The sequence below is a fragment of the Nicotiana sylvestris genome, chromosome 12 (assembly GCF_000393655.2).
Source record: "Nicotiana sylvestris chromosome 12, ASM39365v2, whole genome shotgun sequence".
NCBI lineage: Eukaryota > Viridiplantae > Streptophyta > Magnoliopsida > Solanales > Solanaceae > Nicotiana > Nicotiana sylvestris.
The window spans coordinates 158,955,370-159,027,458 of record NC_091068.1 but is presented as its reverse complement, the minus strand read 5'-3'; the positions used below and the strand labels follow the sequence as shown (position 1 = coordinate 159,027,458).

Sequence of the window (72,089 nt, the reverse complement as noted above, 5' to 3'; positions counted from 1 at the left end):
TGGTCGTTTAGGTCTTTCACTTAAAGACTCGTATCAGTTTTATACGGATAAATGCTTTTAAAACATTAAACATTATCTGATTCAATTACCGTATTAACATGAATTTCAGGATTATCAAATTTATGAACCAAAAACCAACATGCTTTAGTGTTTGTTACCATATCCAATGAAAACACAATTCACTATTTTTGGTCTGATTTTTATCCTTTTGGGTAAAAGTACTTGTACCTTTGATAAACGCCCCCACACTTTAAAATATTTTAAGTTGGGTTTTCTTCCTTTCCATTTTTTATATGAAATAGATTGAGTTTTGTTATGGGGTACTCTGTTGAGTATTCGGTTAGCTGTAAGGATAGCTCCCCCCCAAACAAACTTTACGGTAATATGGAACTTATTAATAAAGAATTCATCATTTCCTTTAATATCTGATTTGTCCTTTCCGCAATTCCATTGGATTAAGGTGTGTAGGGGTAGTAGTTTGATGGATAATTTCTTATTCCAAACATAATTCTAAAAACGAAGATTCATATTCTCCACCCCTATTATTTCTAATTATTTTGATCTTTTTATTCAATTGATTCTCCACTTCATTCTTGTATTGCTTAAATGTTTCAATTGCTTCATCCTTACTATTAAATAAATAAACATAACAATATCGAGTGCAATCGTCAATAAAAGTAATAAAATACTTTTTCCCACCTCGGGATGGTGTCGACTTCATATAAAAAATGCAGTATGAATTAAGTCTAAAGGATTTGAATTCCTTTCAACAGACTTATAATGATGTTTTACAAACTCAGATTCAACACATATTTGACATTTTGATTTATTACACTTGAATTTAGGCAATACTTCTAAATTAATTAACTTCCGTAAGATTTTGTATTTGATATGTCCTAAACGAATATGCCATAAATCATTTGACTCCAATAAATAAGAAAAAACTGAAATTTTATTCATACTGTCAACAACCATTACATTTAGTTTGAAAGGGCCCTCTGTGAGGTAGACCTTTCCAACATACATTTCATTCTTGCTTACAAAAACTTTGTGAAAAATAAATACACATTTGAATCCATTCTTAATAAGTAAAGAAGTAGAAACTAAATTCTTCCTCATAGTAGGAACATGAAGAACGTTGTTGAGCGTTAACACTTTGCCGGAAGTCATCTTCCGGAATATCTTCCCATAACCTTCAATCTTGGTTATTGCAGTATTTCCCATGGAAAGCTCTTATTCGGGACCAGCAGTAGAGTAAGTCTCAAATGCTTCTTTGACAGCACAAACATGTCGAGTGGCTCCAGTGTCAATCCCCCACTCCTTCGGATTTCCAACTAGGTTACATTCTGAAAGCATTGTACATAGATCATCAATGTCATCATTCTTCTCCACTATGTTGGCATGTCCCTTCTTCTTATCCTTTTTGGGAGACGACAATTAAGGGCTTTGTGACCAGCTTTTCCACAATTGTAGCAGTTGCCCTTGAATTTCTTTTTGTTCTACTCCTTAGTCTGTCCAGAAGACCTCTTCCTCTTCTTACTTGTTCGAGCAGTCTCCTCAACGATTAGCTCCCATGATCATTGAATTTCCATGAAACTTCTTCTCGACTGTTTTGTTGTCTTTCTTAATCTTAAGACGAATCAAAAAATTTCCAACTTTATTTCTTTGCGCTTGTGCCTAAGATAGTTTTTGAAATCTCTCCACGAAGGAGGCAATTTTTCAATCATTGCAGCCACTTGAAATGCTTCATTCACGGACATACCTTAAACAATAAGGTCATGAAAAATAAATTGAAATTCTTGAACTTGGGTTGCAACAGTTTTGTTGTCTATCATTTTATAGTCTAGAAACTTGGCAACCACAAACTTTTTCAAGCATGCATCTTCAGTCTTGTACTTCTTCTCAAGTGCGTCCCATAATTCTTTTGAAGTATTCATAGCATTGTAGACATTGTATAAGTCATCCTCCAAAGCACGTAGGATATAGCCTTTGCAAAGAAAATATGCATGTTTTCACGCCTTAAAAATCATAAATTTCTCATTGTCCGACATGTCCGCGGCAGGCACTAGAGGTTCTTCACTGGTGAATTTCTGCATACCAAGTATGGTAAGCCAAAAGAACACCTTTGCTGCCATCCTTTGAAGTTGGCTCTATAAAATTTCCCCGATTTCTCGGCCGGTGGAACAGTAGTTCAGCTTGACGAAGATATTGTCGTTGTCGCAACAGTCGCAGAAGGATTTCCATTATTAATTTCCATTTCTTATTGTCAACAACAGAAGAGTTCAATTAATGGCCAAAAACATAACAGTAAATAGTACAACAACAACAACAACAACAACGACGACCCAGTATAATCCCACAAGTGGGGTCTGGGGAGGGTAATATGTACGCAGACCTTACCCCTACCCCGAAGGGTAGAGAGGCTGTTTCCAGAGACCCTCGGCTCAAAAAAGTAATAGGAGATGATATATTAGTACCATAAAAATGCGTAATAAAAATAACAACAATATATAAGAGATATGAAATATGAAATACAGGATACGAAATACGAAATACGAAATAGATGGCTGGTATAGTACAACTAGAAGGTAAAGCCCTGCATCAATAGACGACCAATGACATTCCTAGTCTAACTCCTAACTAGATAGTCTCCCTCTATTGTGCTGTAGAAATATTCACACTCTCCCCTAACCTACAACCTTAATGCTCGACCTCCATAATTCCCTATCAAGGGCCATGTCCTCAGTAATCCTAAGTCGCGCCATGTCCTGTCTGATCACCTCTCCCCAATACTTCTTAGGTCTCCCTCTACCTCTCCGCGTGCCCACTACAGCCAGTCGCTCACACCTCCTCACCGGTGCATCAGTGCTCCTCCTCTGAATGTGCCCGAACCATCTGAGTCTTACTTCCCGCATCTTGTCCTCCATGGGGGCCACACCCACCTTCTCTCGAATATCTTCATTCCTAATCTTATCCATCCTTGTATGCCCGCACATCCACCTCAACATCCTCATCTCTGCTACTTTCATCTTCTGGGTGTGTGAGTTCTTTACCGGCCAACATTCAGTTCCATACAACATGGCAGGCCTAACCACTGCTCTATAAAACTTACCTTTTAGTAACGGTGGCACTTTCTTGTCACACAAGACTCCCGACGCTAACCTCCACTTCATCCACCCCACCCCTATACGGTGTGTGACATCCTCGTCAATCTCCCCGATCCCCTGAATAACCGATCCAAGGTACTTGAAACTACCTTTCTTGGGAATGACTTGAGAGTCAAGCCTCACTTCAACTCCCGCTTCCGTCGGCTCAACTCCAAATTTGCACTCGAGGTATTCCGTCTTCGTCCTACTCAACTTGAAACCTTTAGACTCAAGAGCATGTCTCCAAATCTCTAGCCTCTCGTTGACGCCGCCTCTTGTCTCGTCAATTAGAATAATGTCATCAGCAAATAGCATGCACCATGGAACCTCCCCTTGAATATGATGAGTCAGTGCATCCATCACCAGGGCAAATAGGAATGGGCTGAGCGCAGACCCTTGGTGCAACCCCGTAATAACAGTAAATAGTACGTTTAGTAATAAAAATTGAAGTTTTTATATAATGTTTCACAGAAAATGGTGAGGTTTTTATGTTCTTCAAATCGTTTCTAAATTTTAATACTCCGATGAAGTTTTTATATCTTCAAATAAGAATAGAAAAAATTCAGAAGGAGTAGAAAACCACAAAGGTTTTAATCTCCAAAAAAGAATACAGATTACAATAAAATAATTTCCTTAAGATTGTTATATAATTTGTATTACTTGTAATAAATAAAAAAACTGTAAACTTTCGGAAATAGAAATAGAAACATAAAGTTAGTAGCAACAGAATGTCGAAATAATATCTGAAAATAATTTTGGAATAAATTGAGCCCATTGAATGCATAGTGTGTCCTTAAGAAAATTATTTCCCTCAAGTACCCGAGGTGCTGGAATATTATCCTCCCAGAATAGAACGATTTTAACTCACGAGTGTATTGATACCAAAAATTCTGATGAACTGCGAACCACTTAATGGCTGTAAATCACACTGGAATAGATTTGTGCAGAAGAAGAAGAAATCTTAAAGTTTAGAAAATTTGTAAGGAAAAATCTAAGGAATCAAATGAATTTATAGCCTATGGAAATACTATTTCTGAAAATTCACAACTCTTCTAAACAATCACTTTAAAATGGGAGGAAAATTTAAATAAAATTCAGGGAAGAAAGTGAATCGGGTCACGCATGGATCCGGTTTGGGTTGGATATTTGGCTAAATTAATTAATATTTTATTAAATAATTAAAGAAATTTTGTCCAAAACGATTAATCAATCGATCGATATTTGATCAAATCCAAACCGAATCTGAAGCCAAAGCCAAAGCTGAGCCGGTCGAGCGAGCGAGCGAGCGACGACGCGAGACTTGCCTTCTTCTTAACTCTTTAAGAGCTAGAAGAAGAGTAATTGTATATATACCCATCAAAAGTCATTTCTTCCTCTAATATGGGACAATGTCCCTTTGCCAAGGAGGGAAATTCAATTATTTCATTTTCCCTCCATTTCCCATTCACCCTTTATTTTAAGCTACCCAACCTTAAACCCAACAATATCCTATTTGTATGGTCAAAATCTGCCCTTAGAATATTTAAGACAAGATAATACTAAGAGAAGAGTTCTCAAGTCGTCGTTGGTCGAAATGGCTCAAGAAGCAGCAAAATCCATGGTCGAAGAGTCGACGAGAGCCGTAGTCGAGATGTCAACAAAGGTCGAGGTCGAGTATCGTTGATAGAACTGTAACGGCTAGTTTTCGAGATAGGATGTTAAAAGAGGAATATTCTATTGGATATTCTCTGTACTTGTACTATTAGGGTTTCTTAGGAACATGTCCTAGAAAAGGAGAAAAAAGAGACAATAATAAGGGCATGTGATATTTATTTGTAAAGAAGACATTTTGACTAAAAGATTCGTCTCCTCTCTCTCTTTCTCTCTTGCTAAGACACAAACACCACCTTTTCACTAATATTCTTGTTCATACTTTTTCCATCAGATCCAAGAATAACTGAAAACATTCAAGGATTTGTCTGTCATTCATCATCGTGAGGAGGTACATCCACATATTCCATCCTTTATTAGGTGAATCATTCCTCCTATTTACTTAAATTTAATTTATTGTTATTGAATGCTACACTATTGTTCTTGCTTTCTAGAATAGCTATTACCTCTTGTTGCTATTGTCTGACTGGGCCCATCTAACATTTATTACATCTTTGAAACTTCATCTAGGGATATTATTGCTAGCTAAGATTAACTCTTAATTACGTAAATTTAATTATTTGAACCAAAATTCATATTATTTGGTCAAACAATTTGGCGTCGTCTGTGGGGATTTCTTAGCTAAACTTTTAGTTTTCTTTATATCTATAATAGCACAGGTCACTAACGTAAAAAAAACAAGACCTCCTTCCTTTGTGTACAAAAAATCCAACATGGCAGGTAACCAAGAAGAAAGGATGAGAATAACAAGTGACCTCCCAACTAACCTCTCATCAACGAAAGTTGTGAAATGGAAGATAAGGGCATGATGCCCAGTGCATCCCCTAGACGAGAAGGTCACCGCCCCCACACTATAGCATAATAAAATCCCATGTTAAAGGAGCCTTCACATTTGCGGAGGAAGGGACGCCCTAGCTGTGAAAAAACTTCTCGAAGCGTGGCTAACTGACATGCTAACAAGCAACCTCAACAAAGCCCGCTCAGGGCATGACTGCAAAAAAACACAATGACTTGTACGATACAACAAACAGATGAGCAATGCAACCAACTCTTTCCTCCAATGACGAGTATTATTCACAATGTCATTAATAGTGCATATGACAATGCCTCGCAGCCATTCTAAAAAGGATGGAAGAACTGGAGAATGAAAACAAGGCGCTCCGATATCAAATGAAAGAACACCAAGAAAGGGGTCGATAAAATACCGGGCGCTCCTAAGCTATTGCCAAAGAGGGATGCCGACTTGTTCGTCGAGCAGCCGTACAATGATGAATAAGCCCACATGACATACCAAAGACATTAAAAATGCCTCCCTTCCTAAGGATATATGATGGCACGACCGACCCTGAAGATCACGTAACTCATTACGCCACCGCCGTAAAAGGCAATGATCTCGTCAAAGAACAAGTATCTTCCATTTTGCTGAAGACGTTTGGCAAAACCCTCACAGGAGGAGCATTAACATGGTATTTGCAGCTACCAGCACACGCGATAGAAACTTTCGAGGAAATGGATGATAAGTTTGTAATGGACTATGCCGGAGCCAAGAAGGCCAATGTAAGAGTGAACGACATATTTCTATTAAGCAGTCCCTAGGAGAGGGACAAAGGGACTTCTTTGCCCAGTTCAACCGAGTTAGAATGACTATGCCAAATGTATCGGAAATGATGGCGGTCGCAACTTTTCAGAACGGGCTGAGTAGAGATAGTTCGAGAGCAACTAGAAAACTATTGAGTCGGTTGATGAAGTACCCCCCAACCACTTGTGACAAAATCCACAATGCTTATTCTGCCAAGGTCCATGCAGATGAGGATAACCTCAATGGACCAACTCACTGACTAACCTCGGTACAAGCCGAATCAAGAAAAGATCGAAGAGACAGCGCCAGAAGAGATCATCCAATTTTATGACCTAACAGGGAACGACAGAGGTATGCCTCCCTTGTTATCTACTCACAGTTTCTGTGTGTCACCTACAGAGATTGTCAACGCTCTGGAGAAGCTCGGACTGAAAGTGAAGTGGCCGCCGAAGATGAGATCGGACCTGAACACCAAAAATTCTGACGCCCTCTGTAAGTTCCACCAACAATAGGGACAAAAAACTGAAGATTGCATTGCCCTGAGGCAATAAGTCATAAACATGTTGCGCCAATGGCATCTCAAAGAGTTACTAAGAGACATGGGAAGAACCAACTTCGCTAGAGGATGCGAACACCAAGGGCCGCCAAAACCACCCTCACTCGTACCATTAGTATGATCATCGACGGCAGCGATCACGCCTCTATCAACAACATGAAGTTCACCACTACCCACAAGCTCAAGCTATCTATCACCTGTGAACGGTACGACGAACTCGAAGAAAGTATCATCTTCGACAAGTCAGATGCCGACAATTTAAACTTTCTTCACTTCATATGTATTTTAGATACCTATGTTAAACGCATTATGATAGATGACGGGAGCAGCGCATGCATTATCCATCCCCAAGTGCTTACCCAAATGAGACTCGAAGATAAGATAGTATCGTGTTGCATAACGCTAACTGGTTTTAACAATGCAGTTGAACAAACATCCAGGGAAATTACACTCCCCGTTCTGGCCGACGCTGTAAATCTAGAGACAACGTTCCATATTATGGACCAGGCCACCACGTACAACGCCATAGTGGGACGACCATGGATACATCCCATGAAAGTTGTCCCCTCCAGATTATACCAAGTAATTAAATTCCCAACCCCATGGGGGATTTTTAGCATACATGGAGAACATCGGACATCAATGGAATGCTACCACATTACCTTAGATAGAACGACCACCAAACAGAGAAAAAACAAAGAAAAAGAGGCATAGTAATCAACAGGGTCGAGGTTGGAGCAGGATGAGATAGAGGACGTCATCAAGGACTCTAACATGGTCGAAGCCGCTGGGTTGACCATAGAAGACCTCAACCCCATTCAGTTGGATCTCAATGACCACAACAAGAAGGCCTATATCGGCTGCAAGCTTTGGGAACCAGGTAAATTCAGTCAATTCTTAATAACTAACATAGATTTTTTTGCTTCCAACCATGTAGCTATGCCGGTCATCCCAAAAGAAATCACTACGCACAAATTAAACGTCGATCCACTCCCCCCCCCCGTGAGACAGGTCAGACGTAAATTCAACTCAACAATTAATAATGCAGTGTGCGAGAAGGTGGAAAACCTACTAGAAAATGGTTCCATCAGGTAATCGAAGTACCCCAAGTGGATCACTAACGTAGTGATGGTCAAAAAGAAGAATGGAAAATGGCGGATGTGCATGGATTTCACAGATTTGAACAAAGCATGCATGAAGGACTCGTTCCCGTTGCCACATATCAATCAACTCATCAATGCAACGGCCGAGCACGAGCTACTAAGCTTCTTGGACGCTTATAGTCTATAATCAGATACTTATGGAAGAAGAAGATCAGGAAAAAACTACGTTCATCACCAACTAAGGAACGTATTGCTACAGGGTCATGCCTTTTGGACTAAAAAAAAACGCATGAGCTACTTATCAAAGGTTGGTAACAAAAATGATCAAAGGCCAATTCGGCAAAATAATAGAGGTATATATAGACGACATGCTGGTCAAATCCAAAAGGGGAGAAGATCATATCGATCATTTGAAATAAACCTTTGACATAATTAGACGGTACAGGATGAAGATGAACCGGAGAAATATGCATTCGGTGTAGCCTCAAGAAAGTTCTTGGGTTTTCTGGTATCACAACGAGGAATTGAGATCAATCCCTACCAAATCAAAGCCATTGAGGGGATACCAGAACTCTTGACCACCAAGAAACAAGTCCAAAGGTTGACCAGTCGCATCGCCGCCCTATCAAGGTTCATCTCGCGATCGTCGGATAGGTGTCATACATTCTTTGGAGCACTCAAGAAAGATAACAGCCTCGTATGGACCTCCAAATGCGTCTAGGCCATGCAAGAACTTAAGACATACCTATCATCTCTGCCCTTGCTTTCAAAACCCGATCCTGGGGAATGTCCTCTCGTTTGTCTGGCCGTATCTGAGGCAAGTGTAAGCACAGTCTTAATTCGAGAAAACAAAGGTACATAATCTACCATCTATTACATTAGAAAAACACTCGTTGACGCCAAGACGAGGTACCCATACTTCGAAAAATTAGCTTTGGCCTTAGTCGTAGCTTTACGAAAGCTTAGACCATATTTCCAATGTCAACCCATCTCGATCGCCATGACCTTCCCCCTAAGAAGCATTTTTTATAAACCCGAACAATTGGGGAGGCTGGCCAAATGGCCCATCGAGCTGAGTGAGCACGATATCACGTATCAGTCGCGAAAAGCGATAAAGTCACAAGTGTTTGCCAACTTTGTAAACGACATCATCGCAAAGATAATGCCTGAAGTCGAAAGGAAAGCTGTCCAAACATCCCTCCAAACACAAGACCTCTGGGTCCTAACACCGATGGCACATCCAACGCATCAGTGTCTGGACTGGGACTCGTACTCGAAGTCCCTATAGGAGAAGTGATTCGTTAGTCCATAAGGTACCTGGATATGACTAACAATGAGGCCGAGTAAGTGGCCATAATTGTAGGTCTAAGACTAGCACTCAAATATGGAGCAAAACGGTTGAAACTGTGTTGTGATTCACAGCTCGTAGTCAATCAAGTCACGGGGACTTTCTAAATCAAGGAACAAAGGTGCAAAAATAACAGACCAAAATCTGCAAGCTACTGCCTGAGTTCGACGAATGTCAGCTCGACCAAATCCCACGAGCAAATGTCCAGGCAAATAGCCTCGCCAAACTAGTCGCAGCCACCAAAAGCATCATAAGTGGAGATAAAAATGTGGTCCACCTCCTCAACTCATCACTAGAAAAAATTGAGGTAAGAACCATAAACTTAACTTGGGACTGGCGTAATCGTATTGTCGCATACCTACAAGATGGCATACTCCCTACGACAAAAGAAGGCCAAGAAACTAATAATGCAAGCGGTGTCCTCCGCATCGATCTGTACAAGGGCACCTACGGAGGCCCTCTGGCGAAGTGCTTAGGCCCGAACCAAACTCACCGCATCCTTGAAGAAGTTCATGAAGGCCATTGCGGAGCTCACTCCGGGCAATCGTGCAGTGGTCAAATGCCTCATACGTGCAGGATATTAATGGCCTACCATGAAAAAGGATATCGCGGACTTCGTAAATAGATGTGAGCAGTTCCAAAAGTACGCTCCAATGATTCACCTCAGTCACATCCCCTTGGTCATTCATCAAATGGGGAATGGACATCGTGGGCCCCCTACCAGCAGGGCGAGGTAATGTACTATTCCTTTTGGTTTTAATTGACTATTTTTCTAAATGGGTGGAAGCAGGAGCAGTCGCCCAAATATGGGAACAGGAAGTAATCACCTTTATATGGAGAAACATCATCTGTCGATTCGACCTTCCTAAAGAAATCAGTCGTGACAACGGACCCCAGTTCACAAGAAAGAAAATCATCGAATTCTTCAAGAAATGGCATATCAAGATGATGCTCTCGACCCCGTATCACCCCGCTAGTAACAGACAAGAATAATCATCCAACAAGTCAATACTAAACATCATGAAGAAGAAGCTCAAAGAAGCCAAAGGACTGTGGCCGGAAATACTACCAGAAGTATTGTGGGCCTACCGAAAAACTCGGAAAACAAGCACAGGAAAGACGCCCTACTCTTTGTTAACGGGACCGAGGCAGTAATACCAGTCGAAGGCGGAGAACCCAGCCTAAGGTACTCCCATGAGAGCGACATGCGTAACGAGAGTAGAAGGAGGGAACTCGACGAAGTCGACGAACAAAGAGATATGTCCTACATAAGAATGGTCGCCCAAAAGCAACAAACAGAATGCTATTACAACAAAAAAAACAAAGGTTAGGCCGCTCAAAGTTGGGGACTATGTACTGAAAGATAAAACTCAAGCGAGCAAAGATCCCACGGAAGGCAAGCTGGGAACAAATTGGGATGGTCCATATAAAATCACAGCCAAAGAAAACAAGGGTTCGTTCTAATTAGAGACAATGGAAGGAAACCTACTACTAAACAATTGGAATTTCAGCTACCTCAAAATTCTTCAACTTTTGAGAGAAAAAGCGTCTCCCAAGTCGTATTCTTTTTTCCCTCACTTTAATTTTGTCCCATTTGGGTTTTCTAAAAGAAGTTTTTAATGAGGTGGCGAAGGGAACGTTTTGAGTCGAAGTACGTGAAGGTAGGGTCGTGGTCACTTTTGTATTACTCGACCTCTCACTATTCTCTAGATCGACCAATGAAGGGACTAGATAGGACCGGGATTGGGATTGGAACGTCAGCCAACACCCAAATATCTGTAAATTTCTCCAAGTATGTAATAAAAACAATAATGTCGAGGCAATAATCTTTACGCTTATTAGCACATCTTTCTTGCATTTAGGTTATGTTCGACCTTGCTCGAACGAACAACTACCGGCCCTCGACCGCAACTTTATAAAAGGTTTTGTTTGACCTCGCTCGAACAAACACCTACTGGCCCTCATCGGCAACTTTATGAAAGGTTTTGTTTGATCTTGCTCGAATTAACACCTACTGGCCCTTGACCGCAACTTAATGAAAGGTTATGTTCGACCTTGCTTGGACTAACACCTACCGACCCTCGGCCGCAACATAATGAAAGGTTATGGTCGACCTTGCTCGAATTAACACCTACCGGCCCTCGACAGTAACTTAATGAAAGGTTATGTTCGACCTTGCTCGAACTAACACCTACCGGCCCTCGGGCACAACTTAATGAAAGGTTATGTTCTTCCTCGCTCGAAAAAACATCTACTGGACATCGGCCGCAACATAACTAAAAGGTTGCGTTCGACCTCGATCGAACAAATACCTAACGATCCTCGGCTGCAATATAACAAAAGATTACGTTTGACCTCGCCCGAACAAACACTTATCAGTCCTCGGTTGCAGTATAACTAAAATGTTGCGTTCGACCTTGCTCGAAAAAACAGCCACCGGCCCTTGGTTGCAATTTAATGAAAGGCCATGGCCAGCAAAAAGACAATACCAATGAAGAAAAGAGCAAAGACAGGCTATCAATAGAAGCAAAAAAACATACAAATACAGAAAATAAACCACAGGAAGGGAAAAAGATGCAAAAAACAGCTTTGGCATTTCATACTTACACTTTTTTACAAAGGCTCGTGAAGACGCCAACAAAAATACACAAAAATTTACAAAAAAATAAAGAATAAAAACTACTAACCGCCACCATCATGATATTCTGCGCCCTCACCGCCTTGGCCACCGATGCCCTCGCCATCTTGATCCCTCTGACCACCACCGCCTTTGCCATCCGAATAAGAGGTATCATACCAGGTGTCCTCCTCAAGCTGATCTACACCATTATCGTCACTTTCGCCGGCCTTAGGCATAGCTGGATCATACCCACAAGCAACTCGAGCTTCACGAGCCTTCACACGAACACCTTCTAGGGCAACATCAGAGACGGACCCTGCCGCATGCAAATCTCGAAAGATATCTAACTGGGCCTCGACATGAATCCACTCCGCATATAAATCCCAACGAACGTTGGGAAAATCTGAAGCACGGGAAGAGGACGGTTGTGCCAGTAATTGGGCCTTCTCAGCCTCCAAAGCAAACACTCGATCATGGAGAACATAGGTCTCTCTTTCTAACTCCTCGATCCTTTCATCAAATTGTTCTTCCTTGAGCCTGGCCATTGTTAAATCATTCTCCAACTCAGATCGTAGAGTTAGAATCACCACCTCAAGGTACTCCTCCTTATTCAAATCCTCTGACCGTGCCGACTTCGCCTTTTCCTACTCTTCCAACTTTTCGGCGACCTCACCACTAAAGATTTCCACCCTGAATTGGCATTTTTCAAGCTGGTCGCCCAACGCGACTACCTGAGCTTGGAGGTTGTTGCACTGAACCTCGACCCCCTTGCTAAGCTCGAGTTCTTTTTCTATGTTCTTCAGCGTCCCCTACAGGACACTATACTTCCCCACTATCTGCACCATCTCCTCATCCCTGGCCTTCAAATCTTTCCTCAATTGGCGCACATCGCCGCCTTTACAAAGCTGACACCGTAGCTCCCAATACTTCTCATGGACCCTGAAGTACTTGTCCTTCAACTTCACATATATATATTTACGCCACTGCTCCCTACGAGCACTCTCAATCTCCAGGGCAACCGTTTACAAAACCAACAACGAAAATTAAAAGATTGTAAAAGAGCAGAACCAAGGAAAAACAACCAACAACAAAGATGCTTACCCAAGGGCGAGGCTGGCAATATTGTTCGATAAGTCACGGTCATTTATATTCTTGAGGGTCGTTCCCTCAATCTCAGAACTAAGAGGGACAAGGGAGGGGATAACCCTCTCAGTATCCACTAGAAGATTACGGTCCATCAAGATCTTAATAATCATCGAACTCCCATCCAGCCTCACTTTGAGCTGAATAAGCCCCTCGTCAATCATCCTTAGCTCTTTTGCATCGATGTCAGAATCGGATCCGACATACTCCTCGGCAACGACCTCGCCTTTGTCATCCGCCAAAGGAGGCGCGTCTGTCGCAACACCAGAAGATGAGGCCTCATCTCATCGTGGAAAAGCAGGGCCATGACAGCCTGTCACGTCTTTGACTGCATCTCCAGTAGGTCGCACACCCATATCCTCCGAGCCAACGACCTCAGGATTAGCCTCCGAGCTCTCCTCAATGATCACTATGGCCGTCTCCCGAAGGTCAAAGTCGCAATCTCCTACATCAGCGGTCGTCAACCCCTCTCCCACGACACCAACAACCCTTCTCTTACGAGGCATCAAGTCCCTATCGCCAGGCAATGGCTCGTCCTTTTCATCTATGAGACAATACAAGGGAGAAACCAAAGGTTTTGTGGCCTAAGTCTCCACGACTAATAAAGGAATAGATACTGGTGCAACAACAAGAGGGGTTGAGACACAACAAGATCAACCGCAGTCATAGAAGGGGCGGTAGCCGAGGATTCAGTAGCCTTTCTCTTACGAAATGAAAGTGGGGGAGCTCTACACCTCCTTAATGATTCTGTGGCCGAAGCTGAGAAAAACACAAGGAGAAAGGAAATTCAGCAAAGGTGAACAAAAGAAAAAGATACACGAGATGTCAATAATAAGAGAAACGTACCAATTGAAATGGGACCCGATCCAAACTTCTTTAAGAAGCCTAACCACTCACGAATCCCTATAATATAAGGAAGAAGTCGACCAACACAATCAGAAATGTTGGCGACCGAATGAGGAGGAAAAATCTTGGCTACACGAGTAAGGGACGAGAAGTCAAAACCCACGACTGGGCATAGGGAAAAAATCAAATATCTACATGGAGATTGAATACTTAGGAGTATAATTCAAAGCCTCTGGGAAACCATCGACATTGGCCACCACGTCTTCGGTTTTGATGAAGAAGAAGTTAACTAGAATTGGCAATTGGCCTTGTCATCTATCTTCACCACCAAGCACTTGCCTCCTCGGTGGCAAAGATTTACAATCATCCCCCTATAAAAGCTAGGGGCGAAGAGATGTATCGAATGTCGAAGTGTCAGATCGAATCCGGCTAGTTCGGCAAATTTGGTGAGCATCCGTATAAGTTTGTAAACGTACGGCGCGAGCTGAGCCAGGAAAATGCCGTAATAATGGCAAAATTCTTCCGCTAATGCGCTATTAGAAGAAGAAGGGGAGTATAGCCGACTTGGAAGGGGTAGGCGTAGAAGGCACAGTACCGAAGACGGGGGATCTGCACAATATCCCACCATACGAGAATCAACTCGACATGGTTGGTAATAGTAAATATAGCCCTAAGCTATTCCAATTCCTTCATCGTCATCACTGACCAAAAGGGCCCATGTTCGGCATCAGGTGACTTGGTGAAATCAGACCCGAAATTAGGGTTACGTGAAATTATATCTTCCACCAACGGGAAGGCTTAGTCATCAGTGGTGGCAGGAACACCCTTCTCATGAGGAGGATACACCATTACCCGGGGGCATATAACTCCCCTCACCGAATTCAGAAGGCATGTTAGACATCGCATTCGATAAGAGAGAAGGGTTTCGAAAGAAGAAGAAGAATAAAGAACGGTATGAGTCTCAAAAATAAAGAAAAAGGAATGCCCTCCAAAAGAAATAAGATAAGCTGGTGCTAGAGGAGAAGAAGGAGTTTGAAAAGTTCAGAATCGGAAAATCTTCCCATATTTATAAGTTTAGGAGGCACCAGAATCGAAACTATGTGGGACATAATTAGCACGAAAATCAAGCCGACAGAGCCAATCAAAAGTTCTGCCTGAATTGATGCAATGCATCAGGAAATGGTGTTACTATGACGCACGATGCCATGACGCCGCCACTTTTCTTGGCCCAGGTAACTCCAACTAGCTTCCCAGGCAATTTGATAAATTCAAAATATGCGGACCCCAAAAGCCACATAGCCCCGTCTCCACGACCACGACCCCTGCCAACTATGAACGACATTGTCCGCTCACCGATCTCGTACGTAAGCACAACCTCAATAAGCGGAGGGACTAACTGTATGGGGTCAAAATCTGCCCTTAGAATATTAATACAAGATAATACTAAGGGAAGAGTTATCAAGTCGTCGTTGGTCGAGATGGCTCAAGAAGCAGTAAAATCCATGGTCGAAGAGTCGACGAGAGTCGTAGTCGAGATGTCAACAAGGGTCGAGGTCGAGGTCAAAGTCGAGGTTGAGTATCGTTGATAGAGCTGTAATGGCTAGTTTTCAACATATGATGTTAAAAGAGAATATTCTATTGAATATTCTATTGAATATTCTCTTGAATATTCTCTGCACTTGTACTATTAGGGTTTCTTAGGAACATGTCTTAAAAAAGAGAAAAGAGAGACAATAATAAGGGCATGTGATATATCATTTGTAAAGAAGACACTTTGACTAAAAGATTCGTCTCTCTTTCTCTTGCTAATATACAAACACCACCTTTTCACTAAGATTCTTGTCCATACTTTTCCATCAGATCCAAGAATAACTGAAAACATTCAAGGATTTGTCTGTCATTCATCATTGCCAGGAGGAACATCCACATATTCCATCCTTTATTGGGTGAATCATTCCTCATATTTACTTAAATGTCATTTATTGTTGTTTATTGTTATTGAATACTACATTATTGTTCTTGCTTTCTAGAACAGTTATGTCGACATTGTCTGACCGGACCCATCTAACATTTATTACATCCTTAAAAACTTTATCTAGGAATATTATTGCTTGCTAAAATTGACTCTTAATTACATAAATTTAATTATTTGAACCAACATCTATATTTTTTGGTCAAACAATATCATATCATTTGTTGCACAAATGTAAATTTGACTATTCATTAATAAGAAGAGAAATTGTTGTTAGAAAGATTCAAGATTTGCAACTTAGGTAAAGTCCAAATGCTAGGAGGAATAGCCCCAGACAAATTATTTGAGGACAAATCAAGCAAAATAAGGTTCCCAAGAGACCCAATTGATGCAGGAATCGACCCAAAAAGCGAATTCTGTGAAAGATCAAGAACTGCAAGACTCGACAACCGACCCAAACTCAATGGCACTGTCCCAGTAAGACCATTATTGGACAAGTATAACATAGTTAAATTCCTCAAATTGCCAAAACTTAATGGAATAAGACCAGTAATTGAACAGAACCTGAGATCAAGAATTTGTAGAGAAGATGAAACTCTATAACCAAACCATTCTGGAATAGAACCCGGTAGTGCAAAATTTGATGCATTAAATGACTCCAAAAGTGTCAAATTTTGAAGGGAGTCAATCAAAAATTGAGGATTTTGTTCTCCAATTCTAGTACGTTTAAAACCAGAGATGTTGATTTCAGTGACATGGCCATTTTTGCAAATAATACCTCTCCAGTTTGTACATGGATTAGCCTTTATTGGCCATTCTTTGGCTCTTAATCCTAAAGAAGATCTCAATTGAATTAAAGCCAATCTCTCTTCTCTCCAACTTAATAGTTGCTCATATGTGGAGTCAAAGAGCAAGAAAATGATGAAATAAAGAAAAAATACTTTGACCAATTGGTGCCTCATTTGAACTTTGAAAAGTCTTATTTTTCTCTGTACTATATAAGTGTCACTAGTGGACGCAATTTAGGCATAAAATCCATTGCTTTTACTACATGCATGCAAATTTAGGTAAACTATTACTTAAGAAACTAATTTAATATATTACAATATATTATTTGGATTTAGCTATAACAACTTGTCTATAATTGCAATAACTAAGATCCTTAAGATCATAATAAAGATACTCTTAGACTCGTATTAATAATGAATATGACAACCGTTGGTTCAATCACATCATTCTTACATTCCCATCTCTTGCTTCCTTTTCGCTTATTTTCCGGAAATCTAAAGTTGTCATCCATTTCATATCGTCTTCCTCGGAAAGTAGTTCTTTGGTATGTGCTTTCACACACAAGTGTTTACTCAAAATAAAGAAATTTAACGAAAAATATTCTCTTTGGTAAGTACTTTCCCACACAAGTGTTTACTCAAAATAAAGAAATTTAACGAAAAATATTCTCTTTGGTAAGTACTTTCCCACACAAGTGTTTACTCAAAATAAAGAAATTTAACGAAAAATATTCTCTTTGGTAAGTACTTTCCCACACAAGTGTTTACTCAAAATAAAGAAATTTAACGAAAAATATTCTCTTTGGTAAGTACTTTCCCACACAAGTGTTTACTCAAAATAAAGAAATTTAAGGAAAAATATTCTCTTTTGCATTCAATAATTAGGTGTCGATGGAAACTTAGGGTCCACCAAACTGTACTCTATCAGTTCCCACAGAAAACACACAATAAGAGACAAGTAAATAACACAACAGAGTTTTACGTGGAAAACTCCCAATTCACGGGATTAAAAACCACGGCCTACACTCGTAGGATTTCAACTTTACTACTGAGCAAACTTTAGATTACAAACTATTGTAACCAAGGAATTAAACTCTTAATCCCTTACTCACTTGTAATAACTCTATTATAAGCCATTTCGTAATAACTCTATTACAAATTAAAGCTCACAATTTGACTAACTCTAACCAAGACACAAACACAAGGTTTATGGTTTTACAAATGGTTTCCTACACAATGTTTCTAGCTAAGCTAATTAGGATTACAAGTAGATCGCTCAAACAAAGTTACAACACAACTAAGGACATGTGATAACACGCTACAGGAAACCGGTCCTTTGTTCTGCTATTCTTTGTTCTTGAAGCCTTGAATATCACTTGCAAGATGGCAGCACACTTGAGAGAGAACTTGATTAATTTCAGGATATGCAAGTACGTATTTTTCCTTTGCTTCATGTTGATAATATACAAGTGATGTCACTTGGATGATGCAAGTAATTATCTGGTACAAGGCTGAAGGCACTCCCCATAAAGTGATTGTTGTACTGTTTGCACTATTGCGTATGTACAGAGGAACAATTGCAGCAACTTTACAGTTGTGGGGAGTTGACTGGTATAGTAAGCAAGGGAACTGATGTCCATTTGTTTCCTCAATCGTTTCTTTGACTCTAGTTGTTGGAACTTGTGCTCGACTTGAGATTTGTTGTTCTTGAGCACTTTGAAAATGTGTAACAGATTTCCGATCTGGTTCTTATCATAAAGTTTGTTAGATCATCAAAATATGAAAACACATAACTTATTAGTGTAAATATTGAATGCATGTAAGTTTTACTATGTTCTTATAACTTTGGGGCGTTCGTTTCCTATGTTAACCTTAACTTTGTCAATGTAAAATTATTTTAGTCTAGTACAATAAATGTTGTATTTAACCATGATGCCAATAAACTTTTTATTTTTTTTAGGTAAAATGGCTTTCGGGCCATTTAAACTTGTACCCGTTTGTTAATCCGGTAAATGAACTACAAGTTTTTCATTTAAACACTTGTACTTGATGGAATGAGTACCAATAAATACCTCTGACTATTGACCAAGTATATGTGGCAACAATATGTGTGACGTGGCAATAGTACGTGCATATCAAGCAAATCATACGCGTGAAAGCAATTTGTTTGAGTAATTAAAAATGAAAAGAAAAGATAAAAAGTAAAAAAGAATAAAAAATTCACAAATACCCACCTGCCGCCCCATCTTCCCATCCCCTTTCCCTTTCCCTTTCTTTTCTTTTCTTTCCCTTGAAATCACAAGTCTTTTCTTTTTTCCATCTCTGTTAGAGGCTTTGAAGCTCTTCACTGTGCAATAATGGTGGATCTATGCTTCATAAAAATACCTCAAATAAATTAATGGTCTGGCTTCCAGATTTTTGAAGTGTCAGCTCGGCAGAATCATGACTTAAATGGGTTTGATCTTGAAATGGAGAGAGATGAGAGAGAACACAAAAAACTTGAGGTCCTGAACAAGATAATAAAAGATACGAAGTCCGTCAGGATCTTTACTGGTCTGCACATCCATAGTGAACCAATCTTAGATGTAGTGAATGATATGTGGTCATTCCCCATCACTATCTCAAGCTCCTCCCTCCCAACTCTATCGGGTTCAGGCCAGTTATTATGATTTAAGAGGTCTTTTGAGAGGAAGATTTTTAAGATGAAGAGAATGGAAAAAAAAAATTAATGATGGTCGAGTATTGAATATGGTGGAATGGTGGTGGATCCGCAGGAGCTTTGACTATGAAGAAGAAGACAAAAATTAATTTTTTAAAGAGGAGGAGAATAAAAATCTAGTAAAATGATTTTTCTTTTAAAGTAGGACCCACAGATTACACTTGTCAAAGAATAAAAGGTTTAGTATATGACGTGTCAGTCATGTCACAGCGAGTGAAGAACACATTCAGTCGGATGTGTTTATTAGTATTCAGTTCATCAAGTAGAGGTGTTCAAATGAAAAAAATAAAATTTTTATTTTACCGACTTGACAAATGAGTACAAGTTTAAGTGGCCGGAGGCCATTTTGCCTATTTTTTAACATTGAGATGTTCAAAACTATTAAGCTTTCTCAAGTTTGGGACCAATATAATGCTTGACAAATACGCTAGGAAACCCTTTCGGAACTTCTCCTTTTTAATAGAGAAAAAAATCAAGAAACTATTTTTCAATGCAGGACATGGGTTAATAAAAATTTTAGGCGGGCATATAGTGTCCTTTTTCTCTTTTAATAGCGTCCATAATAAGTCAATCATGGGCCGTAAAATACCAATCCACAGCCCAACAAAGCGCTTCGAGTGGGCTTATCCAAATCCACGTGGTGCCATTGAAAATGGACTGAATACGATGTATGATATGTGAGCTATTTTCCTAAAGAATTAACCTAAATAATCGTTTACCCAATCACTTAAATTAAATATAACTGGTGGATATATAATATTTATATATTTATATATAATTATGTATAATTAGTATATAATTTATGTATGCCAGTTAAAAAAAGTAAATAGTGAATTCGACCGGCTATTGGCATAAAACTCCCATTTTTCATAAGGGATTTTTACATTCATATGCCATATAGTAAACTATATTACCTTAAATGTTCATGTTTAGTAAATTACCTTACCTACATAAGTTTGTTTTACAAAATATATAAATTCCACCTTAAAAGGCTCTCAATCCATTATTCGTGCCTTCAATTAAGGGATTTAGTTACACCATTTTCCTTTTTTTTCCTCTCTCCCCTTTCTTTCCAGATCTTCCCTTATCTTTTTTATACAAAATTACTCGGAGGTTTTTCTCACCTTGGCTTTGTTCGTTCTTTTTTTTCTTTCTGAATTTTGAGAACATTCTTTTCCTTTTTCACACAGGAATTTCTGAAGCTGCTAAAAATTAAAAAAAAAAAAAACTCTTCTTTACTGACACTAGTTTTTGTTAACAAAAACTATGGTTACTTATGTGTAATGTTAGTGTAGTTTTGAGTTAGGTATACGTCTCCATAAGTTCGCGAGGACAAATTGAGTGGATTTGAGTTTTCATCAATGAATAATGGTCCCTCTCTTGGTTCATATTGTATCATATCGTCTACTACTATTTACTTAGCAAATACGAATATAATAGCTAATTTCACTTTCAAAGTTCCAACAGCTACTACGACGTGTTTATTTTTATACATTATTTCTACACAATTAAATACAACTACAATATCATACAACTTAAATACAATTTTTATATAAAATTTATACAATATATCTTTTGTATATTTTGTATCTGATTTATACATAATAAAAATAAATTTCATACAACTAATTATATATTATACAATTTATCTACAACTTTCACACTTTATTTCTACCTAGTTAAATGCAACTGCAATTACATACAACTTAAGTACAAATTTTATACAAAAATTTATACAATATGTCTTTTGTATATTTTGAATTTTTTTATACATAGTAAAAATAAATTTCACACAACTAATTATATATTATATAACTTATCTACAATTTTCATACATTATTTCTACTCAATTATATACAACTACAATATTATACAACTTAAATATAATTTTTAAACAATATTGTTCAACTTTCATACAATAGTTAAATAATATATATATATATATATATATATATATATATAACAGAAATTCAGCCAAAACCAAGTCTAATCTTCACCTAAACCCCTCAAAATTGAGATATAAACTCCAAACCATATTCCCAATTATTTGCAACAACACACAATCCAAACAAATAATGATTTTTGAAAATCCAAATTCGAATTTAAAGCTTCAAAGCTTTTTAATTGTTGTCAATGGTGGAATTGTTGCTCTCTTTTCCTTTGTTTTATATTACTGTAATTTGGGATTGAGAGATAGAGAGAGACGTAGAGAAAATTCTCAATTATTTGCAACAACATCCAATCCAAACAAACAATGTCTTTTGAAAACCCAAATTCGAATTCAAAGCTTTTTATTGATTGTCAATGGTGGAGGGGTTACAGATTTTTGCTGGTTTTAAAAGACGAAATAGTGGGCGATTGAAGAGGAAATCGTGGGGTGTGGTTTGATACGTGGGTGAGGGGGTGAGATTTGGAGAGAGAAACTTTGGAGGGAGTGGAAATATGCGGTAGAGTTAAATTAGAAGACTAATTAATTAATACCATTAAAATCCCTAAAATGTACATAAATAATAATTAGGTATATAAACGATAATTATATTAAAAATTAAGCATAAATAATAATACAATTTACTATATGACATAAGAACGTAACAATCCCTTTTCATAATACAATTGAGCCCATAAAAAGCAGCGGCATCATCACATAAAATCATGGTCCACTGCAAGAAATATTCCAATTTTTCTAAAATAGTATAATGCAAACTTGATAATTGCTCAATGTTGCTGATATTTCAAGCAAAGTCAGTTTTGTTGGATTTGTTGCACAATCTGCTTTTTATTTGTTTACTTGGTAATAACCCTATTGCTTTTCTTTTTCTTCTTCTTTTCTTTGTTTATTGGTTAAGGAAAGCCTAAAATATTACAAAAAGGTTCATTCTATGCTTCTTCTTTTTTTGGGTTTTCCACGTGGTGTTTGGTATCCACATTAGAACCCGACTATATCCGATTTCGTGTCGGTAGGACCCCATTTGGAGGTAGCGTTCTCTACCAAAGATTTTTTCATACCCAAAACTCGAACTCGAGACCTCTGTTAAGGGAAGAACAATCTCATCTGCTGCACCACATCTTTTGGTGGTCATTCTATGCTTCTGCCTTGTGAGCTTTCTTCGTTTAATTACTCAATTTAAATATTTTTTTCTATGTAAAACACGTTAATTTCTGTCTTCAGTTAGTAACTATTTTGTAACCCAAAAACATATTACATTTTCATTAATACTATCCTATTTTTATATTTATAAACGTAATTATGAATTTTGTAGCAGAGGTAGCACTTGTTTTAATGGTAAGATATCTGCATTTCATTAATATTCTTACCTTGCTTAGAATATACTATTTCCAAACCCGTACTCTGATTCACCATTAATAACGAAAATCTCACACACTTGCCACTAATTTAAGTTTCAAAAATGAAAAATTATTATTGAGACATTATTTTTTGTCCAAATAAGTGATGGGCAGGATAGTAATTTGAATAGTCAACACTTGCATCTTTGGCTAGATGCATCTAAAACGAATCATAACTAAAGTCACGCCAGGAAACCGAAAGCGCCGAAACTGATGTTGTAGATATTTATCTGCAGATCCGCGCTACGTGTCCTCGTAATTGAAAATATCTCACAAGCTTTTCAGATATTTTAACAATCCTAATAGCTACCTGAACGGCTTGTTTGGATGATTTTTACGTATTGTATTGTATTATATTGTTACTAAAAATAATATTTGTTTTAATTATTTATTTAAAATTAATTATATCGTATTGTTAAATTTATTATTTCGAAATAATTAAAAGCCCTATTTTTTTAAATAACAATTTGGTATGGTGAGATTGTTTTCGTATTTTTTTTCCAATTATACCCTTATTTATTACTCCATAATTCTATTTTATTCTTTATTTATTTTTTATTTTAACTCCAAATCTCCAACTTATTGACCTACTTTATCCACGTCCATCTTTTATAGACTTGGTTCATATTGTTCTTTTCATCCAAATCTCTGTTCGTTTCTTTATCTCTTTCCATCGTATTAGTTTTTTTTTTTTTTGTTGCTAATGATAGTAAACTTTTTTCTTCAAGTTTTTGCTCTTGTTTCCAAGCTACATAATTGATGATAAATTAGTAGAAAGACGTTTCTTGAATTATTTTTATACGTAATTCTTGATAAATTTTATTTAAAATAATTAATGATATTTTAGTAAACTTATCAGTTACAGTATAGTACGATACAGTCAAACCAAACAATAAAAATATTATTTAACAACAGCAAATGATGCAATATGTATTATAAAACGATGGATAACAACGATCCAAACATAGTGTATGTTTCTAAAATCAGCTTATCTTACAAAATGTATTTTTCAAAAGTGCTTGTTACAAAAGCATTGTGATGAGAAATAATTTGTATTTTGCTATTTAATTTGAAAAGTATTTTTAAGCAACAATTACTAAAAATTATTTTTAAGTGTATTTTTCTAGAAAATACTTTACAAAAAAATATTTTTGAAAAAAATTACTACTTTTTTTCTACTTCTCAAAAATATTTTTTAATTCTAAAAGTTTGGTCAAACACCTTAAACTCCGAAAAAAATACTTTTAGTCGATAACAATATCTCAAACCTAACCAAAAATCTCCTCTTTACCCAAACCAAACGGCCTTTAATGTACCATAATTTCTATTGATCCTTAAAAGTTACTCCCTCCAATCTAAAATAAGTGATTTTTTGGTTTTTTTTGTGGTCCAAAATAAGTAATTTTTTCAGATTTCAAGAATGAATTAATTATTTTTTTCCTATATTGTTCTTAAAGTAAATAATGTTGGAATATGTGTTAGAAGTATTTACCTGAGATAGTAAAAGTTAATATGATCAATTTTATTGCTAATTAATGTTAAAAGGTGAATTTTTTAATCTGCGTGAAAACATTCAAAAAATCACTTATTTTGGACCGGAGTGGGGAAACATTATCTCAAGCATTAATCACCACATCGTAACCATTGTTAGCTACCGCCTACCAGTGGTTATCCATTACCGTCGCAATCGGTAACGACCCCCTTCCCGGTTAAAATTAACCGCCATAGCATAAACTTTCGCCTATAAAAGCCAGCATTTGCTACCCATAAAATTCACATCAGCTCTTCTCTTCTATTAATTGTTTACATTCATATTCTCTCTTAAGAAAAACAATGGCAGCTGAGGTTGAGTACAGGTGCTTTGTAGGTGGGCTGGCATGGGCTACCACCGATAGAACTTTAGGAGATGCTTTTGCTCACTACGGCGAAGTTGTCGACTCGAAGGTCCGTTTGTTGCACTGCAGAGCTGAGATCGGATCCGAGCCGATCTGATCATTGATCTCTCTGTTACTGTTACTGTTACTTTCACTCTCTGGTTTACTTGATTCACTCTGTTACTATGTTACTATTTGTTACTGTTACGTTATTCCGTTCCCTTATACGGTACGTTCCGATCTTCCATAGATTTGAACATTGATCGCTTTTATATATATATGGAAAATTCGTATTTTAATTCACGAAAATTAGATGAATTGTTCACTTGTTTCCTATTTTCAGTGACATAATTTATTCTTGTAACGGATGGAGTATTATTTCTATATACCATGCATGTTTAAATCTGTTTGTTTTTTTGTTGTAATTCATGTAGATCTGTTTAGATCTGATCTTTTACGGATTTTGATTTCAGATCATTAACGATCGTGAAACTGGAAGATCAAGGGGATTTGGCTTTGTTACCTTCAATGATGAGAAAGCTATGAGGGACGCAATTGAAGGAATGAACGGCCAGAACCTTGACGGTCGTAACATCACCGTTAATGAAGCTCAATCACGCGGAAGCGGCGGCGGTGGCGGTGGTTTTGGAGGTGGCAGACGCCGTGAGGGTGGATACAGTGGTGGTGGCGGATACGGTGGCGGCGGCGGCTATGGAGGTGGCAGACGTGAGGGTGGCTACAGCGGTGGTGGCTACGGTGGTAGTTATGGAGGTGGCCGTGACCGTGGATATGGTGGAGGTTATGGCGGTGGTGATGGTGGGTCCCGCTACTCAAGAGGTGGTGGTGCGTCCGAGGGAAGCTGGAGGAATTAATAAGATTCTGAAACTGGGTTTGATTGTGTCAAATATATGTCCTCCTTTAGATAGTTTTTTTTTTAAAAAATAAAAATAAAAATTTGGTGATTATGTTTCTGGGTTGGGTAAGAGTCTATTTTTGATACTGTATTTCGTGTTACTGTTCTGGTTTCTCGCTATCGGTTCTCGTTATGTTACTGTGTGGATCTGTACTTACAAGGTTAAATGAAAGTTACCAATGATCACTCATTTGTAAGTGCCTAAGTATTTAAATGCTTTTTTAATTACTCGATGATTTTTTATGTAATTCCTTCAACCGAAGAGTTTTATGTACTTCCTACTTGAATCAAAGACTAGTCACTCGGTTGTTATTAGCTTATAATGATCATTTCCACCTCCAGGAGGGATTTGGACAATGTTGGAAGAACAATTGAAATTTTATTATAAATAGACTTTTATTTAAAGTTTTTTTTATAAATAAAGGTATTCTATTCATCATAATTCTATCTCAAATCGATAGAATTCGCTCTTCCTTTTTTTTTTTTTGCAATATTTTTTTATTATTTTATTTCATGTTATTAGCACGAGACTCTACCGTATCAAGAATTTCTTGAGAGATTAAGCAAAATATGGATATCTCATAGAGCAAATTTGGATCGAAGTTCAATTGTAAAAATATTTGTTTAATTGATTCATGTACGATACATACAATATTCAAAGAGAATATTTTTTTCTTATTAAGTATGTGTAAAGCAGATGTTACTATAATTTCTGATAGTAGTAATCTGATTGACGGTTCTGGAAGAATTACTATAACTCTGCCTAGGGGAATAATAGTTATCATAGATAATACTTCTTTTCCAAAGATCAAGAGAACTTTGTTGAGTTTTAAAGATATTCGCCGAAATGAATATCTTGAGAAGTTCACATCTTTATTTTGTGGTTTGTATTGGACAATAATTAGTGCAATTAAGGCACGTTCTATCGTAAACCAATTACTGACTTCAATACTTTTGTACTTTGGCATGATCGATTGTGACATCCTGAAGTCAATTATGATGAAACTAATTATAGAAAACTCAAATGGCCATCCATTAAAAAATTTAAAGATTTTTTTAATTAATGAATTTTCTTGCACTTCTTGTTATCAAGGCAAGTTAGTTATTAGACTATCACCAACAAAGGTTGGGGTTAAGTCCTCTCCGTTTTTGGAACGTATATAAAGGAATATTTGTGGACCTATTTGTTTGACCAAAAAGTGTTAAGCCTTTTTGTTAAACTAATTAAATAAGATGGTAACAGGTAAATCCTAGTTAAACATAATAAATCCTAGATCTGAAATCTGTTGATATGAACAACGTATAATTGCACTTAAACCAATTTAGTACAAAGGGATGTTTAATGATATTGTTATGAACGCGTGGGGGAGTAATGACAAGCAATAAATATATTAAATAACAATAAATGTAAACAAAGAGAATGATTCACCCAAATATTCAATGAGGTGGATGATTCTCCCTCTAACAATGATTTAAGACAAACAAACGTTGGAATATAGAAAATTTTCTCGGATCTGATGCGAGAAAGTGTAAGATCAACAACAAACTGAATCTTTTTGTAAAGACAATGTTTGTAATCTTCTTCCGAGTCAACTTTTCATGAGAGAACTTATCATATAGAATATTACATGCCCTTTCTTCTCTCTCTATTCCCACTTATATGGGACATATCTCTTACCTAACTGAAAGTATAAGTGCAGAGAATATTATATAGAATATTTCTCTAAAATATCTTATTATTAAACTAGATGTTTGGGCTAATCTCAGTACTCGACCTCGACCCTAGCTACTCAGCTCGCCAATAGGTTCCTTCTTAAACACGACCTCGGCCTAATCGGTTCTTAGTTATCCTCTCTTAGTCAAGATTCTCTTGGTTAGATTTCGACCCATACAGTTAGTCCCTCCGCCCGTCGGGGTTATTTTTAGACAAGCTCGATGGACGGACTTCGCCAGTTGCAATTTGAGAAATCTGAGCATGTTGGCCAAGGAGTAACCTTTTTATGGCGAGATGACGACGTGACGCTTTAAGAGCCACATCTGACCGTTACGTCAGTTTGAAATGACATCACTACATCATGTGTCATTATGGCGTATGTTCTCAGTACGTTACGTCGTTTCCCACGCCTCTTCCGTTTTGAAATCAATGTGGCAGCGTTTGACTTTCTCGATTAGGGTGCCAGTATTCTTATAAATAGGGATGAGAATTCCTCATTTGAGCTGCTCCATTTCTTAAGCATTCGAAACTCCAAGCTTCCCCTTCTTCTTCTTATTCAGAATTCTTGCATCTTTATCTCTCCCTTCTCTTAGCATTTTCTGCCATTGTTACCCCTTTTATATTTGCACTTTCTTCTTATATACGTGATAGAAAATGGCTAGTGCATCTTCTAACCCTGAGGGAGATTTTAATCTTGTCGCGTCGACTGTGGACATACCTTCTCATGAAGAAGGAGTGGCCATTGTAGAAGATGAGAGTTTCCCCACTATGGATGAGATAGTTCCATGTTCGGGGAGGGTCAGGTCGGATTTCAAGAACCGACCTGAAGATGATCCTGAACTCGTCGTTTCTGAGATGGATACAGTGGCGCTCGTTGCATTTAGGGCTAAATGGCTAATTCCAAACCACGTTGAACTTATCCCTGCCGGTAACGACGTGGAGCAGATACATCGCCCAGGGTACTGCGCGTTCTACATGTATCTGTTTGTCGTCGGCTATATGCTTCCTCTTCCTTCCTTGGCGGAGGACTTCTACCGCTATTATGGTGTATGCCCGGCTCAGCTCTCCCCGTACATCTATAAGCTTTTCCTTATGCTTATCAAGTACGTGGAGCTCGCCAACCGTGGGATTTCTCTCCGTCATCTGCTGCACGTTTTCGCCCCAAGTGTTTACAAGGGTACGATGATACACCTTCTCTATCGTGGGACAAAGGGACTGGTGGTGAAGATATATGATAAAACAAATCGCCGTTTTGGGTCAATTTCTTCTACGTGAGGATGGAGCACGTGGCGTCGAGCCCTAATGGGTTTTTCGAGGAATGAAACTTTGCTCGTAAGTGTTTCTCCCAAATAGCTGTTTGTTGTTTCTTTTTGGCGATCTGATCGTTCTCACTCCTCTTCTTTTTTATGTTGCCGAGAAGGATCCTCCTTTGCTGGTCACCGACCTTTGTTACTGGGTGAGCCAAATTTTACCTCATACGATGGGGATCCATGAGTGGTCGCAGTTCAATGAGAGGTTTGGGCGCAAACCTTCAGCCGGTGAGTCATTTCACTTCGATCTTAGTAGTTTTGACCTTCGTACCGTCTTTTCTCTCCTTTCATTTTTTACTTAAGTCATTCTCTTTTGGTAGGTCATAGGGCCTCGAGGAGCGCGAGCACTCCTACTCCCACTTTTCGCTAGTCAAGTACTTCGACTGGGCCTTTACTCGTTGCGGCTGCAAGCGACCCCATTCAGACTGTTGTTCCTTCTCGGACCTCAGCCTCGCGTAGGCCTAGACTCTAGGCTGCTGCCCCACTAATGGAGATTCCGGCTTCTTCAGTGTTTTATTTGGTGGATGAGTCATCGCAGGCCGATGAGGAAGAGGCTATGCTGAAAAGACAAAGGATAGAGGTTGACGACGGAGTAATCGAGGAGGAGGAGCCCGCGGGGGGTAATCCCGAGTTTACCACGACTGAACCGGGGGGCGATATGGCTTTGGACATAGAGATCGTGCCCCCGTCAAATGTGGAGATTGCTTCCGTGGAAGGAGGGGAGCAACCAGAGGCTACTGTGGTCATTCCGAGGATTGATCTGTCAACATCAGAGCGGGTCGATGTTTCCTCCTCGGCCGAAGAGAGGGTGAAAGGAGTGGTCGTAGACGATTATGAATCCGACTCCGATATCGACCCTAAGGAAGAGAGGGTATTAGACAAAGAGTTTACTCGGGTTGAGGTGAGAACGGATGGATCATCTCGTTCGATTGTCATATATTTGGACTGTGACTTACTAGCTGATACTGTGAGCGTGGTCCCTTCTTTGGCCCCTCTTTGTTCTGCCGCCGAGAACAGGACTCTTCAAGCTCTTAAGGATGCCGACTTGTCACTAGGCATATCTGGGATGGCTCTGAGGGTGAGTTTCTTTCCTCGTTACTTTTGCACTTTGCGCCCTTCTCCTCTTTTTATCTTTACAAACTCTTTTCGGCTCTTCTCTTTTTTTTTCCTCTTTTTTAAGACATCCATTCTGGAGATCAAGAGTGCCCGTCTGGAGGAGAAATAGAAGGTTGTTTTTACAGAAAATGGTTTCGAAGTATCTCCAGTATTGTGACAAAGTACAGTGAGATGCGTGCACGGTTCATAGTAGGCGGTAACCTCTAGTCCCTTAGAGATGAGTTGGACCAGAAGGATGAGGAGCTCGTGCGGACCATCGGCAGATGTAGTGAGCTCGAGGGGGCTCATAGGGCCAAGGAAGACGAACTTGAGGTGAGCAAGGGGTCGTGGCCGAGTGTGTCAACCTTAAAGTGCAAGTGGCGACCCATGCGAGCCGAGCTTGAGCAAAGCTTGATCAGAGTTGCCGGTCTGAGTGGTGAGTTGATCGAGAAAGTGATAGAGTTGGAGAGGGCCGAGGAGGCCCGGGTAGCGACTTTGGCAAAGGTGGCGGCATTGGAGGACTCCATCTGCGTCCTTAGGTTTGAACGTGCAACTGATGCGGAAACGGCTGTGCTAAGAGAGGCAAGGCTTGACGAGCGAATTGGTGGGCTCGGGAGAGATGTCTTGAGCTCAAGTGATCAAATTGCCGCTCTTGAGGCCGAGAAGGCACAGTTGTTGGCTCGACCGTCCTCCTCTTATACTTCTGCTTTCCCCAACATTCCTTGGCATTTGTATGAGATGTGGATCCACGTTGAGGCTCAGCTAGACATATATAGGAATTTGATGATGGCGGGGAAGGTTCCTGAGGCCGATTTTGAAGATGCCCATTTTAAGGCACATGACGCTAGGATTGCCTGTAGTTATGACCCCACTACGCCGGGGACCGGTGATGGTGAAAAGGACTTGGACGGGCTTGCATATGATGCTTGGTATTATGATGACTATCCCGATGGCGGGGGTGATGATGGAAACGGCACTGCTGGTCTGGGCGGTGAAGGTGGCAAAGGCGAAGGCGGAGATGATGTAGCGTGATGCTTTTGTACTTAGTTTTTGTTCTTCTTCTCTTTTTTTGTGGGGGAGTCTTTCTGGCCCTTTGTAAGATATTTTATTTTTTTGGAATGGAATGATCATGACTTTTCGTTGTATGTTCTTGGCCCTTTTACTTTTCTTCGAATATTTTTCTTCGGAAGAGTTGTGTTGGTACCTGCTATTTCGAACATGGTCGAGTGTATCTTTGGTTGAATTGGGTGAAGTCCCATGTCGTGCTTAATTCGAACGAAGTTGTAAATCAAACTTAATTCAGGTTGAGCATGAGTTAAATTCGAGTGTGATCGAATATGAATTTGAATGATGTCGAATGTTTAATTAACTCGAGCAAGGTTGAACGTGAGTTAATTCGAATGAGGTCGAATGTTAGTTAATTCAAACGATGTCGAATGAGAGTTAATTCGAACGAGGTCGAACGTGAGTCGATTCGAGCGAGGTCGAATGTTGGATCTTAGTTGATTCGAACGAGGTCGAATGCAAGTTAATTCGAATGAGGTCGAATGGGAGTCAATTCGAGCGAGGTTGAATGCGAGTCAATTCGAGTAAAAACTTGATTCGAACATGTGTTTGTATGCTTTGATTTCATATATATATATATATAAGTTTACATGCTTTTCGGGCTGGTATTCTAGTCCCAGTTTATCTAGTCCCTTTATTGTTCGACCCAGAGAAGTATTTGATGGGTCAGACAATGAACTTGTTAACTTGCAATCTATCCTGCTCGAGCCTTAAACTATGAGATGTCTCCCTTGTCGCCTCATCAAAAACCTCCTTAAGAAAACCTAGTTGGGACAAAATTCAGGTGAGGGAAAAAAGAGTAAGGCCCGGATAACATCTTTTCTTATAAGTTAAAGTACTTGAGGTGGGTGTCAGTCCAATTGTTCGGCAATAATTTCCCCTCCATTGTTTCTAGTTGGAATGACCCTTTGCTTGCTCATGTCGTAATCTTATATGGGCCGTCCCAATTAGTCCCTAGTTTTCCTTCTCGTGGGTCCTTGCTCGCCTGTATTTTGGCTTTGAGTACGTAGTCTCCTACTTTGAGTGGTCTGACATTAGCTTTTTTGTTGTAATATTGCTCCGCTTGTTGTTTTTGAGCGACCATCCTTGTGTAAGCCATATCTCTTCGCTCTCTGACCTCATCGAGGTTTTGCCTCCTGTTTTCGTCGTTAACCGGTCCGCTCTCGTGCGAATATCTCTGGCTTGGTTCTCTAACCTCGACCGGTATTACTACATCGGTCCCATAGACTAGTGAATGTGGTGTTTCTCCTGTGCTTGTTTTCGGCATTGTGCGGTATGCCCATAGCACTTCCAGCAGCAATTTCGACCACAGTCCCTTGGCGTTCTCGAGCTTTTTTTTCATGATGTTCATTATTGATTTGTTGGAGGACTTCGCCTGACTATTGCCCGCGGGGTAATATAGCATGGAGAGTATTCTTTTAATGTGCCATTTTTCAAAGAAATCGACGATCTTTTTCTAGTGAACTGGGGCCTATTGTCACAACTGATTTCTTTGGGGATGCCGAAGCGACATATGATATTTCTATATATGAATGTAATCACTTGCTCGCATATTTAGGCGAATGCACCTGCTTCTATCCACTTAGAAAAATAGTCAGTTAAAACTAAATGAAATCGTACATTACCTCGTCCCGCTGGGAGGGGTCCAACGATGTCTATTCCATATTTGATGAAAGGAAAGGCGAGGTGACTGAGTGGAGGTGCTCGCCCGTTTGGTGAATCATGGGGGCATATTTTTGGCATTTCTCGCATTTTCTTACGAAGTCGGCGGCCTCCTTTTTCCTCGTGGGCCAATAGTAGTCCACTCGTATGAGGCATCTGATGAGAGCTCGATTGCCGGTATGAGCTCCGCACGCACTTTGCTAGCCGCCAAATGTTCTTTTCTACAAGTCTTTATTGATGACGTTGTACCTGGATGCCTGCATTCGAAGCTTCTTGGCTTCTTTTTTATCGGGTGGGAGCTCCCCGTCGTGAAAATATGAGATAATACGATTGCGCCAGTCTCGAGTCAAGTTTATAGTTCGTACCTCGATTTGATCAAATCGATAAATGGAGGAGGGTGATCACGTTCCCTTCTCCGGTTATGCTTTTGGTGGCCGCTGCCAGTTTGGCGAGGCAGTCTTTAAGCACGTAATTTTTGACTTGTACATTAGAATTATCTTTAATAGTCTTAGTATATTTATTTAAATTATTTCTATAGGATTTCACTTTATTATTAATTTTAATTCTAGTCTTAAAGCACAAAAATTTAAAAAATACAAAAATAGTTTCATATAGTTTGCCTTAATTAATTGGAATTGATTTTATATTTAATAGTATATATTAAAATTATTGTGTTTCTTAATTTGTGGACTTTAAGAGTTGAAATTCCCAATTTTTGAGCACAAATTGGGCCACCAAAGGCCCAAATCGAGACCAACTCGCTCAAGCTCATACACACTCCCCATTTGACCTAACCTAATTCCTACTCCCTAAAAAGACATCAGCTATCTCTCTTGAACGGGACTGGAGAACGGGCGACCGTTCCTTTAGAGAAAAAGGATCTGATCTTTCTCTTGCCTTCATTGCTGGAAAACCAACACTGGTAATGCCTCTTACCTCTACCATCTCTCACCCATCGCCCTCACTTGGAAGAAACATCACTCAAACACACACAAAGACACAACGAGACAACCTTTCATCTCCAGTTATCATGGCTGTTGCCGATGGAGGTGATGACCGGCGACGGCTATAGCTCATGTCGCTGCGATGCCACTGCTGCTCCCTCATCTCCGCCTCTGTCGTCTCCCGCCAGCCGACTAACTCCTCCATTCTAGAACAAAACAGCCGCCCACCACCTAAAAGGAATTCGCACACACACATATACAGAGATACACGCTCACGCAAAGGGCAACTGAGTGAGAGGGGGCAGCGACGATCTTCAGTCCAAAAAAACGAGAGAAATAGGGTCCTAAAAAAGCAGAACCATAAAACCCCATAAAAATCAGTTCCAAAACCCCTATGATTTTGCATCTTTAATGCTAAAAACCAGCCAGAGTTTAGTTTTTGTCTTTTTAGTTTAGTTTGATATTTTCGGCAAGCTTCGAGGTCGTCGGTGGTTGTTGTTCAGGGGATCCATTTCAGTCGTGCGTCAGGGTACTGTCTGTTGGTTTTCGGTTCGAGTTTCGTCCGGGGTTCTATCGTTTTGAGGTCATTTTCTTCCTTCCTTCTGTTATTTTTTGCTTAATATTATGCTTTTATTGTTTTATTAGTTTGTTGTTGCTGTGTTTTACTGAATGTTAACGTTTCATTACTCTATTTCGATGACTTCTTACTATTTATTTGCTCCATTTGTTCTTGTTAATTGGTTAGCCCCTATTCGGATGAAACTAATGGTCAGATGAGTTAAATTGCCTATTTTAATTATTCATTAAGAGATAGATGTTTAAGGCATTTTGATTAACATTTTGGTGACTCCAGAGTTAAATTAATTTATTAATTGAATTGGATGATGATTTAGATACTAAAACAAGTATTTGGCCGTGGGATTGGATTGAAAGTTAAAAGTTAATTGAAATATTTCTATTACTCTTTTAATTAATTGAACCGCTAGGAGCATGTTTAGGCCAATGACTCGGGTAGGCAATCTTTAAGATTTTCGACGTTCGCATGATATAATTACGGGTTTCAAATTAAGACCAAAGTATCCGTTCGCGCAACATTGGGTGACTTAATAATAATAAAATGTTATTAATTGTGTATACGTTCGCGTGACACGAGTACGATTTAAAAATGAATATTCGTAGAAAATGCTTTAGGCGCGACTTAATCTATCATCGTGATTGTGTACACGTTCGCGTGACATAATTATGATTTTCAAAATAAATCAAGGTACACGTTCGCATGACTTTGGCCAAACAATCGTAATAATAATAAAGTGTTATTAGTTGTGTACACGTACGTGTGACATGACTTCGACACGCCAAACAAACGAGTACACATACGCGTGACTCGTTTCAAAATAATTTCATAATTACGAATAATCAAGCAATCTAAAAGCAGTAAAAGGTAAAATGCACATAGGATCTAAAATACGTAATTAAAATAATTTAATTAAGCCAGGTATGATTAAAGCGACCATGCTACACTTTCTCCCGGATTAACAAAATTCCTTACCCGGTCTTTTGGTTTTCTCAAATCATAAATAGAATCAATTTCCTCGATTTGGGGTTTAAAATAAACCGGTGACTTGGGACACCATAAAATTATCCCATGTGGAGACTCTGATTAAATAAATAATCCTATTTCGATTATTGTCCCTTTAATTGGAAAAACTCCATATGCCCCTCGAGAAAAAGGAGGTTTAACATCGTCCGCTTCGATGTTCTGCCCTTGGGATATTTGATCGATCTGACATTCGTCGAACTCAGGTAACAGTTTGCAAATTTCGGCCTTGTATTTCTGTAGTTGTTGCTCTTTAATTTGGAAAGTCCCTGTAACGTGGTTAACGATGAGTTGCGAGTCGCATCGCAGGACACTTATTGTGCTCCGTACTTGAGTGCCAGTTTTAACCCTGCAATCATGGCCTCATACTCGGCCTTATTGTTAGTCCTATCAGGGCACCGTATGGACTAGCAAACTATTTCGCCTATTGGGACCTCGAGCACGAGTCCTAGTTTAGATCCTGATGCGTTAGAAGTACCATCAGTGTACAGACCCAATGGTTGTGCATTTTGACGGAAGTAGTGGTGGTATCCCTTTCTACTTCGGGCATTATCTTCGTACTTAAATCGGCGACGAAGTCGGCAAGAACTTGCGACTTTATCACCATTTGCGGATGATAGGTTATATCGTGCTCGCTTAGCTCTATGAACCACTTGGCCAATTTGCCTGATAGTTCGAGTTTGTGCAGGATACTCCTTAGAGGAAAAGTCGTGACCACCAAGATGGGGTAGCACTGGAAATAAGGTCTAAGCTTTCATGAAGCTACGACCAAGGCCAAATCTAGCTTCTCGAGGTAGGGGTACCTCGTTTCAGCGTCGGTCAAGGTTTTGCTAATGTAGTAGATTGGAGTCTGCATACCTTTATTTTCTCGTACCAGGACTGCACTTACTGTGACAATGGACACGACCAGGTAGACAAGGAGACGCTCTTCAGGTTCTACCTTAGTGAGCAATGGGGGCGAAGACAGGTAGGCCTTTAGTTCTTTTAAGGCGTCGACGCACTCGAAATTCTATTGGAGTCCGTTATCCTTTTTGAGTATGCTGAAAAATTTGTGGCACCTACCGGAGGACCGTGAGATGAATCTCGACAGGGCGGTTATCCGGTCGGTTAGCTTTTGCACTTGTTTCTTGCTAGTTAAATTTTCTGGGATTCCTTCTATGGACTTGATTTAGTCGGGGTTGACCTCGACGCCTCGTTGCGATACCAAGAAGCCGAGGAACTTCCAAAGGTTATACTAAAGGCGTATTTTTCGGGGTTCAATTTCATGTCGTACCTTCTGAGTATGTCGAAGGCTTCCCTGAAGTGGTCGATATGGTCTCCTTTCCTTTTTGACTTAACCAACATGTCATCTATATATACTTCCATGGTCTTGCCGAGTTGATCTTTGAACATTTTGGTCATTAGCCTCTGATATGTTGCCCCTATGTCTTTCAATCCGAACGACATCACCTTGTAGCAGTATGTCCCCTGATGGGTGATGAAAGTGGTTTTTTCTTGGTCCTCATCCTCCATGAGGATTTGGCTGTAGCCTGAGTAGGCGTCTAAGAAGATTAGCAGTTCATGCCTATAGAGTCGATGAGTTTGTCGATATGGGGCAGCCAAAATGAGTCTTTTAGGCAGGCTTTGTTCAGATCCGTGAAGTCTACGTACATCCGCCACTTTCCGTTCTTCTTTTTCACCATGACCAAGTTGGTGACCCATTGAGGGTACTTCAATTCTCTAATAGAACCATTTTCTAATAATTTTTCAACCTCTTCGCGAACCGTGTCATTTATTGCGGAGTTGAACTTTCGTCTAATTTGCCTCATTGGAGGGGTCTACATTCAACTTGTGAGTTTCTATCTCCTTCGGGATACCTAGCATGTCTGCATTGGAAAAAGCAAACAGGTCTACGTTACTTTTTAAGAATTGGTGAAATTTTCCTGGATCTTGGAGCTTATGGCCGATGAAAGCTTTCTTGTTGTGGTTGTTATCGTCTAGTTGGATAGGGTTGAGGTCCTCTACGGTTGACCTTGTGGCTTCTACGATTTTGGGCTCTCGGACGACGTCTTTCCCCACATCGCCATCTGACCCCGACTTCGTTAATTGTTATGCCTCTTCGGCCTTTCCTTTTAGTTGTTGGGTGTATGTGCAGTCTTAGGCGATGCGGTAGCATTCTCGAGCCGTGCATTTCTCTCCTAGGATGCTTAATACTCCCTAGGGGGTAGGAAATTTGATGACTTGGTATAAGCTGGAGGGGTAGGCTTTCATGGCGTGTATCCAAGGTCAGCCTATGATGGCATTGTACACCGTATCCTGGTCCATGATGTGGAATGTGGTGTCCAAAGTGACGCCGCCAGCCAGGACAGGCAGCGTGATTTCTCCATATGCCAGCTCAACTGCATTGTTAAAGCCTGTTAGTGTGATGCAACGCGACACTATCTTGTCCTCGAGCTTCATTTGGGTGAGAACTCGAGGGTGGATGATGAATGCACCACTCCCATTATCGACCATAACACATTTTATTTCAGTATCAAGGACACGTAAAGTAATTACAAGAGTGTCATAGTAAGGAAGGACTAAACCGTGGGTTTCTGACTTATCGATGATGATACTTTCTTCGAGTTTGTCATACCGTTTGTGGGTGATGTACCGTTTGAGTTTGTGGGTGGTGGTGAACTTCATGTTGTTGATAGATGCATCGTCGCCTCCTCCGATGATCATTTGAATGGTCCGAGATGGGGAAGGTGGTTTGGGCAGTCCCTGATGTTGTTCTTGCCCTCGGGTGAAGTTAGCCCTCCCACGATCGCTCATCAGTTCTTTCAAGTGCCCTTGATGAAGCATGTTCACGAACTCCTATCATAGGAAAATACAATCATCGGTTTTATGACCCCGCTCCTAGTGGAATTCACAGAGGACATTTGACTTTCTAATGCTCGGGTCGGATCTCATCTTTTGTGGACATTTCACTTTTGGGCCGAGCTTATCCAGTGCGTAGATTATTTCTGAGGGGGAAACACAAAAATTGTGAGCAGATAATAAAGGGGGCATACCTCTCTCATTTTGGTGGATTCCCGTTTCCGGCCTGGATAGACCTTCATCGTGGCGTGGAGGTGGCATGAGGGTGCCTCTAACGTAAGGATTATGTCTCTCTCAATTAGGTCGGGATCCCGAAAGATCTCTCCTGTTATCATTTCTCCGGTCTTTCCTATACTCCATTTGGACCGAGGTCAAATGTTGTGTAGGTCCGTTGAGATCGTCCTCGTCGGCTCTTACCTCAGCACAGTAGGCGTTGTGTATCTTGTCCCAAGTGGTTGAAGGGTATTTCATGAGTTGGCTTAGCAACTTTTTGGTCACCCTCGGCCCACTTCTACTTAGCCTATTCTGGAAAGCGGCTATCACCATCCCCTCAAATACATTTGGAAGGGTCATTATTATACGGTTGAACCAGGTGAGGAAGTCCCTGAGTCCTTCGCCAGGTGATTGCTTGATGGCGAATGTCGTTCACCCTCGCCTATGCTTTCTTAGCCCCGACGTGGGTGGTGATGAACTTGTCTGCCATTTCCTTGAACGTTTCTATAGAACGCGCAGGTAACTGTGAGTACCAAGTCAGTGCTCCCCCGGTTAGGGTTTCTCCAAACTTCTTCAGCAATATGGATGATATTTGTTCTTTTACGAGGTCATTTCCTTTTACTGCAGTGACATAGAGGGTCACATGATCCTCCGGGTCCATCGTGCGGTCGTATATTTTTAAGTACGACGGCATTTTGAAAGTCTTTGGTATGATGTATGGTGCAGCCTCATCGCTATATGGTTGCACAACAAACTGACCGACGTCTCTTTTTGGCAGAAGTTTTGGGGCATCCGGTATTTTGTCTACCCTTTTTTGGTGCTCTTTCATTTGGCTACGGAGCATTTTGTTCTCATTCTCCATCTCCTCCATTTTCCTCAAAATGGATTTGAGGGTGTCATTACTTGCATCACTAACATTGAAGGTAATACCTGTTGTGGGAGGGGGCGTGCTGCTCGTCAGCTGCTGATGCGACGCCGACTCTTGTCTCTTCTCTACTCGACCTCCTAGCGGGTTTGTCGAGGAAGATGGTTAGCGTGTTTGTCAACCATGTTTCAAGTAGATTTTTCACTACTGGTGGTTCCTCTTCTGTCGTGGATGCAGAGGCACTCTTACCGTGCGAGGTCGTAATGCTACCGAGAGGTGAAGGCGAGCTGTTTTGCCTGGGAGAGGTGTTTTGTGTTATGTCTTCGCCCTCCATTTCGTCCACTTCGTTAATGGTGTGGAGGAGGTTGGTAGTGAGGTCGGCTATCGCCTTCCTCTTTTCCTCTCTGTTGCCTGCCATGTCAGATTTGTGCAAACAAGGAAATTAGAGATTTTGCAAAGTTTTGTGTGTTTTTTTGGATCTAGAAGAAACTAAAATTTTAATTAGAAAATTTCCCACAGAGGGCACCAAATTATTTGACCAAAAAGTATTAAGCCTTTTTGTTAAACTAATTAAATAAGATGGTAATGGATAAATCCTAGTTAAACATAATAAATCCTAGATCTGAAATCGGTTGATATGAACAATGTATAATATTATAATTGCACTTAAACCAATTTAATAAAAATGGATATTAAATGATATTGTTACAAATGCGTGGGGGAGTAATGACAAGCAATAAATATATTAAATGTCAATAAATGTAAATCGAGAGAATGATTCACCCAAATATTTAATGAGGTGGATGATTCTCCCTCTGACAATGATGCAAGACAAACAAATGTGGAAAATAGAAAGCTTTCTGGGATCTGATGCGAGAAAGTGTAAGATCAACAATAAACTGAATCTTTTTGTAAAGACAATGTTTGTAATCTTTTTCCGAGTCAACGTTTCATGAGAGAACTTATCGTATAGAATATTACATGCCCTTTATTCTCTCTCCATTCCCACTTATATGGGACATATCCTTTACCTAACTGAAAGTACAAGTGCATAGAATATTATATAAAATATTCCTATAAAATATCTTATTACTAAACTAGCCGTTTGGGCTGATTAGAGTACTCGACCTCGACCCTAGCTACTCAGCTCGCCAATAGGTTTCTTCTTAAGCACGACCTCAGCCTAATCAGTTCTTAGTTATCCTTTCTTAGGCAAGATTACCTTGGTAAGATTTTGACCCATACACTATTCATCCACCTAATGGGTCGTTCAGATACTTTATGGTCTTAATAGATGCATTTGTAGATAGTCTCATGTGTGCCTATTGTCATCTCGCAACCTAGCGTTTGCAAAATTAATGGCACAAATAATCTAATTACGGGCACAATTACCTGACAATCCAATTAAGTCTATTAGACTCGATAATGCTGCTGAGTTTTCATCCCGAGTATTTAATGATTATTGCTTATCAATTAGGATAACAGTAGAACATCTTGTAGCTCATGTTCACACTCAAAATGGTCTTGCAGAGTCTTTAATTAAATTTCTGCAATTGATAGCAAGACCATTACGCATGAAAACGAGATTACCCACTTTTGTTTGGGGTCATGCCATTTTGCATGCAGCAATGCTGGTTCGTCTGAGACCGACAAATTATCATAAATATTCTCCGTTGCAATTAGTTTTGAGTCATGGACCTAATATATCTCATTTAAGAATATTTGGATGCGCAGTATATGTGCCAGTAGCACAACCATATCGCACCAAGATGGTTCCTCAAAGAAGGTTAGGAATATATGTTGGATTTGAATTACCCTCTATTATTGGCTACCTCAAAATATTAATGGGGGATTTGTTCACTGCTCGATTTGTAGAATGTCGATTCGATGAGACACTTTTCCCAAAATTAGGGGGAGAAATTGGTGAAACCAAATGAGAAATTACGTGAAAAATCCATCATTGTCTCATCTTGTTCCACGTGCCTTTATTTATGAAAAAGAGGTGCTAAATATTATCCTTTTTTAGAAAATAGCAAATCAAATGGCAAGTGCATTTACGGATCTGAAAAGGATAAAAAATCACATATCCCTATAGTGAATGTTCCAATCCGTGTTGATATTCCCGTTGGACAATCTTCTAGTATCATAGCTAATGAGTCAAAAGCACGCCTAAAACGTGAAAAACTATTGAGTTCTAAGGATCGAAATCCTAGAAAAAGGAAAACAAATGATCAAGATGACACTACGAAAGAGACTCATGAAGAAATCCACGATTGAACCAATCCTGAGATTCATGAAGAAATCACTGAGCTTAAGACTCAAGAAAATAAGGAACTATCAACAAATCCAATCGATATTGAGACAGATTTTAATCGACTGGATATAGTGTTGGATTATGTCCTTGCATATAATATTGCATCTAGCATTATGCAAGATAGTGAGGATCTTGAACCTCAATTTGTTGAAGAATATTCACAAAGACGTGATTGGCCAAAATGGCAAGAAGCAATCCAATCCGAGTTGGATTCACTTGCGAAACGTGAAGTTTTTGGGCATGTAGTCCAAACACCTAATGGTGTTAAGTGTGTTGGCTATAAAAGGGTCTTTGTACGTAAAAGCAATGATAAAAATGAGGTGCAAAGATATAAGGCACGCCTTGTTGCACAAAGATTTTCACAAAGGCCTTAGGTCGATTATAAAGAGACATAATCACCTGTTATGGATGCAATAACATTTCATTATCTCATTAGCTTTGTTGTCCATGAAAAGCTTGACATGCATTTAATGGATGTGGTTACACCCTACCTTTATGGCTCACTTGATAATGAGATATACATGAAAATTCTTGAAGGATTTAAAATGCCCGATCACATAATTCAAAGTCTCAAAAAATATTTTCAATCAAATTGCAAAGATCTTTGTATGGTCTAAAGCAATCAAAATGAATATGGTATAATTGCCCATGCGTTTTTATAAAGAAAAAAATATCGCAATTTGTTGTACTTGCCATATATGTTGATGACATAGACCTTATTGGAACTCCTATAGAACTCCAAAAGACAATTGATTATTTAGAGAGGAAATTCTAGATGAAAGATCTCGGAAATATAAAATTATGTCTCGGTTTGCAAATTGAACATTTGGCAAATGAGATTTTTGTTCATCAATCTGCCTATATAGAAAAGGTATTTAAATGGTTTTACATGGATGGAGCACATCCATTAAGTACTCCGATGGTTGTTCAATCACTTGATATGTATAAGGATCCGTTCCGACCTTAAGAAAATAATGAAGAGCTACTTGATCCTGAAGTACCATATCTTAGTGCAATTGGTGCACTAATGTATCTTGCTAATACTACAAGGGCCCGACATAACTTTTTCAATTAATATCTTAGTAAGATATAGCTCTGCTCCTACAAGGAGACCTTGGAATAGAATCAAACATATATTGTGGTATCTAAAAAGGACTAGCGTTATGAGTTTATTTTATGGCAATGATTGCAGTTCCGATCTTGTTGGTTATGCCGATGCTGGGTATTAATTCGACTCTCACAAGGCTCGATCTCAAACAGGCTATGTGTTTACATATGGAGGTACTGTCATATCTTGGCGATCGACTAAGCAATCAATCGTAGCTACTTCATCTAATCATGCTGAGATAATTGCTATTCATGAAGCAAGTCGAGAATGTGTGTGGTTGAGGTCTATAATACATCTTATTTGAGAAAAATATGGTTTGAAGTATGACAAATTACCCACAATTTTGTATGAAGACAATGCAACATGCATAACCCAATTGAAGGAAGGATTCATAAAACGAGATAGGACAAAATACATTTTACCAAAGTTATTTTTTACTCATGATCTTCAAAAGAATAGTGATATCAATGTGCAACAAATTCGTTCAAGTGATAATATGGCTGATTTGTTCACCAAATCTCTACCGATGTCAACCTTCAAGAAGCTAGTGTACAAGATCGGAATGCGAAGGCTTAAAGACGTGAATTGATGCTCTCATCAGGGGGAATTAATATGTGTTGTACTCTTTTTCCCTTATAAGGTTTTGTCCCACTGGATTTTCCTTGAAAGGTTTTTAACGAGGCAACCAAAAGACGTATTTTTAAATATGTGCATTATTTTTCCTTCACTAGAATTTTTTCCACTGGGTTTTATTTTAGTTAAGGTGTTAACGAGGCACATTATTTGTTGAATAGACATTTTAGGGAGAGTGTTATAAATAGAATTTTATTTAAGGTGAATGTCTAAGGTTTGTTACTTTGTGGCCAAGTCACTTTTTTCTATAAATAGAGGAATTATATTCCGTTACAATTCATCTCAAATCAATAGAATTCCCTCTCCATTTTCTTTACAATATTCTTCTATTGTTTTATTTCAAATTTCTATATTTCTTAATCTATATGCCAATGCTTATTTGCTTTGTAAAACTTCTGGAGATATGAATAAGTGAAAACTACCTAGTTTAACTTTTTATAGTACAAATGCTACCAATATTAATTAATTTATAAAATATTACTAATCTTAGTCAAATACTATTAGTATTAGCTCAATTAGCTATTTGTATGATTTTCTCTTTCTCTTGGCTTACTCTAGTTCTAACCTCTTTCTCTTGATAGAAAAATAACAAAATTAATTCTTAATAAAGTGAGGAATATGAGCTTGGCAAAATAATTAGATGTCTAATCACTCGTGTTCTTTCATGTAAATTTGATTGCTAACCTTATCATGTGCTAAAAGAGCAGTAATAGTTCGCTTTTTTTTTTCTTAATAGGGAAAAAGACCGTAATTGCTCATGTACTATTATAAATAGTACATGATAATAGGCAAAATCTAGGTGATTTAGCTATTGTTTATGCTTCCGCTTGATTATATTCCAATGACATATTATGGTTAATTGATGAAAAATAGGCTTTAATTGTGATATGTATACATTGCAGGACGAGGAGCCTGTATGATGCTTTCAAGAGGATATTACAATGATTTATGAGCAAGAACAACCCCTCGGAGTTGAGTGCGCGCAAGGACGAGATGAAAAAATGGACGAAATCAAGCTCCAGGTGCGCGAAGAAATGCGCGAAGGCGCGCAGGAGTTCGCGCGTAAGAAAGGCCGAGGCAGAATCATGCGCGAAGAAACGCGCGAAGTTATGCGCGAGCTCGCGCGTGTCCGGTCCGGAAAAACGTTATTTAGGGTAGAATTGGAAATCTGGAGAAAAACCCACTTAACCTATATAAAGTCAAGCTCGCCCAAGGTTAAATCATCAAGGGTTTTCATAGTTTAGTGCAAGAAATAGAGAGGCAAGAGGCAAGGAGGAGTTTTGACCATCAAGTTCTTCTTTTCTTCTCTTGTTTTTGCTATTTTGTGATGAAATTGAACTTATTTGGGATGAACACTAGTATGAGTGGCTAAGACCCATTGTTCTGGGGTCATGGGTAAAACATGAATGTTGTTGTTTGGAGTTTAATTTGACAAAGTGGGTTTATCATATTGGGTTGTTTATTTAATTCTGCGTTCAATTATTTTGCTGAGTAGCTAACAGTGAAATACTATCTATGAATCTTTAGTTGAACTCGAAAGTGGGAACTTTAGATTGCATATAGAATTAAATAGAGCAAGTTCTTGAACCCGGGTCTCGGGGAACGGATTCGCAATTGGGATAGACATATATCCAATTGCCTTGCTTGGTTGAAATACAGGAATTATAAATGCGTTCTTGTTAATCTTAATTCCATAGACATATAGGCATTGAGTTGACTTGAATAAGTGAGTAAGAACTCAACAGATTCTTATGAGTAATATCAACCCTGTCAATCAATAACCCAGACAAATTGATTAGTCATTCTAAGCCAAGAACACAACACGATTGTTAACTATACCCGTGACCCTGGAATATCCTCTCCTACTGTTTGTTACTCGAAATTGCTATTCGTTTGGTTACTTGGTTTAGTTAGATTAATTCTTTATAGTTTAAGTAGTAAAACAATTACATCTCTCTTTTGTGAACAATCTCTTGGGTAGATACAGAAATTAGGTTTGAATTAGTCACAGTTAATCATAAGTCTTCGTGGGAACGATACTCTACTCACTTCTCTATTACTTGACGATCACGTGCACTTGCGTGAGTGTTTTTGGTCGCAACAGTACACGTTTGTCCTCCATTTCGCTTTACATCCAAAACCCACCCTACCGTTAACAAACTTGATGGAACTGCCCCTAACCCTAACGGATGGCCACTGTGGCACCTAACCCTGCAAAATTTTGCCACTTAGGATTCCAAGTCAGCTTTCTATTAAGTTGAAAGCCTAGTTTGATATGACCGATTTCACTCCAAATTATATTGAACTATTTCATTCCCAAAATATTGACCCGCAACCGTTTGCCCACTAAATAAATAGAAATAACCCGAAAAAAATGAGTAGAGACCTTCATTTTGTTGAACCTTCTAGTACTTGAAAGAAAACGAGAGAACAAAGACCGTCTGTAGAATCATTGCGTTTCAGTGCCAATTTCAACTAAAAGTAAGAAATTATTCCAAAAAACTTAATGTTTCTGTTAGTTTTATCTCTTTCTTATATGTAACTGAAGTGAAGTTTTACTAGGGTTTCGAATGTGTTATATATGTAGATTTTTCCCTTTCAGTTTTGTTCTTGGTTGTTTAGATATTTCAGTTCCCCCTTTCATTATTGATTATTTCAGGCTGATAGGCGTGTGTAACCAAAGTATAGTTGTCATAGGGTTTCGAATTTGTTGTTTAATGGAGTTAGGGTTTTCAAAATTGTTCTTGGTTGGTTAGGGTTTTCACTTATCTCTTTCTTTATCGATAATTTCAAGCTGTTAGGTGTGTGTTTTTGCATTTGTATTCACTTGCATGTAGTTTTTCATTATTAAACCCTAATTTTATTCTTTTTATTTGCATGTGCCTCATATCTTGTTTATTCTTTCTTGGTATTGAAAAGTCCTTTGGTGGTTTAGGGTTTCAATTTAATATTTGGTGGTCCCACCTTTTTTTTTGTAGAAAATAAGTGAATCAGATTTTTTGTATTGGTTTTCATTTGTTCTTTTCTGCATTGTTTATTGGAGGGTGGGGCAGAAGTCACTTTATTTGTTACTTTAATGTATAGTCCCTCATATCCATGACTTCTTCAATATGTGGTACCTCACAATTTTTATTTTTATGCCTTTATCTCTATACCTTATCTGGTTTGTTTGGGGGTTTCCAGCTGTACTTCATGTAGTTTAACTATTATTTTAATTCTTCCATTTGTTTTTGTTTGTTTATGTTGACTCGTTTTAGTGTGTATTTGATACTGTTTCTATATTTTTATTCTTCTACTTAAGTACCTTATGTGATTTTAGTGTGTCTTCAATATGTATATTCTTTATTCTACAGTTTACTGACAAGGGTCCTACTGGATTTGATCTTTTATCATGGTAGAGTGGGTTAAGAATCACTCATGGCATACTCAAGAAAATTTGTGCACACCAAGTAAAGTTTTGATTCTGACTTGCTTTCCTATAATGATTTAGTGGATGAATATATTTCTAACTTAGGGTATGAGTCTAACAACTGATAGTTAATGGTCCTTCTGGTACATACTATGAAATAAAAGGTGATTATGGCATTAGGACTTTATTGGACTTTGTTAACAACCAGTTTAATGTTATTAACATATTTGTTGTAGAGGCATGTGAGCCAAGTATTAATATACCTAATATAATCTATCATAATGAGTTTGATGAACCTGATGAACTTGAAGCTGCCACTGATTGTGATGAAAGTGATAAGACCAAAGAGTATCTTAGAGGCAAGGACAAGACTCCAGTTGAGACAACAAAATGTACTAGATGCAACCATGCAAATTGGATTTGTTGGTGATTCAAGCGGTGTAAGTCAACCATCAAAGCTTACTTTCTCAGCAAAGGAGCTAACATGGCTGAAAAATTCTGCCATTACTGAAAATTAGTTGAACAAACAAAGGTTGACCAAGTTGCAAGCAAGAATGGGTCGTGGTAAGGAGTAGAATTGATGAAAATCTGCTTCTAGTGAGCTTCTTTTATGATGTCAATTTTTAAAAGTGTTGTAATTACTGCCATGACAGTAAATTTTATATTTTGGTTGTGGTTCTTTGGTTGTGATAGTTGGATGCCATATTATAACTAGGTGTTGACATCTTTTTGGGTTATAATATGGTATCCACTTGTCTTATTAAACACACATTATGAATGTTGATAGTTGGTACATTATGAATCAAGATGAATATTTGTTGATGAATGTTCAATTCATTATTGTCCGTTTTGTTCTCTTTTCAACTTCAGTTATCCAATTATATCCATTTTTACGACTGGCATGTAAGTTTTCTACTTTTACATTTGCTGCTATCTTTTATGTCAAATAAATTGGATTGAAAGTAATTAAATGACTTAGTTCAATATTCAACATGACATTTAAAACAATCAAATATGCAACACATATACTACTAAGGGAAATCAACGAATACTACACTATCATCATACACTAAGGGAAAAAATTGACCAACAAATACTACTATACGAACATCATCGAACCTGCAGCACATGGCTGGAAAGCAAATACTACTACTGTGACAAATACTACTACACCATAGCATAATTGACCTAAAAGTCAGCTACAGATATATAACTCAAAATCAGCAACCTTGTCTTCGCAAAAAAGTCACTTCATCATCGAGGCTACAAAGAAATCAAGAAAAGTTCCCAAGAAATTATAAGCAACATCCTTGTCTTTGCAACTTTATATTCCAACTTGATGACTTTATTCACTTCATATTGGTGTATAGCCTTCATGGCAATTACTTCTTCCTTCAATTCGCCCCTTTCCATCTTAACCTCATCTATCGACGATATTACATCTTTAATATTAGTCCAATCACATTGCGGGAAGATTTTATCTTTTCATTCCTAAAACCCACATGAACTAGGCTGTCAAACATAATTTAAAAAGATCATTTAGCTGATCATTACAAAACTCTAAACTTGTAGATTCATAATTACAATAAATTCTTGTTTAAAAAAGAGAAAACTGAAATTAAACAACCTTAGGCCTCATACATTTGTACAATTTTCTTCCGAGGTTATATAGAGTCGACGAAGTGAAGTGGTTGGCTATGATTCCACAATGACACCTAATATGTGATGAACAACTATCTTGCGATATTTATGAACCAAAGATACGAGGAGAATGAAGAAGAGAAATTTTGGCAAGATTTCAGTCGAACACTAAATTCTAAGCAATGGAGTGTCTTTTGGGGGAGAAGAAGAAACCGTTGGGTATGAGCCACTATTTTCACAGTGAAATGGGTCAACAAAATTTGGGAGTGAAATTGGTCATATCAAACTAGGCTTTCAACTTAATGGAAAGCTGACTTGGAATCCTATGTGGAAAAATTTTGCGGGGTCAGGAGCCACAGTGGCCATCCATTAGGATTAGGAGCAGTTCTATCATGTTTGTTAACGGTAGGGCGGATTTTGAACGTAAAGTGAAATGGAAGTTCAAACATATACTATTTACATTAGTACATGAGCAATAATGGTCTTTTTCCCTTCTTACTAATTGTTTCCTGAGAGTCAATAGTATTGCTACTTATGTTGTTCCCAACTTCTCATTTGTGCCATCCTCGATTCGTCACAATCCAAGTCTTATTAGATAAAATCAAGAAATAATAGCATTTATGATATCACAAAAAACACAAACCTCATGAAAGAAACTAAGTTTAAAATTAATGATATATCTATTTTGATACAACAGTTTAGTCAAATACTTTGAAAAGTAATGAAGATGAGTCACAACTTCATTAAAAGTTGAGTCACAACTTCTTTAAAAGTTATTGAAGCCCACTTAAGTATAAATTTGAAAATTTAGATTTCGGAAATTGAAATTTGTATCAAGTGGGTATTATTGTAATAATTTGTGTAAATCTCAAGGAGTTTGAATTTTAGTTTTGGAAAAATTTGATAGATATTTAAGGTAGTTTGAATTAGAATTTAAGCCAAATAAAGTTCTTTAAACTAGAATAATGATATTGACAAGTAGGGCTGCTTATCAGCAAATTGGGCAGATATTTATGCTTAGCGGTTCAGTTTATCAGTTATCGGCTTATAGAAGTACTAATTCGCTAGCCACCCTATAACATATCGGGCGGACCGATATCGGATTAGCGATTATCGAGCATTTATTGGCTAAATCAAATAGACAATAAAAATTACATAAGTAAGCAAGACAGTAGATAATAGATAGACGATCTAATCGCAATCACACTCCAGTGCACTAATGAACCTCATTGTTAATGACCATTTTTTCTTCTTTAATTCTTTTACAACAAGCAACTAGAATACAAATTGAGGATCTTTAACTAATAATAGAAGTTCAGTTAACATTACTTTTGCTTCAATTATCAAGTTAAATGATTTATTTGAGTAGAAAGGTAACAAGAACTATCTATATCAGTCTAGTCCTACCCCAAAAATAAGTTATGATGACATTGAAGCTCAAGCTGCTAAGAAGCTGTTTCATAATGGGTAAAAATATAAATATAACAATTCTTAACGGGTTAATGGTTTATCCGATAAGAAAATTGAGTAATCCTCCCCCGAATCGATGGACCATTAATTATAAAATTTCAATTCGTTTCCCAATTGTTAATCCGATAACCCGATACCAATAAGCCAATAAGCCACTTTACAGTTCGGATTTAAACAACCCTATTGACGAGTAGGAGAGGAAGCATATAAAGTTCTTTAAACTAGAATCTTTCTCTCCTACAGAAAAGAGAAAAATCGCTCGACTATCTACTAATCAGCTACCCTATTCCTTGACCTTCATGCTCTCATATCTAGGGTCATGGATCAATGTCCTCGTTGATCTGAAGATGTGTCATGCCCTGTTTAATCATCTCTCCCTAATTTTTTCTCGGTCTTCCTCTATCTCTCCTTAGATTTATCACTACCAACCTCTCGCACCTCACTGGAGCAATTGCGCTCTTTCTGTGCACTTGCATGAACCATCTTATCTTCGCTTTTCGTATATTATAGACTACGATGGATCTTACTAGACGTTATAAATATTTTTGATTAGTATATACTCCCTCCGTTCAAATTTATGTGAACCTGTTTGACTGGGCACGAAGCTTAAGAAAAAATGAAGACTTTTGGAATTTGTGATCCTAAGGGCATCTCCAATCTTTACCCCATTTTGGGGACAGCTTACTCCAACCATTCCCCCATTTTTTCCCCAAACTTTTTTATATTCTTATCTCTCTTCTATATTATATTATTATCTTTCATTTCATTTTTTAATTTCCATTAAACAAATTCCATCTTTTATTTTTATTAATTTGTAATTTTCATAATTAAAACAATTCCATAAAATTTTAAATAATATAATTTGTAAGCAATTATTATAGATTAACTAATAATTCCAATAAAAGTGAAATCATTGTGATACAAGATTAATTAAATACATATTGCATAACGATAAAATTCATTCGAAATACTAGATACATATTCAACTTCAACCTCTAGTATTTTTCTATAAATGATCTATTAATGCATTACGAAGTGCAAAATGAGCATCTTTGTCCTTAATTCTTCTATGTTGAAATAAAAATTCTTGAAATCGTTGATTTCATCTACTGCCATTTCTACATAAAAATAATAAATGCACGAAAATTAATTTATTAAAATTATACACCAAAGTTAAGATATAATATTAATATTATAAATACATTACATAAACATAATTAGGTATATATAAAGAGATAAATTAAAAGACTAAATAATAAAATAATAATAAAAAGTGATGAATAGTAATGGAGGAGATGAATAGTGTACCGCCATATTTGAGGGAACACTATTCATTCCCCATTTTGGGGACAAAAATAGGGAAGGGTTGGAGCTAAATTCCCCCAAATATTTCCCCCATTACGGGGGATAGGGGCAATGTTGGAGATGACCTAAATAAGTCAAAAAGGGTCCAGAATATTTGTGTGGTTATAAAAGTTTCTCATTAAAAGTAGAATTGCAAATTTAAACTAAATTATTACCAAATTTAAAAAGGGATCATTCTTCTTGAAACAGACCAAAAAAGTTCACATAATTTGAAAAAGAGGGAGTAGTATTTAAAGTCAAAAACTTGATGTGGTCATAATTCACATCTGAAATACAATTTCGGTGGAAAATATAAGAGGTTTAAACAAGTTGGTAAGCTCAAGAAATTGATATGCCATAATGACGTCATAGACCGAGACGCGAAATCCAATTACTTAAAAGCCCATAGACACTAGAGCCATCTCCGCCTATAAAAGAATGGGTTTTTCTACATCAATTTCACCCCATCTCTTCTTTCTGATATTTTCCTTTAGGGTTTATCCTCTTCTCTCTTTTCTCAGTGTAGTAAAATGGCTGAAGTAGAATACAGTTGCTTCGTCGGTGGGCTCGCATGGGCTACCACCGATAGAACCTTAGCTGATGCTTTCGGTACATACGGCGAAGTTCTCGACTCGAAGGTCCGTTTGTTGCGCAGAGCAGAAATCGAATCCGGGCCCATTTTTTGGCTTTGTTGATGACCTTCTGTTACTGATTACTGTTTATTAATCTCTGGTTTACTTGATTCATCTGTTACTGTTACTGTTACTGTTATTACTGTTATACCCTTGAAACGGTACGTTCCGTCTTTTTTCTCTTTTTGTCAAGAGATGAAGATAGATCGGTTAATTATTTTGCGTGTAAACGTTGTAGATCTGTTAGATCTGAGCTTAGTTTTGTTTTACTTTTATTTTTCAGATCATTAACGACAGAGAAACTGGCAGATCTAGAGGATTTGGCTTTGTTACCTTTAAGGATGAGAAATGCATGAGGGATGCAATCGAAGGGATGAACGGTCAGGAACTTGACGGCCGTAGCATTACCGTTAACGAAGCTCAGGCTCGTGGAAGTGGAGGCGGCGGCGGTGGTTACGGAGGTGGCCGACGTGAAGGAGGAGGCGGTGGTTACGGAGGTGGTGGTGGTGGCTACGGAGGTGGCCGACGTGAGGGAGGAGGCGGTGGCTACGGAGGTGGCCGACGTGAAGGAGGAGGCGGTGGTTACGGAGGTGGCGGTTATGGCGGTGGTGGTCGTTATTAGATTAAATTTACTTAATTTTGGCCTATTGTTAAATTGGCCTTTAGATTAGTATCCATTACTGTTTTAGTGTGGTTGGTGTTATTGTCCTTTATATTTGGTTAAGATACTGTGAATCTGTATTTTACAAAGTTCCATGGAATCAAGTAAATGATGGTTTACGAAATAACTGTGTCGGCTTCTTAGTTCATTACTAGTTGAGGAACTCTCTTATATTCATTACTTTTTAAATGAAGTTTAAAGGATTAAATTAATTGAGTTATTAAAGAGTGAGTACTTGATGATAGTATTAGAGCCTGTTTGGATATAAGATTTTTTTTACTCTTTTTCGATTTTTTTTATTTTTTTTGAAATTATTATTTGCCGATGAAATTTACATTTCTTACGTTTTCTGAAAATTTAAAAAATTCGAAAAAATTGATTTTTAAAATTTTACTTATATTAATTATAAAATTTTAAAAACAACTCAAAAGTATATTTTATGTTCAAACGCAATTTTTTTTTTTTTTGGAGTTTTACAATTTTTATGTTCTAACGTCCAATTAGTAGAAGACAATTTATTGGCTTTTAGTAAAATAACTACTTGTTCATAAATTATTTTAAAATATAAGTGTCTGATTGAGGCAATATTGTATAGTTATCTCAATAGTTAAAGATTCAGCGTCAGTCAGATATTTATCTCGATAGTATAGTAGAAGATAATTCATCGGGTTTTTAGTAAAATATCTACTTGTTCATAAATTAATTTAAAATATGCGTGTCTATTGGGGCAATACTGTGTAGTTATCTCAATAGTTTAAGATTCAGCGTCAGTAAGATATTTATCTGGATATTAGCAGTCAGATATTTATCTCGATATTGGATTATTTAGGCCCATAATATTTTTCCTTTTTTTTTTGTTAAAAATATGTTTGTTCATAGAATTTTACAAGTTTTTTTTAAATATTTCGAAAATAACATTCAAAAATCAAAAAGTGATCACCTTTCCAAAAAATTTAGGAATTTTTGTTGCGTACTCACTAACCTGCAATATTTTTCAGTGAAATGCATGTTCAAATATTATTTTTAATACAAATATTAGTTTTTGACTTGACTTCAAATATTACCTTTTTTTTTCCCCAAAAAATTATGGAGTAATCTTTATGTCCAAACGCCTGCTTAGTATTACTGTTTGATTCATCGGATAACAAATATAACATATTATGTAAATTTGAAATATATATTTGGTTTGAAGATGGATAAAGCTGAATAAAATTTGTTGTTACCAAATTTAATCATAAATTTTAGTGGCTTAGATATAAGAAAAATCTCGATGTTTTCAATAATTTTCTGGTTGCAAAAATCATGCTCCTTAGTCCAATAATAGGTCTGATGCCTGATAGAATCAGTTTAACCAAATATAGAAATGAGATATTCTAGTTTCAAGTTATATGTCGTAGTTTTTAAAAATAGTTATCTCAAATTATGTTATTAAAGCTCAAAACTAAATTAATTATTCTTTTCCTATTCTGATTTTAGTATTAATTGTTTTGAAGACACAAATACCTCAATTATGAGGGTAAAACATGTTGGGAATAAATCCTCTAGAGTAATAATATTTATGGTAATAAAAGCGGAATAATAATGTAGCACTGAGAAACGATAATCAACAAGAATAAAAGAGTGACAACGACACCAGGATTTTTACGTGGAAAACCCCTCTGAATAAGGGGAAAAGCTACGACCCCGAGAGGAGCAACTGATATCACTATAGCAAGGAATTTTACACTTTGTAGGTCCGAGTAAAATATTTCAAAGACCACTACAACACTCAAAAGAAATAATCCTCTTTTGATATTCCCACCTCACTACAATATTGCTCACTCTTCTATTTTCCTCACAGATTATTTTCTTATACCCTGTCTTTCTTTCTCTCTTTGTTTGTGTGTTTGAAGAAGTGAAAGAGGTCCTCCTTTTATAGGAGAAAAGAGCCGTAGGCTCCAACTGTGCTACAGGAGCATTTTTAATCTCCTTCACTTGTTTCCAAACTTTGGCTCCAAATAAGATCTTTCACCAAAGATTTCTGCCATAGTGTAGGCAAGATAGGCATAAGGCTATTGCCAACTTTTGCCAACCAATGAGATGGACCCCACAATCTCCCCCTCCAGTCCCATCTACCTGAAGGAGGTAACACCGGGGCTGCTAATTTGAGTGCATGCCGACGAGTTATTTGCATAACTCGAACTTGTCTCTTGGTATCACCTTGGCCAATATATCCGAATGATTCTCACTTGTATGGATCTTCTTGACCTGCATAGATCCATCCTCTATCTTTTCTCGAATCTAGTGGTATCTTACATCGATATGATTTGTTCTTGCATGATACATGGCGTTTTTGCTCAAATCTATTGCATTTTGGCTGTCACAATAGACTATATATTCCTTCTGGTGCAATCCAAGTTCATGAAGAAACCGTTTCAGCCATACCATCTCCTTGCCAGCTTCAGTAGCGGCAATATACTTTGCTTCAGTTGTAGAGAGTACGACACACTCCTGCAACTTTGACTGCCATGATATAGCTCCCCCTAAATATGTGAACAGATATCCGGTAGTAGATTTACGATTATCAAGATCACCTACTATATCAGCATCCGTGTAGCCCTCCAAGATTGAATCAGATCCTCTAAAATACAAGCAATCTCCTACAGTACCTCTTTGGTACCTGAGTATCCACTTGACTGCTTCCCAATATTTTTTTCCAGGATTTTCAAGGAATCTGCTAACAACACCAACTGCATGAGTAATATCAGGTATGGTGCATACCATTGCATACATCAAGCTTCCGACTGCTGAAGAATAAGGAACTTTGGCCTATTCCCTTTCTCCTCCACTGTTGTGGACACATCTTCTTGCTCAACTTCAAATGACCAGCAAGAGATGTGCTGACTGGCTTAGCACTTTTCATGTTGAAGCGTTCCAGTATACGTTCAATGTACTTCTCCTAAGATAGGCACAACTTTCTGCTTGTTCGCTCTCGAACTATCTTCATCCCCAAAATTTATTGTGCCGGGCCCAAGTCCTTCATATCAAATGACTTGGACAAATCTCCCTTCAACTTTGCAATCAACTCTTTGTCTTATCCTACAATCAACATGTCATCCACATACAACAACAATATATTAAAGTTGTTATCAGAAAATTCTTTTGAAGTATACACATGGATAAGAATAGGTCTTTATGTATGTTTGACTTTTCATGAATGAGTCAAACTTCATATACCACTGCCTTGGTGCCTACTTCATCTCATAAAGACTCTTATTCAACTTGCACACCATGTGTTTTATTCCAACAACTTCTAATCCTTTTGGATGCTCCATATAAATCTCCTCTTCTAAATCTCCATGAAGAAATAAAATTTTCACATCCAACTGCTCCACTTCAAGATCTAGGCTAGCTGTTAAGCTCAATATTGTACAAATAGAAGTCATTTTGACAATATGAGAGAAAATTTCACCAAAATCAATACCTTTCTGTTCAAAGCCTTTAACCACCAATCGAGCTTGTATCTGACCAGCTTGCCATTTCCATCTTTCTTGAGTTTAAAGATCCACTTACATTTGAGTGGTCTTTTACCCTTTGGAAGTTCAACCAGTTTGTATGTGCCATTTTTCCATAGGAATTCCATCACTTCTAGCATGAATTTCATCCACTAGTTCTTTTCTGGATGTGACAATACCTCTTTAAGACTTTTTGGCGCTCCCTCATCACTGATGAGGATATATTATGTGGAAGAGTACCTGCATGACTCTACCCTTGGCCTTTCCGATCTCCTCCGAGGTGGAGGTTGTTCTTCTCCCTGAGTTGGGTGCTCCACTTTCTCGACATCATCATCAAGTTTCTCCCCTGCTCAATAACCTCACCAGGTTGCTCCCCCTGCTCGGTAACCTCGTCGGCCCTACTTTCTGCACTTGTGGGATTGTTAGAAGTAGAAGAAATGGTAACAAGGTTAGGGATTATACCATTTTTGGCCTTCTCTGACTAATTATCTACAACTCCAACTTTACTTTCTCGGAAGATTACATCTCTGCTTCTGATGACCTTCTTCTTTACAAGATCCCAAATTTGTACCCGAACTCTTCATCTCCATATCCGATGAATTTGCAGGGAACAAATTTATCATCGAGCTTTGTCTCTGATCCTTTGGTATATATACAAAATCTCTGCAACCGAACACCATCAGATGTGAGTAGGACACCTCCTTGTTGGTCCAAACTCTCTCTGGGATGTCAAACTCCAATAGAACTAATGGGCTCCTATTGATCAGATAACAGGCTGTCTGAACTGCTTCACCCCAGAACGACTTAGGTCGTTTAGCCATTCTGTGCATGCTTCTCACCTTCTCAACAATGGTGCGATTCATCATCTCGGCTACGCCATTATGCTGTGGGGTTCCAGTAACTATCTGTTACAATCCATATCCACACGCGTTAGTTCATGCCATATATTAGTTAAAATAAATCCAAGAAGGAATAACCTTTGAGATGATAAGAAGTTAATCCTATTGGTCTTAAGCGATACAAGGGTGTATAAGGGTGATTAACAAGCATTAGAAGTTAAACGAATCAATGATGTTGTAACTCATATTTTCAGGTAAACCTAGAGGTTCTTAATACACTCAAGAAGTCATGTATTAAGATATTTTAATCATATGATATCCGTATCATAAGTCTTGAAGTCAAACGAGTTATGAAACAAAAATCGACAAACGTTGTCGCAACTTAGGTTCATACTTTTACTTAAACATTAGGTCAAATATTTCTAAGATTTTCTCCCAATTTACAAGAATTTACGGGCTGATCTACCCACACAATTAAAGATCTATGAGTCTAGTTTCCAACTCATTAAACCATTTGTCAATACGATCTCGGAATATAGAGATATTCATATTTTCGCAAGCCTGCACAGATTGGTAGATGACAAGTAGGTGTATCACCTACTTGCCAAAATGATAGGACAAAATTAAAAGACCTAAGTCGGCCAAGAGAGGAATTTTAAGGGGTTATGAACTCAGTTATTTCATCCATATTTCAGACCCTCAAAACCAAAGTTAACCCCTGCAACTCCTCCCCAAAAATCCCACACAAACCCTAATCGATTTTCCCTCTCTTTCAAGTTCTATTTGAAGGTAAAACCTAGAGTTTAAAGAACCAAGGGAAGGGCTGAGTTATCCAACAAGTAAGGTAAGTTACTGCCCTCTTTCATACATTTTTTTGTGCTGTGAATTCAAGGTAATTCGTTCTATACATGTAAGAACTCACGGGACGGTGATTGGAAGCCGTGAGTTCGAGTTATTCACTTGTAGCTGACTGTTTTGTGGACTGTTTTGTGTTGCTATTGGGCTGCGTGGTTTAGTACTGTTTTGTGGAGTTTTGAAGGTGGAAGAGTGTGGAGAAATACCATATATATGTAGGGTTGTGGGGTGATAGTTCTTCGTAACATTTTCGGGTCGTTTGGCACAACTACGGTGGCCGTCGTGTGTATGAAGTGATTAGGTTGTGCGTGGACTATTTTGGGAGGCTCAATATGATTATTATTGATGTTGTTTGGGCTGTTTGGTGATTGTTTTGAATGGTGTGAGGTCATATATATAGGGGAGGTGCTGTCCGTTTCATCGTAAAATAGGTTGTGGTCGATACATAATAGTTATGACGCTTAAATGATAACGATAGTATCGTTTCTCTTATTGTAGACTAAGGAGTTTTGACAATTGCATAGCTTGAGATTGGGGCAGTATATACAAGGTATGTGAGGCTATCCCTTTCCTTCTTTTGCACGACTCCGATTGTACATAATGTAATGAACGAGCTTCCAAAGATACTCTACTCTTAGAAGCTAGCAGTACTTACATTGTTTTCCCTCTTATGGAACGATTGATGTTAATGTTGCTTCTCTTATTCTTATGTTATCAATGTTGTTGGTACTTCCTGATTCTTATAAGGTTCATAGTGAAGAGTTAGTCCTAATAACGTGTACAGAGGATACCGACCTTACGTCACTCCGAAAGGTTTAGAATGTGATTCCATGAGTCGAGCATGCATTATATATATGTATCTATTTTACTCTACCGAGCCACGCTATAGTTGGCCGGGTACGGCACCTATTGTGCAACCACTGATCAGTTGGGTTTTACCGAGCTCCACGTGGCCGGGTACGATTCTACCGAGCCTTATGATGGCCGGGTAAGTTTTTACCGAGCCTATTACGGCTGGGTACGATATGATGATGATGATGCCTACAGAGACGTATGTTTTAAAAAGTTTATATATACATACATATGTATCATGCATTGCATGTCAGTAGCCCTCAGAGGTACTCAGATGTTCCAGGTTGTATATTCTCTATCCCTGCTTACATTACTGTTCGTATTTATGGTTCCCTACCTTACATACTCAGTACTTTATTCGTACTGATGTCCTTTTGTTTGTGGACGCTGCATGTCGTGCTGCAGGTCCTGATAGACAGGCAGGTGCAGCTCCCCCACCACAGTAGGCTGTCCAGTTCAGCGGTGATTGGCGAGATCCCTTCTCTGGACTTGCCGTGGTCTTGGTATGCATTTTTTATTATAGACATTATGGGTATGTCGGGGCCCTGTTCCGGCTATGTTGCAGCACTTATGTTCCTTTAGAGTCTCATAGACAGGGGTCGACTCATGTATAGTTTGGTATGCCTTGTCGGTTGGTTTTTGTTGTATAGTCTTTCATGGTAGCGTGGTAGCTCGTACCTTATATGTAGTTTCTTGATTGTCTGGTCATCCCATGTTATGTATGTTCATGACATCATATTTTATGGTTGGTTGTCCATGATCCATGTCTACCATTTATATTGATCTCGTCAACCCTAAAAGATAATAAAGAAGGTTAGATAAAATGTACGTTGGTGCTCGACAAGTATGGTCGAGTACTAGTCATAGCCCTCCAGTTTGGGTCGTGACACTATCTTTTCATGTCTGATCCCATGTTCTTGAACAATATTGTTCAAATTCCCTTGAAGTGTACGCTTTCAACCTGTCTCCCTTTCCACCGGAGCATGAAACTTCTGGAAAACTTGAAACACCTGATCTTTGGTTTTCAAGATGTGAACCCACAATTTACGTGAAACATCATCAATAAAAGTAACAAAATATTTATTACCGCCCGTCGATTCAATTTTCATTGGACCACAAATATCGAAATATACTAAATCAAGCATATTTAATTTTCTTATAGACGATGTCTAAAATGAGACTATATGTTGCTTACTAAATAAACAGTTATCACACCTCCTTTTTCACTTACACCCGCAAAGGGCGTAAAAGAGTTTTTCCAATTAAAGGACAATCGGAACGGGATTTAATTATTAATATTCAGAGTCGCCACTTGGGAGATTAATGGTGTCCCAAGTCACCGGTTGAATTCCGAACCGAGGAAAAATATGACTCTGTTACAGTCTGCGAACCAGAAATTCGAGTAAGGAATTCTGTTAACCCGGAAGAAGGTGTTAGGCACTCCCTAGTTCCATGGTTCTAGCACGGTCGCTTAACTGTTGCATTTGATTTTATCTGATTTTAATTCCTGCTAGCTTATGTGCCTTTTATTTGTAAACCGCTTTTTATCATTATTTATTTTACAAGAATTGCGACGTCATGAAAACGCGTTTCGAACCACGTCGCAATCAATGCACCCGTGGTTGTCAACACATTTCAACTTCGTCGAGATTTGGATTTGGGTCGCATCAATGCGCACCGAGTTTAAGAAGGTAATTTAATTAAAATCGCGCCTAAAGATTCTAACGTAATATTATTTTGGGGAAGGCCGTGAAATTCACTAAACGGCCCTCCCGAATTCTAAGTATTTTAATAACTATTCATCGAGGGCCCCACAATCTATTTATCTATCTAGAGAGGCTCGTCTCATTTTGTTTTAAAGGCCGATCCTAGAGTGGCTATGATTTTCTACTATTTTTTTGTCTCGGAAAATAATAATTGATTAATACGTTGGTAACTTTCTTTATAAGAAAGACTATCCCCAACATATGGGCCTACATGGACACTAACACTCCCAATGCCAAAGAAGGCCCAATTCTCACGCAAACACATACCAATGAGCCCAGGTTCGAACCTGGACGGAAACAACACGACGTTCACCCCAATCGTTCCAAAACACCAACTCACTATTTTTAGTATTACGTCACTTCGGATCGCAGTTTAACCAATCAAAACACAAGTGAACAATTATTTTTATTTAGCTTACTACCATATGAATTGTAAAATAACACGAACATAACGAAAGTGCAGTATCAAATTTGAACAACAAACTTGCCAAACAAAAGGCTGTTTTCGACTCTAGCACTAGAAACGTTAATATTAAACTAAAATTCGTGTATTGACTCAAACTTATCATTTTTATGCATTTCAAAATTTAAATCTAACCACCAGCTTCACACTTCAATTACTTCCTGACTTTTAAGAAACAAACTGTTGCTATTTTTATTATCAACTATTTGCACAAATCATAGTTGTTATACAAATACGTTCATAAGCTAACAATAATCAATCCAAATGGACCTATCTGCTTCACTGATTGACTGGGTCAACAACACCATATTAATTCGAATATGAGCTTAAACCAACATTTAATAACATGATATAACAAGAGATAGGGATTATCAAAGACCAATTCCAACTGCCCATTGCCTAAACCAATTAACAGCCCACAAATTAACCACAACATCAGTCCTATTATTACATATCCGGTACAGATTTAATCATTCCAAATGAACACCAAGGAAACAGTGTATGACTTAAAAGTAACAACACAGTACTTGCACTTCAATCTCTTTTTCAATTCAGTTTTATTCAGCTTGTAAACACATACACCACTCAATGCTAGAGATAAGTACCTGGAAGTAACGAAACAAATGGGGAATAAGAAGGATCAGCAGCAGGCAACAGAAATAATTGAACCACAGTAATAGTTTCAAACCAGCAAGCAGATCAGCAACCCAAGTACCAAACAGGAAGGAGAAATTGACCAAAACAGCACTAATGCCAAACAAACGAACTCAAATGGCATCCATAGACATCAGCAACCGTCAAACTCCAATAAATCCCAGTTTAATTCAATCCAAAATGCTTAATAACAAACCAGCATGGTCCAGAGCACTCTGGGAAGCTTAGACTAAATTTTTATTTTTATTTTTTGAGGGGATTTTGGGGCTCTCAGCTGAAGGAAGAAGACCCCTTCCCTAAGGCATTTCATGCCCTTTTATATGCAACAAGAGAGAGTAGATCAGATTTTAGGCCTTCTTTTTTAGTTCCTCCCTTATTTTCAGTTTAGTCCCTCTATTCTTGACTTGCTAAACAAGTAAATGCATCACAATTATTGAAATCTACACTTGTACCCTATTCTAGAAGCCTCTAGGATGCTCTTTTAGCTAGGCAATTCCTATACTACCCTTACTCCTGCTTTGAAATTACCAATCCTTAAAGAAACTACCCCTTTCATCCAACTAGAATTACTATCTTGTTTTCAGATATAACCATACTGCTCAAACAGCCGAGATTTAAACAAAACTTCAAACATTTACCCCAAATCAAACAAAATTCCGAACAATCCAACTATTAAAACAAACTACTTAGCATGAAGCCACCAACCAAAGAAGCCCCGATTGATTCAGAGTCTGAACTAATCGACTGACACGCCCACGCCCAATATTGATAGGAATATATGAAGAATAAACAAATACACAAACTATTCTAATCAAATTCACTAGCTAAACCCACAGACAACAGAAAGCGTGAGGCCATGACTTCTAATCCTAACTGATTGTTCAACAAACAAGGTTATGAATTAAACTTATTGACATTCAACTAAACTAATCAACACAAAACAAAACTGATCAAAGCGATGAACAAAGAAACTCATCGATGGAGGGAAAACTTCGGCCAACCACTGCCGTCCGAATCTTTCCAGATTTTTGACACGTAGCATTGAAACACATGGTTAAGGATATTACGGTCCAAAGTCACAAAGATTTTGCGTTAGGGTTTTTGGCCGGAAAATTTAAAATTGATATTTGAACCAATCTGGGAAGATTCGAGACCAATGGGTATGGGTATTGGGTAGAGTAGGTTTTGGCGGTCACAAGGTATAAATTTGATGGTGATTGGGTTACTTTGAGTTTTGGCCGGAAACCTTTGATCGAAGATTCGATGAGCTAGGGATAGATTTGAAGGAAACGGATGGTGGATTCATGACGAGGGGGAAGAGGAGGTCTCATGATATTATTTTGGTGGTCGATGGCACAAATGACGTTTCCCGCCGGCGAGGATTCCGGCGAGCTCAAGGCTGTATGAGGAAGGAGGCATCTGTCTCTAGGGTTTGTGAATGTCCTTCAGACACTTTTATTCAAAAGTTATATGGACTCTGAACCGTTGATACAAGGCAGATGAATGGTCAGGATCGTATCGCTTACAAAACGACGTCGTTTGGACTTATTAGGGACCAGACCGGGTTGGGGGATTTGGGCTGGACTGGTTGGCATAGATATAAACGTGTTTGGGCCTGAGAATTTCTACTGATTTGGCCCAAGTTTGGGTCTTTTATTAAGACCAATTTTTCTACTCTTATTTTCTTTTTTATTTTATTTTCTTACTTTTAAATTTTTTATAATTTTTTCTAATTTTTATAAAGATGTAAAACTAACATGAAATCCTAATTATTTCAAAACAAAGACTAATTAATTCCTAAAATTGTTTAAAAACTATTTCATGATAAATTCACAATAAAAATCACTAAAATGCAAAAGTGAACTAATTTTGTGATTTTCATATTTTGTTCTAAACAAATTAACCCTTAATTGATACTAAAATATGAAATTAAAACTTAAATTCATAAATGCATATTTTTGTATTAACATGCGCAAATAAGTGCACCAATTATCAGAAAATGACACCAAAATGCACAAAAAATGAAGAAAAATCATTTTGCTTGAATTTTTGGGAATAATTCATATATAGGGCAAAAATCACGTGCTCACAGCTGCCCCTCTTTGCTCGAAAACATGAAATGTTTTCGGGCAAAGATAAGTGAGCAAATACGAGCGATTTTTGCCCGTTTGAAAATTCCGTGTGAAGCATTTTTGAAAAGTTTGACCGCGTCCTGCTTCAGAGGTTGCCTACATATCCTGGGCTAAACAGGAATCAGGTCAGTGTAGTTCGGGAATGTCTGGTAGCTGGGACTACCAGGAACTGTGATTTCACTGCACTTGCTGCTGTTACTGCTTGCTGACCTCCCTTATTACACCACGTTAAAGATAAAAGAACCTGAACTAACTGTGCTCTATGAATTACAAAAATCCTATCTAAATTCTTCAAACTTGCTCTTGTACTTCCTTGCTACCTTGTTGTCTTGTGTTTCCTTGTTGCCTCATTGTCTTGTGCTTTCTCGATAAAATTCCCTGTTGCTATTCCCCTGGTGAATTGAGATATTATTCCCTCTCTCCAAACTCTGGACTTGACTAAACCCGAACTCGAATGTATTCCTCTGTTATCTAGGCGGGCTCCTGACTGCTGAACTTAAAATTGAAACTACTCCTCTATTATCCAGGCGGGCTCCTGACTTCGACTGCTTAAAAATATTTAACACCTCCATTCTCCAGGCGGGCTCTTGACTGCTGAACTTAAAATTGAAACTACTCCTCTATTATCCAGGCGGGCTCCAGATTGCTAAAATTAAATTGTATGTCTCTATTCTCCAGGCGGACTCTTGATTTCTGAATTTTGAACTTTGTACCTCTATTCTTCAGGCGGGTTCCTGACTTCAAAATAAACAAAGAGATTGATGGGAAACTAAAAACTTGAATTGTGTCACCTCCGTTCTTCAGGTGGGCTCCTGATTGCTTAAAATTTGAATGGTATGTCTCTATTCTCCAGGCGGACTCCTGACTGCTAAAATTAAATTGTATGTCTCTATTCTCTAGGCGGACTCCCGATTTCTGAATTTGAATGTATTCCTCTGTTATCCAGGCGGGCTCCTGACTGCTCCAAACAATTATGAACCCACGGTGTTACTTCTCACTGTACCAAGGTATCTTACCCGGGTATATGAATTACGTCCTATTATCCAGGGAGGTCCTGACAACTTGCATTTATTCTAATCATGCAAACTTTGCAACCAAATTATATTCCCCTATGCTATTCAGGATTATCTTGTATTTAATCAAACCGCACTTTGCGATCAAACTTGATTACTGCTTGTTTTTCCTTCTTGGAGAATTCCTCCTCAACGACTAACTTTCTGCCCCTGTTTCAATCAAAGAAAATTTCGTCAGTTTAAAACGGTGGTTAGTTGATGGCATTCTTGCTAAAAAATCCTTCCACTGCCTTGCTTTTTGTTGACTGCCTTCCACGCACTGACCCTGAACCACTTGACTTTCTGACCAACTTTTAAATTTCCCAACATCTGGCGACCTAAATGTTTTACACCCATGCTGTTATTTCACTTTTCTGACCTTTTGTTTAAGCTTTTGCCTTTCCCACGACATTCCCCAATTATTTCACCGATGAAGCTTCCGTTAATTCCCTGTATTCCACTTGACATCAAGTTGTTTTCGACATGCTCTGACCACGTTGAGCTTTACAATTCTGGGAGCTGGTAATGAGCTTTGAAGTCCTTTCTGCTTGTGTTGACCAAAACTAGTACTGAAACATCTCAGCTGGATAAAACCCTCAAAAGAAAATGAAATGCAATGATTTTTGAGTTAAGGATAAGAAGAATCCAAAACCAGATGACTGTTTGAAAATAGAAGGAAAAGAAACTTATCTGAGCGAGACAGCTAGTACCAATGGTCATGACATGCATTTTGGATTAATCAGCCCAATCTGTCCAACCAAACAACTCTCAATTGCTGTACCTCATTGCCCAGAACTTCCATCACTTGTTTGTTTTATCCAGACCTTAACCTTGTTTCCCTGCGGTACCGCGAAACGGTTTCTATCAACAGACCTTTCTCAGTTCGCCATTTCTTGCCTCACCTTCACCTTGAGGTCCCCGTAAATGTTTTCACCAACAAGACTCTCTCATTTATTTTTCTGTCAGCTCCCGTCGCCTTACGGTGCCCGTGAGGATTTTCACCCATAAGACTCTCTCATTTTTATCTTTTGTTCTTCTTGCTTGAACCAGAGTGTTGCCACTGCCACGAATTACCGTTACCTGCTTGATTTGGCATTTCCTAAAAATTGATCAAAAGGTCTTTCTTTGGACCATAATGTAGGCTTTTGGATTGGGTTAGAAAGAAAGGTATAAAAGGCTCAAAACAATTCAAATGGGTTCAAATTACAATTTTCGGAATCCAACTTTCACAACCATCACAACTTCTGCCCCAATTTCTTGCTTGGGGATTTTTGGATTTTTATTTTGGTATGACTGAACCTCGGAGTAAGGCTGCCTACGTACCCTTTCGTGATCAAGTCAAACGTAGTTCACTGTATCATAATTAACTTTTGTTGTTGTGTTTTTCTTTTTTTTTTTCTTTTTTTTCTTTTCTTCCTCTTCCTCTTTCTTTTCTTTTTCTTTTCTTTCTTTTTATTTTCTTTTTCTTTTCTTTTGTTTTTCTCTTCTTTCTTTTCTTTTGCTTTTCTTTCTTTTCTTTTCTTCTTCTTTCTTTTCTTTTCTTTTCTTTCTTTTTCTTTTCCTTTGTTTTTCTCTTTTTCTTTTATGTTCGGCACCTGTGTTCCCTGATAGTGCCATTGATTCCGAAAGAGGGCTATGAAAATAAGTAAGGCTCAAAGGGGATGACAAGGGATAAAAGTGTTTGGATAGCAGGACAAAACGCCTTCATCATTTCAATCTTTAAGATATGCCAAATACAAACAGATACATTCAGAACTAAAGAAATCATACATAATATCTCTTGACCGCATCGGAATTGATGGCCATTTCTATACATTTCCCTTCCACATCTGTCAAATACAATGCTCCGTTAGACAACACTCTGGTTACCATAAATGGTCCCTGCCAGTTTGGGGCAAATTTTCCTTTTGCTTCAGCCAAATGAGGCAAAATCCACCTTAGTACTAACTGTCCGACTTCGAATTTCCTTGGACGCACTTTCTTGTTGTATGCTCTTGCCATTCTTCATTGGTACAGTTGGCCATGACACACTGATGCCAATCTCTTCTCGTCAATCAAACTCAACTGCTCAAGACAGCTTTTCACCCATTCATCATCATCGATCTCAGCCTCTGCAACGATTCGCAGAGACGGGATTTCCACCTCTGTGGGTATTACTGCCTCAGTGCCATACACCAATGAATAAGGAGTCGCCCCCCACCGAGGTACAAACGGTGGTGCGATATCCTAACAATGCAAAAGGTAATTTCTCATGCCACTGTCTAGATCCTTCAACCATCTTCTGGAGTATTTTCTTTATATTCTTATTGGCTGCTTCAACCGCACCATTTGCCTTGGGACGGTATGGAGTAGAATGCCTATGAGTAGTCTTAAACTGCTCACATGTCTCCTTCATCAAATAAATATTAAGATTAACCCCATTATCCATGATGATTACCTTCGGAATCCCAAACCGACAGATGATATTTGAATGCACGAAGTCGACTACAGCTTTCTTAGTCACAGACTTGAACGTCTTAGCTTCCACCCATTTGGTAAAATAGTCTATAGCTACCAGAATAAACCTGTGCCCATTTGACGCTGCTGGATCAATTGGCCCAATAACATCCATGCCCCACGCAACAAAAGGCCATGGTGCGGACATCGTATGTAATTCTGATGGTGGAGAATGAATCAAATCTCCATGCACTTGGCATTGATGACACTTACGCACAAAACTGATACAATCCCGCTCCATCGTGAGCCAATAATAACCTGCTCGGAGAATCTTTTTTGCTAGAACGTACCCACTCATATGCGGTCCACAAACTCCGGAATGTACCTCAGTCATGATAGATGTGGCTTGTCTTGCATCCATGCATCTCAACAACCCGAGGTCTGTAGTTCTTTTGTACAACACTCCTCCACTAAAGAAAAACCCGCTTGCCAATCGCCGAATTGTTCTTTTCTGATCACCGGTGGCCTGTATCGGATATACTCCTGCCCTAATGTACTCTTTGATATCATGGAACCACGTCTCGCCGTCAATTTCCTCTTCTATCACATTATAGTAAGCATGCTGATCACGGACCTGAATCTGCAATGGATCAACATAAGCCTTATCTGGATGATGCAACATCGACGCCAAAGTAGCCAAAGCGTTGGCAACCTCATTATGAATCCTTGGAATGTGCCTGAATTCTATGGCCTGAAAACGTTGACAAAGCTCATGCAGACACCGCCGATACGGTATAAGCTTCAAGTCCCGTGTTTCCCATTCTCTTTGAATCTGGTGTACCAGTAGGTCCGAGTCACCCATGACCAAGACTTCCCGTACACCCATATCCATAGCTAACCTTAATCCCAATATACACGCCTCATATTCTGCCATGTTGTTCGTACAGTAGAAATGAAGCCGAGCTGTAACAGGGTAATGCTGACCTGTTTCAGAAATAAGTACCGCTCCTATTCCCACGCCTTTCATATTTGCAGCCCCATCAAAGAAAAGTTTCCATCCCGACTTCTCAGCTTATTCCAATTCATCAATGTGCATCACCTCTTCATCAGGGAATAAGTTTTCAAAGGTTCATAATCTTCATCGACGGGGTTCTCAGCCAAATGATCGGCTAGTGCCTGTGCTTTCATTGCAGTCCGTGTTACATAGATAATGTCGAACTCTGTAAGCAGGATCTGCCACTTTGCGAGCCTCCCTGTGGGCATGGGTTTTTGAAAAATATACTTCAACGGGTCCAAGCGAGATATAAGGTAAGTAGTGTAAGATGACAAATAATATTTCAACTTCTGTGCCACCCAAGTTAGGGCGCAACATGTCCTTTCCAGATGAGTATACTTAACCTCGTAAGATGTGAACTTCTTGCTGAGATAGTAGATAGCCTGCTCTTTTCTGCCCGTAACATCGTGCTGTCCCAATACACAACCGAATAAACTATCCAAAACTGTCAGATATAGAATCAAAGGCCTCCCTGGTTCTGGTGGGACTAACATGGGTGGGTTCGACAAATACCCCTTTATCTTACCAAAAGCCTCCTAACATTCATCAGTCCATTTGACCACGACGTCTTTCTTCAATAATTTGAAAATTGGCTCACAAGTTGCCGTGAGCTGAGCAATGAGCCTGCTGATATAGTTCAATCTTCCCAACAAACTCATCACCTCGGTTTTGTTTCTTGGAGGTGGCAATTCCTGAATGGCTTTGATCTTTGACGGGTCTAATTCAATACCCCGCCGGCTGACTATAAACCCCAACAACTTCCCAGATGGCACCCCGAAAGCACACTTTGTAGGATTGAGCTTAAGATTGTACCTGCGAAGCCTTTGAAAGAACTTTCTCAAATCTCTGACATGGTCGGATTGCTGTCTAGACTTCACGATCACATCATCCACGTACACCTCGATTTCCTTATGTATCATATCATGGAATATGGTCGTCATGGCCCTCATATAAGTTTCCCCAGCGTTTTTCAAACCAAACGGCATGACCCGATAACAATACGTTCCCCACGGCGTAATGAATGCCGTCTTTTCTGCATCTTCCTCGTCCATTAGAATCTGATGATAACCCGCGTAATAATCCACAAAATAGCCAATATAATGTTTGGCACAATTGTCAATCAGTATATGGATGTTGGGCAGTGGGAAATTATCTTTTGGACTTGCCTTGTTAAGATCTCGATAATCGACACATACCCTGGTTTTGCCATCTTTCTTTGGCACATGTACGACATTAGCTAACCAAGTGGGGTACCGTGTAACTTGAATGACCTTTGCCTCAAACTGCTTGGTAATCTCTTCTTTGATTTTCACACTTATGTCCGTTTTGAACTTTCTCAGCTTCTGCTTGACAGGGAGGAGTGCCAGATCAGTGGGTAATTTATGAACCACCAAGTCGGTGCTTAGACCTGGCATATCATCATATGACCAGACAAAAACATCTTTGTACTCATGCAGTACTTTAATTATCTCCTCCTTGAGTTGTGGCTCCAGATGAACACTTACTTTAGTTTCTCGCACATTGTCTTGGCCCCCTAGATTAACTGTTTTTGTGTCATTTAGGTTAGGTTTGGGTTTTTCTTCAAAATGACTTAATTCTTTACTAATTTCCTCATAAGCTTCATCGTTGTTACAATCCACCCCATCATCACACTCGATTTCTTGTATTATTACTTCCGAGCTAGATTGGCTTTTAAAACTGGGCCGAAGATTCCTCATGCATGTCATATCATTGATATCAGGCATAAAAAGAACTGTACAAAAGAAAAGAAAAATGGAAACAAAATTAGGAACGAAGAAAATTGCATTTCATTGAATGTAAAGATAACAAGGTTTTAACTCATCCAAACGGACGGAACATAGCAACTGGATTACAAACCCTGGAATAATCCAGGTGACAAAAGGAAAACAAAACCCACTACCACGACTCCCTCCGAATTGGAAGAGGAGTAGCTTCCCAATTGTTGATGTTAGCATGTGGTCCGATGTACTGTATATCTGCTCTGCTTGACCCTTCCCCGGCCTCAACCATGTTCACTTCAGCAAATACTCTCTCGAACACCTTATCCAAATTCCCCTCTGCCCCAATCAGTGAACCTGACACCTTTGCTAATGACTGTTTCTTGCTACCCGGTCTGACGAAGGACCTGGAAAAGCGTGGAATTGGTTTGGGAAGAACCCAAGCTTTCTTTTTCAATTTACGAGCCCTCCTAACCTCTGTCGCCGTTGGTTTGAACCCCAACCTGAAGGTGTCCAGATTTTTGGGCAGAGAAACCGGTTGAACAGTGCCCTGAAGTTCAGCCCCCAGACCTTTTCCTGGCACAAACCCATTACTCAGCATTTCTGATACTACCATGACGGTCGCAGCTGCCATCCTGGGACATGGAATGCTTTTACCCTCGGGCACTCTGCTCACCGGGACCGTGTCGAAGACCTGATAAACCCATGGTCCCTTATCATCTTCAGTTTCTATAAAGGGTACAATGGCATCATTCATGGCGCATGTGGGATCTTCCCCATATAACACAATTTCTTGTCTGTCCCACTCGAACTTGACCATTTGGTGCAGCGTGGAAGGCACGGCTTTGGCCGCGTGGATCCATGGTCGACCCAACAAAAGATTGTAGGACACTACAGTATCCAACACCTGAAATTCCATAGTGAACTCGACCGGGCCAATAGTTAATTCGAGTACAATATCCCCTACTGTGTTTGTTCCCCCTCCGTCGAACCCTCGAACACAAATGCTATTTTTGCGAATTCTATCATCATCAATCTTCAACTTGTTCAATGTGGACAACGTACAAATATTAGCACTTGATCCGTTATCAATCAGTGCCCGAGTAACCATTGAACCTTCACACTTGACCGTCAAGTAGAGAGCTTTATTGTGTTCTGTGCCTTCCACATGCAATTCATCATCAGAAAATGCTACCCTGTTCACTTAAAATATCTTGTTGGCAATTGTCTCAATATGGTTCACTGAAACTTTGTCGGGCACATGAGCCTCATTCAATATCTTCATCAAAGCTCGGCAATGCTCGTCAGAATGAATCAATAAAGACAACAACGAGATTTGGGCCGGTGTTTTTCTCAGTTGTTCAACAATGGAATAATCTTGCACTTTCATCTTTTTCATAAACTCTTCTGTCTCTTCTTCCGTCATAGCTTTTTTAACTGGCACTGGATTGTCTTTAGCGCCCTTAGCCTTTCTCAACTCTTCGGGAGAAAAACAACGTCCCGACCGAGTTAGTCCTTGTGCTTCACAACTCTCTTCCTCAATTTCCTTTCCTTTGTATGTCACCACTACCTTGTCATATTTCCACGGTACGGCTTTGCTATCAACCATGGGTAACTAGACTACTGGTTTTATGACAATTGGTTCTACGTAGGCCCCTTTCACAACCACCACGGGTGCAGTGATGACCCTGGTACCACTAACTTGACTGGCTCTGGCTTTTTTTGCAGCCACAAATGGTTCCTTTCCCATTACCAACACTGGCTTGTCTTTTATTGCTTTTAACTGAACCATTGGCCTTGCACTCACTGTCTTTTCTTTGGCTTCCGTAGAACGAATCACCATAACCACCTGCGAAGGTTTTTTAGGCTCTGTCCCCTTATGTATCAGTTCGATCATATTGGCCTCATAATGCGCTGGTAATGGATTTTGATTGATGTTCGGGGCCTCTGGAGCCTGTACTTCAATACGGCGATATCAATGAGCTCTTGTATCGCGTTTTTCAACTTCCAACATTTTTTAGTATCATGCCCCGGCATCCCTAAGCAATACTCGCAGCTAACAGAATGGTCCAAGTTTCTGGGAAGGGGTTTGGTGCTTTGGATTCAATCGGGGTCAACATTCCCAACTGTTTCAATCTATGGAAGAGAGCAGTGTAAGATTCTCCCAGCGGAGTAAATCTTTTTCTATTTGGGGCCTTCTCACTTCTAATAGCTTGGTTTAGGCGGAAGCTGGTTCCTGGTCTGTTTGCCCTAGGAGGTGGATAGGTGTTTTGTGGGGGTGGATATGTGTTTTGGGGATTCAGTGCACGCCATTGCGAGTGCACCGGGCGCTGAGTGTAGGTCTGGGCGTGGTGGATAGAAAAGTGTGGTTCTGGTGGTGGATAGTAGTGTTGCGGTGGGCCATATGGGGTATACTGGTAGTTTGGGTGGTGGGGTCTGGGTTGGTTGTAGTAGAGTGGAGGGTTATTGGGCCTCAACCAAGCACTAGCTTCAACCGTAGCAACTTCTTCCTTCTTCTTCTTTCCGAGCACACCACCAGTACCGCTTTGGATGGCCTGGGTGGTTGCTTTCAATGCCGAGTAGCTCAATATCTTGTTAGATTTCAATCCTTCTTCAATCATGGCTCCCATCTTTAC

General features: G+C 38.7%; 4 protein-coding genes across 4 annotated transcripts; 2 read left to right on the top strand and 2 right to left on the bottom strand.

The window, feature by feature from the left end:
• Window positions 1-16,214: 16,214 nt before the first annotated feature.
• LOC138884009 (probable LRR receptor-like serine/threonine-protein kinase At2g16250) lies at window positions 16,215-16,925 on the bottom strand. Its single transcript, XM_070164746.1, has one exon. The coding sequence runs from the start codon at window positions 16,923-16,925 to the stop codon at window positions 16,215-16,217; it is 711 nt and encodes a 236-aa protein (XP_070020847.1).
• A 7,655-nt stretch (window positions 16,926-24,580) lies between these two features.
• LOC104238792 (glycine-rich RNA-binding protein-like) lies at window positions 24,581-25,792 on the top strand. The gene is made up of 2 exons (XM_009793269.2): window positions 24,581-24,759; window positions 25,163-25,792. The coding sequence occupies exons 1-2, from the start codon at window positions 24,649-24,651 to the stop codon at window positions 25,559-25,561; spliced, it is 510 nt and encodes a 169-aa protein (XP_009791571.1). The 5' UTR covers window positions 24,581-24,648; the 3' UTR covers window positions 25,562-25,792.
• Window positions 25,793-37,254: 11,462 nt separating this feature from the next.
• LOC104238793 (uncharacterized) lies at window positions 37,255-37,812 on the bottom strand. The gene has a single exon (XM_009793270.2). The coding sequence runs from the start codon at window positions 37,810-37,812 to the stop codon at window positions 37,255-37,257; it is 558 nt and encodes a 185-aa protein (XP_009791572.2).
• A 13,460-nt stretch (window positions 37,813-51,272) lies between these two features.
• On the top strand, window positions 51,273-52,244 carry LOC104238791 (glycine-rich RNA-binding protein). Its single transcript, XM_009793267.1, has 2 exons — window positions 51,273-51,462; window positions 51,740-52,244. Exons 1-2 carry the CDS (start codon window positions 51,355-51,357, stop codon window positions 52,076-52,078), a joined length of 447 nt encoding a protein of 148 aa, XP_009791569.1. The 5' UTR covers window positions 51,273-51,354; the 3' UTR covers window positions 52,079-52,244.
• Window positions 52,245-72,089: the final 19,845 nt, after the last annotated feature.

What these genes read in the sequence shown, in the direction of transcription:
- LOC104238792 (XM_009793269.2), top strand. Translation starts at nt 24,649, where the DNA reads ATGGCAGCTGAGGTTGAGTACAGGTGCTTTGTAGGTGGGCTGGCATGG. An exon ending in GCGAAGTTGTCGACTCGAAG is followed by an intron (nt 24,760 to 25,162) that starts GTCCGTTTGTTG and finishes TTTTGATTTCAG; the next exon opens with ATCATTAACGATCGTGAAAC.
- LOC138884009 (XM_070164746.1), bottom strand. Translation starts at nt 16,925, where the DNA reads ATGAGGCACCAATTGGTCAAAGTATTTTTTCTTTATTTCATCATTTTC.
- LOC104238793 (XM_009793270.2), bottom strand. Translation starts at nt 37,812, where the DNA reads ATGCTTCATCAAGGGCACTTGAAAGAACTGATGAGCGATCGTGGGAGG.
- LOC104238791 (XM_009793267.1), top strand. Translation starts at nt 51,355, where the DNA reads ATGGCTGAAGTAGAATACAGTTGCTTCGTCGGTGGGCTCGCATGGGCT. An exon ending in GCGAAGTTCTCGACTCGAAG is followed by an intron (nt 51,463 to 51,739) that starts GTCCGTTTGTTG and finishes TTTATTTTTCAG; the next exon opens with ATCATTAACGACAGAGAAAC.